Source organism: Momordica charantia (assembly GCF_013281855.1).
Source record: "Momordica charantia cultivar OHB3-1 chromosome 10 unlocalized genomic scaffold, Mcharantia_2.0 BLBB01000010.1, whole genome shotgun sequence".
Classification (NCBI taxonomy): Eukaryota; Viridiplantae; Streptophyta; class Magnoliopsida; order Cucurbitales; family Cucurbitaceae; genus Momordica; species Momordica charantia.
The window spans coordinates 19558844-19629148 of NW_028275158.1; the positions used below are offsets into that span (position 1 = coordinate 19558844).

General features: G+C 33.9%; 7 protein-coding genes across 13 annotated transcripts; 5 read left to right on the plus strand and 2 right to left on the minus strand.

Moving 5' to 3' along the window:
- The first annotated feature begins 5722 nt into the window (after window positions 1-5722).
- LOC111020415 (YCF49-like protein) lies at window positions 5723-9004 on the plus strand. Its single transcript, XM_022297087.2, has 4 exons — window positions 5723-6255; window positions 6616-6694; window positions 7045-7113; window positions 8813-9004. The coding sequence occupies exons 1-4, from the start codon at window positions 5912-5914 to the stop codon at window positions 8915-8917; spliced, it is 597 nt and encodes a 198-aa protein (XP_022152779.2). The 5' UTR covers window positions 5723-5911; the 3' UTR covers window positions 8918-9004.
- A 13780-nt stretch (window positions 9005-22784) lies between these two features.
- On the plus strand, window positions 22785-25660 carry ACR8 (ACT domain repeat 8). 2 transcript variants are annotated; one of them, XM_088119202.1, is made up of 8 exons: window positions 22785-23294; window positions 23440-23485; window positions 23587-23701; window positions 23787-23854; window positions 24044-24613; window positions 24721-24825; window positions 24911-25303; window positions 25416-25660. In XM_088119202.1, exons 1-7 carry the CDS (start codon window positions 23221-23223, stop codon window positions 25271-25273), a joined length of 1341 nt encoding a protein of 446 aa, XP_087975328.1. In that variant the 5' UTR covers window positions 22785-23220; the 3' UTR covers window positions 25274-25303; window positions 25416-25660. The 2 variants fall into 2 exon arrangements, with proteins under 2 accessions (XP_087975328.1, XP_022152724.1); XM_022297032.2 differs by having other exon boundaries at window positions 22786-23294; window positions 24911-25660.
- Window positions 25661-33335: 7675 nt separating this feature from the next.
- LOC111020422 (protein serine/threonine kinase) lies at window positions 33336-42156 on the plus strand. Of its 2 annotated transcripts, none has more exons than XM_022297097.2 (16): window positions 33336-33604; window positions 33689-33817; window positions 33917-33963; window positions 34056-34126; window positions 34207-34320; window positions 34440-34615; window positions 34738-34826; window positions 35827-35944; window positions 36153-36226; window positions 36371-36418; window positions 38109-38277; window positions 39123-39236; window positions 39635-39724; window positions 40065-40121; window positions 41187-41420; window positions 41732-42156. In XM_022297097.2, the coding sequence occupies exons 2-15, from the start codon at window positions 33734-33736 to the stop codon at window positions 41382-41384; spliced, it is 1449 nt and encodes a 482-aa protein (XP_022152789.1). In that variant the 5' UTR covers window positions 33336-33604; window positions 33689-33733; the 3' UTR covers window positions 41385-41420; window positions 41732-42156. The 2 variants fall into 2 exon arrangements, with proteins under 2 accessions (XP_022152789.1, XP_022152790.1); XM_022297098.2 differs by having other exon boundaries at window positions 33338-33604; window positions 40068-40121.
- Window positions 42157-46246: 4090 nt separating this feature from the next.
- LOC111020401 (AT-hook motif nuclear-localized protein 1) lies at window positions 46247-49034 on the plus strand. Its single transcript, XM_022297066.2, has 6 exons — window positions 46247-46335; window positions 46465-46800; window positions 47505-47572; window positions 47707-47838; window positions 47964-48125; window positions 48516-49034. Exons 2-6 carry the CDS (start codon window positions 46485-46487, stop codon window positions 48759-48761), a joined length of 924 nt encoding a protein of 307 aa, XP_022152758.2. The 5' UTR covers window positions 46247-46335; window positions 46465-46484; the 3' UTR covers window positions 48762-49034.
- A 6934-nt stretch (window positions 49035-55968) lies between these two features.
- Window positions 55969-58872, minus strand: LOC148208754 (uncharacterized). Its single transcript, XM_088119176.1, has 3 exons — window positions 58414-58872; window positions 57007-57285; window positions 55969-56892 (listed from the first exon to the last, which is right to left on the minus strand). Exons 1-3 carry the CDS (start codon window positions 58870-58872, stop codon window positions 55969-55971), a joined length of 1662 nt encoding a protein of 553 aa, XP_087975302.1.
- A 4003-nt stretch (window positions 58873-62875) lies between these two features.
- On the plus strand, window positions 62876-65470 carry LOC111020387 (general transcription and DNA repair factor IIH subunit TFB5). 3 transcript variants are annotated; one of them, XM_022297040.2, is made up of 3 exons: window positions 62876-63031; window positions 63245-63337; window positions 64958-65470. In XM_022297040.2, the coding sequence occupies exons 2-3, from the start codon at window positions 63303-63305 to the stop codon at window positions 65133-65135; spliced, it is 213 nt and encodes a 70-aa protein (XP_022152732.1). In that variant the 5' UTR covers window positions 62876-63031; window positions 63245-63302; the 3' UTR covers window positions 65136-65470. The 3 variants fall into 3 exon arrangements, with proteins under 3 accessions (XP_022152732.1, XP_022152733.1, XP_087974027.1); XM_022297041.2 differs by having other exon boundaries at window positions 62885-63031; window positions 63256-63337; XM_088117901.1 differs by having other exon boundaries at window positions 62887-63031; window positions 63181-63337.
- A 1257-nt stretch (window positions 65471-66727) lies between these two features.
- On the minus strand, window positions 66728-69906 carry LOC111020433 (putative protein cornichon homolog 2). Of its 3 annotated transcripts, XM_022297114.2 has the most exons (5): window positions 69508-69906; window positions 68212-68393; window positions 67206-67328; window positions 67054-67112; window positions 66728-66914 (listed from the first exon to the last, which is right to left on the minus strand). In XM_022297114.2, the coding sequence occupies exons 1-4, from the start codon at window positions 69577-69579 to the stop codon at window positions 67079-67081; spliced, it is 411 nt and encodes a 136-aa protein (XP_022152806.2). In that variant the 5' UTR covers window positions 69580-69906; the 3' UTR covers window positions 66728-66914; window positions 67054-67078. The 3 variants fall into 3 exon arrangements, with proteins under 3 accessions (XP_022152806.2, XP_022152805.2, XP_087975370.1); XM_022297113.2 differs by having other exon boundaries at window positions 66728-67112; window positions 69508-69905; XM_088119244.1 differs by lacking the exon at window positions 69508-69906 and adding an exon at window positions 69344-69469 and having other exon boundaries at window positions 66728-67112.
- Between the last annotated feature and the right edge of the window lie 399 nt (window positions 69907-70305).

A 70305-nucleotide genomic window follows, 5' to 3' on the forward strand; every position in this document is an offset into this window, starting at 1 on the left:
CTTCTTTTGTGCGCATATGACTAATCAATTCTTGTAAGGTCATATCTTTCTTCTTGTATTTCAAATGATTGCGATAGTCACTCCAAGGATGAGTAAATTTCTCAAGCAGCACATTTGCCTGGAGGATTTCACACATCTTCATGTCTTCAGATAGAACATTAACCACCAAGTTCTCGCACTCGTGAACTTGTTCCATGATTGGTTTGTCATCTGCCATTTGAAACTACAACTATTTGCCAACCACATACTTCTTTCTCCCAGCATCATCCCCACCATATCTTGACTCAAAAGTGTCTCAAATAATCTTTGCAGATTTTTGGGTAATGAAAAGATCAAATAGCGAGTCATTCATATGGTTGAGGAGATGTCTGCGGACAGTCTTGTTATCCTTCTCGAACTTATTGACAGCGGCGGCGGCTCATGCGACTCCGGCAGCGGCTCCAGCGGTGGCTTCGGTGGCGGCGACTCCGATGGCGGTGGTGGTTAGGACGTAGTCTATCTCCAATTGCTCGAAGAAGATGAGCAACTTCTGAGACCAGCGTCGGTAGTTCAATCCATCCAATGATTCAAGTTTGGACAGATCTGGAAGTACCTTGCGGGATCTTATTGAAGTCATACTTTTGCTTTCAAATTGTTAGAGCAAATAGAGGAAAATCACAATCTATAAAAGAAGTCGTTGTGCCGTGGAACCCACTACCTTGAAAGCAAAATTCAGCACGATCGTGGTGCTAAATTGTTATTTGTCGGTTGCTTCCCAAGATTAACACAACACCCAAATTCAAGCGTGCACTCGCCGGAAAACGGGTTGGAATCAGCTCAAAATAAAATAGATGAGAGAAGATCGGAGAAAATAAGTAAAGGAAGATGTTGAGGAAATTTTTTGTGTGTCTTACAAATGAAAGAATGAGAGGTATATATATGAGTTGAGAAGTGAAACAGTTTTTGTAAACATTAATAAAATAAATAAAAACATTTTTTAAATAATAAAGGAAAACGTTAAAACCCGTTTTGTTCTTTAATACCGCCTCTAATGTTAAAAAACGTTTCAAACTTTCAACAAGTAAAATATGGGCCTGATAAAAATTAGAGATAATATCTTGGGAGAGCTATTTTTAATTCTTAATTTCATAAATGTCTTTAGTTTTCTAAATTTACACTTTTAGATTTTTTCATGTAGGATTTTATTCTAATACCGTTTCTACCTTTATTTATTGCTTTTTATTTTATTATAATTTTAAAATTTAAAAGATTTGAATCCTTAATTTATTATTATATTCATTTAATTATTGTGGGCCCCGTTCAATTATTCAACCTAAATTCCTCAAATCTCTCCCTCAAAAAAGATTTTATTCTCTCACCAATTAAGAACTTCCAAATTTGTGTGCTTTCTTCTCCAACCTTGATTTTTTTCCCCGGCGTCTTCCTTTTTTCGTGCATACCTTCATCAACGTCGACAACATTGAAGTGCATATCGTCTGTGTACTTCTTCAGAGCTTCCATCAACGATCGATTTTTTCCTTCTTCTTTCCGTCGAGATATTCTTCTTTCCGTCGTCAAATAGACTTTCCGTCGATCTCCTTCCACGTTTCTGATGCCGTGCAGCGTGCTCCCGTCAACGAGGTATTTATTCCTTCAATTTCCATCGCCGAATAAACTTTCCGTCGACGTCTTTAAACGTTTCCGACGCCGTTCAGCATGTTCCTCGTCTCCTGTCCCCTTATGTTTTTACCATTGATACTTATTAGTCTTCCGTTAAGATTGGTATATATGGGGGGATATATTTTATGTATGTGTACAGAAAATGGAAGTTCTAAACGTCTCACAGTCTTAGTATTCCTGATTATATTCGTATATATAAGTATATATTGTATATGTGAATATATCTTATATGTGTATACATATATCTTATAGTTCTGTAGTAATGGTCCTCCATACCATTTGTAATTATTAGTCTTCCGTTAATATTGGTATATATAGGGATATATTTTGTCTATGTGTATAGAAAATTGAAGTTCTAAATGTCTCATATTCTTAGTATTCCCGATTATATTCGTATATATAAGTACATATTGTATATGTGTATATATCTTATATGTGTATATATCTTATAGTTGTATACAAGATATAAACGCATATATCCTATGGTAATGTAGAAAGGGTCCTCCAAAACTGAAGTTCTAAACGTCTCATGGATGAAGCGAAAAAAGTTCTTAGATTTCAAATTTGGGAGATTTTTGGACGGGATTTGGAGATATTTTGGGAGGTTATGATTTCAATTTTGGGGAATTTATGGTTTTGTTTTTAATGTTTTGGTGTTTTAATTTGTTTTGGAAAGTATCATTAACCTAAAATTATGGGATCTAAATTATAACCTTCCAATTAATCAATTTTGCATATTAAAATGAATTTAAAATGAATTTGTAAATACAAGAGACTATTTAAGTAATTTATATGATGGGTACCCTCTTAAATAGGGTTGATACATGACAAGTGTAAATTTTATACATTTCATCCTTTTATGTAATTAGGATCTTTAAATAGCTCATCAATGTACTAATCCCTTTATTTTAAGACATAGTGAGCCTTTTATGTTAAAACATAATTTGTAGAGTTAATGTCTTCGCGGAGCTATTTTAAAAACTTATTTTCACAAATATCTAAAGTTTTCTAATATTACACTTTTAGATTTCTGCAGGTAGGATTTTTTTATAGTACCGATTTTACCCTTATTTATTGCATTTATATTTTTTATTGTTAAATTTTTTTGTTGAAATCTAAAAGATTTAAATACCTAAATTGTAGACATGATCTTTTAATTATTGTACATACTAATTTTTTCCTTAATCCCTTAATTCTCGCATTCATATATTAATTGGTACTAGCCTATATTAATTACAAAATCATTATGATGATTTCAATTTCTAAATTAATTAATGTGTAGATTTACCCATGGTTTCGAATTCAAAAATATACCCATGATTTAATAATATTAAAAAGTATAACATCAAAAGTTTTCAGCAGCAACAAAAAACAACAGAACTAGATTGTATCTTGCAATTTGGTATTTAATAATAGATATAAAATATATTCGGATATAATCTTTAATTAGTAAAGTTTCGATCTCATATAAACTTATATAGTGTAGATAAAACATTAACCTATTCTATCAATTTAGACACCCTAGAACATGCTTCATTATTATGAATTGTTCTTATTAACATTCAACCTAACAAATGCAATCCAATACAATTACAAGATAAACCTATAGGATAAATATAAAATATATTCGACTATTGAGTTCCTATAACAATCAAAATGATACTTAGTTGTAGATATATATTATATCCGCATATATAGAATGATTCACACCTAAATTTTGCACCACTCAAATCCGGCAACCCAACGTTAGTGTGGTTCCCTTTGCAAATGACAGCATTCTCTACAAAGATCCATTGACCACCCACGACAAACGAACAAATTCGATGACACAGTGATTTACCATGAATTTGCTATGACCTTTCGGTCGGCGACTAAACAAACCTCAGGATAAACGGAGTGCTCGAACGGTCGACGGGCAACCGAAGACAAAGAAGAAGCTATAACGGTCTGCTCCGACGACGACGAAGAAGCTCGAACGGACGGAAACAATGGTGTTTGTGGAAGGAGAGCAAACAAGACAGGAAGAAGAAACGGTGGAAGGAGGAGGCTTTTTTCGAAAATTTGCAATAATGGAGGAGTTTGGGGATTTGGATAGTATTTTGGGATTTGGTCATTTTTACTTTTGGAAAATCTAATTAGACATAAAATAAAGGATTTTAAACGTAACATTCCAAATAACCAATTTTAAATTTCAAAAAATAATTAATATTTAGGTGTAAACCTAAAAAGATATAATGGTAAATTGGTGATGAGTACTATCTTAAATGAAATAATGTAAATTTTATACCTAGAATCCTTTTATGTAATTATAATATTTAAATAAACTATCAATGTACTAATCCCTAAAATAAATATAACAAAAAACCGGCCAAAACATTTTATTAAATAAATGACCCATAAACACTAAATCATGTGTAAGTCGATTAAAACAAAAATCTTCAACCTCTCTATGGAATAGTCTGAGAGGGAAGAGAAGAGAAGAGAGTAGAGAAGAGAGAAGAGGTATGTTCTCTATTGTTTTAGAAATCGAATTTTGTTTTCCGCTCTAATTTTCTTTTTTGCTTTCTGTTACGGATGGATAAATTTATAAGTTGTTGATATATCTTTTATGTCTTATTTCAGTCTCATCATCGGGCTCGAGGCCTAAAGGCCGGCCCAAGCCCGATCCAAGGTCAACGTTTGACCGGCCCGGCCCAATCCAACCCTTTTATTAATTTGATTGGATATAGATATTCATTTTTTAATTTGGGCCGGCCCGTGGGTCAGCCCGTTTGAGCCGTATTTGGATTGGCCCGTAATGCCGGCCCAAAAGCCCGATCCAATATTTATTAATATTTATATTATATAATATTAATATATTCTTTTATTATTTATTTATTATAAAAAATAAATTAGATATGGTAGGCTATAGGATCTTTTGTTTCCCCCCTACTAAATAGGTACATATTACGAAGAGATTCTACCACTCCCCAATATCTCATTTAAATCATTGTTTTGAAACATATTACGAGGAAACTCTCCAACTTCCTAAATTCAAAATTTAAAATTATTTTAAATATATCTAATATTAGGTTGTAATTTTTAAAATTTTTTAATACAAATTTTTTTTATAAATATCAACATTCTTTTCTTTTTCTTCACTCAAATTCTAATTCTAATTGTCATTCTCAAATCCTCTCAATTTCAGTTTCTCTTGTAAAAAGATATAAATTTAATTTTCAAAAATAAAAAATATAATTTTTTAAAATAAGGCAACTTGAATTTATAAAATATGACATAATAAAATTTATTAGTAAGATTATAAAAATAACAAAAAAAATGTACCAAAAATTATATAAAAACACATATTCTAGAATTTAAAAATAAAAAACTTAGTTTGGAAATTATTTAAATTTTAAAATTTAATAATTAAAAATATATTAATATACGAGCCGATCCAAGCTCGATCCAAAGGGCCGATCCAAGCTTGATCCAACTTTAGCTCAACAACTTAGGCCCATGGATTGAGCTATGAGCCTAGGTTTGAGTGGTTGGGCCGGCCCAAACAATATTTGAGGCCCATAGGGCTTGGGCCTGGACCAAGCTTGGGCCGGGCCCGGCCCAGCCCAATGATGAGGCTGAGTCTTATTTAATCCATTTTGATTATGTGAATATGTTTAACATATTTATGTCTTATTTAATCTATTATATGGATCGCCTCTTCATAAGTTATGGTGGTTAGTGGAACGAGGCACTAACGATTTCCATTCTGACTGGGTTTCCTATATGGGATAAACACGTCACATTGGCCGAGTAGTGATTTGATGAAGGAATTTTTGGTACCATATCCTTTTATGAACCTGAACTAAATGAGACGTTGGTCAAACATAAAAACATGCCAACATAAACAAACAGATGTAAAAATATTATGTCGAGAAATTTTGGACATAACGAAGGTAAGTTTTCAAACGGGTGACAAACTTGAGTCCAAATTTACTAATTTACAAACTACTATTTTTTTCCTTTGGGCCCAAAATTCTTTGGGTCGTCAATGAACCCAAAGATTCTTCAATATGTTGACCACTGATTCAAATTCTATGGCCATTCTTCTCCCTCCCGTACCTGCATTTTCTCCACTGAAGATAAACCAGAAGCGACTGTGATTATGGGAACTACAGAATCAAAGAGATGATTCGCTGTTTTCATATCAAATTTTTCGTTGTTTACTGAATTTCACCCAGCATTTGGGAATCCGATTACGTTTCCTGCAATCATGCCACTCACTTCCACCTTGTTACATTCATTCTCAAATCCCAAATGTCCAATTTCTTCTTCTTCTTCTTCCTCGCCGCCGAGGTCTAGAGACTTCGCCGCTCCTTCTAAAGTTCCTCCCGGAATCAGATTCCGGAGAATTATCGGCGCCGGTCTGGTTTTGGACTCGAAATCCATGGTGGTTTTGCTCGGCACGGGCTTCACGCTGGCCCTTCTGGGACCTGAATCGGCTTCAGCTGCGGCGGAATTGCAGGCGTTGGGTGCTTCTTCGTTGCAATTTAATGAGCCCCAGAATGCTCTCTCGTTGCCCACCTGGGCCATTCATGTTTCCAGCGTTGTTGAGTGGTGAGGATTTATGCATCTTCTTCTGTTCTATGTTGGTTTCCTCAGCTGTAATTCGTTTAATATTTTTCACAATTCGTTGAAATTGAACTTCACATTTAGTTATTTTCAATGAAGTAGTACTCATGAAGGGATTAAAAGATACACCATAGTTGTCATCTTCAATTGCACATTTCCAACATGAATGTAAGAATTGATATATCATATGTTTTGAGGTAATGCCAGTATTTAATGTTAAAACTATGCATAATATCAGAGAAATGTAGACTTTCGGGAATATAATTGATATCTACATCCTTGAATAAGTTTGTTAAATTATCGACACCTGATAGATTTAGGCATACATGATCTTTTGTGTATAAGGATTACAGCAATGGCTTTGGTGTGGCAATATGGAGAGAAATCTGGCAATGAGGCCTGGAAGGGACTTTCCTGGGGCATGGTCAGTTCTACTTCTCTGTTGATATTTTCTTTCTCCTCTATCTTACAGATTGGACTTTCTTTTTCTTTCAATGCTTTATTTAGAAAAGGAAAAGTGAGTCTGAATGAATTGTTATTTCTTTATTTGCTCTCTAGTTGTTATAATTCTTTGAAAAGACAGAGAAGAAGAAGAGGAAATGAGTGTTTAGATTAGCCTAAGCTGATATTACTAAACATTTTAAATGAAACCACCACACTCTAGCATAGCACAAAAGTAACATTGGATTCGATGTATCCTCAATGTCTCGGATGGATCATTGAATTTGTGGCTGTTTCATTTTATCAAAGAAAATTGTTGCTTAACTTGTGCAGGTGCCATTGCTAGGTGGAGCATTTTGTGCTTGTACATGGCATTTTTTCTACAATTCCGAATCTCTCGAGGTATACCAAGTTTCTGTTTTCGCATAACCTTGCTGGATGCTGAAATCTCTGTAAACGTTCACATATTCTACTTGATCGTGATGATTTGCTAAAGCTTTAAAAGTATTAGAATGTACACCTAGCTAAACTAAAAGTGTTTTCTATCATTAATATATTAGCTTCTTTCAGTTATTCTCATCGTGTAAATCTTGGAACATCTCAATATGGTTGATTAGACTCCCCAAATGTAGTCCTGAAACGATCCATGGATACGAAAACGTTGTCTCTAAAATGCTCAATTCAGTTCAAGTCTTCATTTACCCCTTCTAAATTTTCACTCCAATCACCCATCACAAAAATCCATCGTCATTTTAAGTCCTCAGTTCTAACTTTGAGTCTTTGAGCTCTGAGACCATAAGGAGAATCTACTCCTTTCTGCCTTTTCTGTTATTAGTCAAGATTCCGAGGGCCCATTTTATATCTTCAAAATTTGTTCATGGAGCCTTGTTCTTTTGATTGGTTCCTTCATTCCAGTATCACTTCCAGTCAAGTATTGGAGCTGGCATGAAATTCCTTAGATTATGAAGTTCTCATGGTGCACTTGGTTTAAACTGTTCTTTGTATCTAAGAAGGTAGTTGTGCATGGGGTCGTGGCCTAGATAATGCTGCAAACTAGTTTTGTGATAACTCGTGCAATATTGGAAACTTCATAATTATTTTTCAAGTGCTCCCTTTTCTTGAATTACAGCATCATGATACATTCTTGCTTGTTATCTGAATCTGTTAATATCTGCTAGAAGGCAGTAGTTTTATGCATCAAATAAATGAGAGACGTCGGATTTCTATTCGAAGTGAAAACAGTTTGATGAATGGATTTCTTGGTTTTGGTTCAGCTGTTTTAATTTTTGTTAAATACCAATTGTTTAGATGGTTATTGTTTCTGAAGAATGAATAGAAGTGAAGCAAATCACCAACCGAAATATTTTACTCTGCAACCTCATTTCTCTTCCTCCACTTCAATTCACTCTTTCATATGTTTCTTTCAATTTACTTCCAAATTCCAAAATACCCATTTGTTGTACTACCACGTCAGTGTATTCCTTTTGTTACATATGATTATGAGCAGCTTGGGGTCCAGAATTGACCAGAAAAATGTAAGGAAGAAGAGGTGGAAACAACAAAGATAAACCGATCCAAATCGACCTCTCTCTCTCTCTCTCTCTCTCATAGGATTCAGATTCTATTGGTGCAGTTTCAAAAGAACAAGAGCAATGTTACCATGAAAAAGTATGAAGAAACTGATCCAAGCCCATCTCTCTCCATATGCTAGGCCCCATATTAGTTTTCCTTGACCTGGATTGCTCTCACACCTATAGTGTTCGTGATTGGATACTCAATTGTGTATTGATCGAAAGGCGGGCAGCATAGCCCCAACCAAGGGAGTGGTTATATCTAGTACGTGCCCCTTATTCTCGACATGCTGAGTTTAGAGCCTGTTGCTGCAGTTTCAAAAGGACAAGAGCAACCTTGAAAAGAATATAGAATGTCCTGCCCCTCTCTCCCCCTCCCTCTCCAACTCGATAAAATTTCGAGGACATTGACATTGCATACGATTTGTTCGTCGGGAAAGTTGGTTTGATTAGTGCAGTTTCAAAAGAAAAAGAGCATCCACAGTCGGAAAACTAATATAGAATGACTTGGATTTACTGTTTGAGTGCAGGTTCTGGTGGCCCTTCAAGCAATACTGACGGCCGTAGGGAATGCCACAATGTGTATTGCTGCATTTCGCATATACAAATCACAAGAACGTTCAAGGAACTTGTAAAAACAGGAAGAAAAAAAATAATAAATAATCACTATATTAATATGTACCACTACACCCTGTTTTATTATATTATCATCATTTTCCATATATTAGTATTTGTTTTGGTAACGTTTTTTTTCCTTTATTTTCTTCTAACTTTCAAAAAATACCATGCAACGGGAGAAGTAGACTAAATTTATAATTAATTTTTTTTTTAAAGAAAATTATAATTTAACTTATTATATATCATAAGACTAATAAATTTGCATTCAACCCACTGAGAGATTTTCTTTTCTTCAATCCACCCTCTAACTGAATATCATCAAAATAGATCATATGTGATTTTAACATATTTATAAAAGATTAAATTTATCGTAATTTATTTGTTAAACTTTTGGGTTGATTAGTGGAGAGTGTTGCAGCATCTATAAAAGATTAAATTTATTGTAATTCATAAACTTTTAAGTTTTTGGGTTGATTAGTTATCTTACGTCTAGTCTTACACAAGGTTTCAAATATTGATGTTGATGTAAATATTGGAGTATTAGTTTCATGAAAAAATCAATAAAATTTTGATGTCTATAGATATTTTTAGAAATGTTATAAAAACAAAAAATTTGTAAGAAATATCTAAATTAATAAATATTCATTTCACCATTTCTAAATAAGTTAAAAATTATTAATATAAATATTACATCCAAATTATTTATATTTTGTTGATATTTTCATATTTTATCTTTTTTTTTTTCCTTTTTTGCAATACTATGGAAATATCGATCTATCCCTCATGTTGATGTCGAACTACAAACACATGGAAATGTCGATGGAAATATTGACATGCGGACAGGAATTTAATACCCTGATCATACTTGCTATTTGATATTAAATGAAATTTGGATCTATCAACGTAGTCTTACTCGTCCCTGCCACCTATTCAAGTGATTATAGTCGATATTTCACCCATTACCATAGAGTTTGGAACAAGTAGCATTTTTTTTATTCTTATTCATTGATGATGATTTTGATCCAACAAAAAGTGAGCAATAACACTATAATTATGATGTTAAGTCTAAGATAGAAGGATTATTTTGTCACATAACTTAACTTAGTTTCAAAGTGACTCAAACCAAATGCAATTGCACACCATCATAGACTTTGAACCTTTTTATTTTCCTTTTTGCCCTTTCAAGTAAATGGTCCTAATGGCCTTAGTTAGCCCAACCACCACACCTACCACCATCAATGTCCATGCCATGTGAGCCCTATAAAAGGGACCTTCTTGCAATTCCTCTTCATTTACTTTTCTCTTTCAACAACTCATTTGTACCTCAATTTTCCCACTTTGGAAATTAATACCATTTGCCAACAACATTCCCTTCTTTAAAGCTTGCATTCTTCTATCATTTTCCCTCTTATCACCATAATTACAAAAGAAAGTGACACGGGTCAGCTGTATGGGTGATGATCAAGTCAAAAAATTGATTCAACCGACCCAATCGACGTTGGTCGGTTGGTCAGTCAGTTTAGTTTATAGCTCGACTGGAGTCGGTTAGTTGGAGTGGCTGGAAAACCCATTTTATATTGAACTAAATATTTAGTTTGTCGTAATCGTAACTACTACTAGTTTACAAATACATTGCTGAATATATCTTGATCAACTTTTTAAATTGAGACAATTTTTAAAATCTGCTATCAAATACCAAAACATGACATATAACTCTAATTTTTCAGATCACCAACTAAATGCACCCTAAATTTATAATTTAATCTTTATATATAATTAACACCCATGATTTTAAATGAGTATGGATAACACTATATTTTAGAAACCCAATAAAGAAAAGGTCACCCATTACAAATTTTCATTGGGTTTTTTTTTTGTCAAAATAAACTTCTTCCCAAGGAGAAAAAAAAAGTAATTAATAGTAAAGAAATGGGGCTTGTCGGTTGAGTCTCCCAATCAAGAAATTATGTTTGAAAAACAGCTCCCTTTATGATTAACAAGAATGTGCACATCCAATTTTCAAAACATCATGCAAAAGGTTCCAAATCATGTTTCTTTTTCTTTTTCTCTCTTTGGTGGAAAAAGAAGAACAGAATTGCGGCTGCTTTAATGTTGATTGAGTATGTGGGTGAGAATCGCCAAAATCAAGAAATTTTATTTTCTTTCCATAGCCTAAGCTCTCTAGTTTTGGAAAGATAAAATGACCAACGTTGATGTCGAAATCCACTCTGCTGATGTGACAAGTGAGCAATTATGTGGATGTTCTCTTCGCGTGCAGATTACGTGCAAAATCGAGTTCAACACTGATGTGGTGTTCTACCTAATAAATTCCAAAGCTTAAGTTAGAACTCAGTTCGAAGGAACCAGAAAGAGAACAAGAAGATATTGTATACTTTTCGTAGGAGAGTTTAACTCTTCATTTTATAGGGGAGCGACCTAGGAGAACGTGCTCCAGAAGACCCTAGCCGTAATGTCAAATAGAGAATTCTTAAGCGACTTTAAGGATACTCTGACACGCGAGATCATACCTCTGCTAAATGTTAGCAGATACCTCGTTGGGCAAACTCTACCCGTGCAAGAGGGACAAACCGAGCTACTTGTTTTGAAATTGATTCATATGACCCAATGTGTATGACTACCACAAACTTATTTTGGGAAATTACCAAAGGTACAACCTTTAAAACTTTACCAACCAACCAAATAGCTATCGTAGAACAAAGGTAGTTAGTTCTTTAAGATGGTTTTGAGTAACAAACTGCCAAACATTCCCTTTATTTCTCTTTAGAACATGATTTTGTTCTTCCTCTCAATCTTGCTAAACCAATCCCTTCATAAAGAGAAAGATTGTGCAACATGTTCTTAAAGGCAAGGCACAAGGACATGGTGTGAACCATTGTGGGACATGGGACCCCAAAGATGGGGCCATGGTGTCCTAAAAAGTCATATTTTGCAACATTTAATGCCATTGGAGAAGCCAAAGTGAAACACCTAATTAAGAGGTATGTATATATATATATTATGTCATACTGTGATTTTTCAATCTTAATGTCTCTATATCCCACAAGATCTTGGTACAAAGATTTTGGGCATATTATGACCCATCTTTCTTGCTAGGTGGGTCTCTACTAAATTTGGGAAGGATTGCACGTAGATTTTCTAAATCTTCTGGATTTCAAAAAATATAGTTATTCTTTCTTGAAATCGATGTTGTATGGCTTACTTGTGATCTTTACGTTGTGATCTTAACTGACAAGAACACAGAACTTGAATTCAAGACTTTATGAATAAGGTTTTTTTTTTAATTACAAAATTAAGGTAATTTTTAGAATAATTCCAAAAGTATGATAAGTTCAAATCTCTCTTTTGCTTTGCACTTTTATTTTTACGGGTTTTTTTTTGTGTAATTCGTAGTTTCTATAAATATTTTAATTTTAAATAAGGAAAATAAATATTTTTTTTTCTTTTACGCAATTTTTTTAATGTAATTCATAATTTTTAAAAATATGTCAAATTTTTTAAGAAGGAAAATAGATCATAGAATTAATCAATGATTCTTACCAAATATGTCAACTTTTAGAAAATAAGAAAAATTTATATTTTTCTTTATGTAATTCGTGGTTTCTATAAATATGTCATTTTTAGAGAAGAAAATAAATCATAGACTTAATTCGTGATTTCTATCAAATATGTCAATTTTTAAAAAAAGGAAAAAAGTTATATATTGGTAAAATATTTAAACCCCAATTAAAAGAAAAAATATATGTTGGCAATTTTGATATCCACAGACATATATTTTTTTCCTTTTCAAAAAATTGACATATTTGTAGGAATGATGAAATAATTATATGATTTATTTTCTTTCTTTCAAAATGGACATATTTATAAGATTCATGTTTTTTTCGGTTGTTATTTTGAGAGTTGCATTATTTAAAATTACACTATTTGTGAAAATGATAGATTTTCAATTTTAGTTTTTGAACGTTTGAAGTTTAAATTTTGGTCCTTCAAATTTTTAGTCATTTTTTGTATAGTCAAACTTATTCTGATTCATTAACTGATATTAATATAAATATAGTAGAGAAAACGTATACTAACCCAGTTCCACAAAGTTGAACTTTTAGATTTATTCTTTTTTCGACATGAATTATTTACGTGTTGGTCTCTCTCTTTTTTCGATAAAACCTAACGATGACATAGCTTGAATTTGTTACCATTCCAACTCCTTTTAGACTAAGATTGTTCTTTTAGAAAAATGTATATGAATGAAAACTAAAAGGACAAACAAGTAAAAACATGTCCAAATCACAAAAAAGTTTTCAAGATATCCAAATCTAATTTTTACAGATTCTTTGCTTCAAAAAGTATGGTTTCAATAATGCAATTAGTTGCACCTGTCCACCAGTTTTCTACTATTCATTTCTCCAATATTATAATAATAATAATTCCCAAATTAAAACATTAAATCATATTTCATATATAGTTCAATTTTCATTAAATATTTTATTTTAGTTAATAAATTTTCATAGGTTCTATTTAAGTTCCTATTGTTAATTTTTTTTATCAATTATTTAATCTGAATTTAAATTCGTGTAAATATCTAGATTATTAAGTAAATGAACCAAATACTTGCTAACGTGGTTAAATAATTGACAACAAAAAAAAAAAGATTAACGATAAGAATTAAAATATTTTTTTATGCAAAGTTCATTGATTAAAATAGAATAATATTGAAAGTTTAGGAGATGTGTAAACTAAAAGAGGTAGCTGAAATCTTAATTTTCATTTTTTTTCAAAAAATTCTTTAAAGAGAGGTTTTTAAATAATAGCGATGATTTTTACATTATATATGGGAGTATCAAATCTTAAGTTCAATTATGTCACATTATTTTAACTTATGTGTTTTGAAGTAAGTTGAGAAGATATTCAAGAAATAATTTGAATATCTGAATTAATGAATAACGATTTTGTTTCTAGTTTTATGTTAAAATTATGTTTGTTTTCTCACTATTTATTTGTATGGTATGCTTTCATTTTTTTTTATAAATACATTAAATTCTTAACAAAATTTTAAAAACAAAAATAAGATTTTAAAAAATTGATTTTCATTCAATAGATTATATAAATATTTTTCTAACAAAGAAATAAATTTTGAAAATTATATATAGAAAATAAAATAGTTATTCAACGGGAATTACTCCTAATAATTTGGATTATATTGAATTTTTAAAACATAAAACTAACTTAAACAAATTAATTTTAATTGTCAAAATGAAAGGTCTAGAAAGACATCTTTTTTGTCTTATTTAAAATAAAGGTTAAGGAATCGAGATTTTGACTTTTGTGTACAGTAAAAATTGGTATCCAATTGTTATGTTTGTCTCGACTTTCAATAGCATGATAGCTCCAATCAATGAAGAAATCATCTCTATAATTATAATTTATTTCTACTTTCCAAACGATTAAAGATATATTAAATAAGTTAAACTAGTTCTACTTTCGCCAACACTGCTCAGTATGCCACGTGGCTCTCTCGTCAAGGAACAAATGCATGTTTAAGCTCTAACTCGGACACACCAAGAATAAGGAGTGACTGGCCAAATTATCTCTGTCTCCAAGCAAGAGCTCGGCTCGACATCGATCTAAGGATATAGATACCGTTGGCGGAAGATCGACTGACCACCGATGGAAGATCTGTTAATTGTCGTATACAAAGTACCAAAATGACAGAGCAACGTTTCCTAGAGCTCTCGATGAAAGACGGAGATGTTCCTACAAATGTACATAATCTCTATGCAACCTAACTAAACATCAACTTATACTAAGTTCTAATTTTAAGCTTCATAATGTATGTAGGAGCACCATAATGGTGCAAAGTTCTATGTGCAGGTAGTCAGTTTGGCATACTAGATGTCTACTGAGATGTAAAGCTGTAGTGTTACCTCGTCCAAAATCGATCCTGCATCAATAACTGTTATAAATTTTGATAAGGACTATAGTTGCATAATCTATAATCATCTAATACTTTTAACCACTATTCACATTACACTCATAATCTATTAGAAAATCATAGTCTATACTATAGTTCGAATATTATACCAAGATTAAAAAATTTTCAATAGACCACAATTGAAAAAGAGAATTCATGTCTAGAAACGTGTGCATTCATTTTAGACATAGAACTTCTCACCAAATGCATTTCACCTCTATAGAATCTCCTTCATCCCCACCCTTTGAGTTCGTCTCCCTATCGTCGATCTTGTTGTTGTATGTGCAAAAAAATTCCCAAAACGTACGATGGTAGTAGGAGAATGAGCAACTACGAAATCGGTGAGACGTCTCAATAGCTTCTTGGACTATCATTCCAACTTCTAATCCCTCTCTTGTCTCTTTGTCATCAATAGGTTACTAACCCAACTGGAGTCCATTTTTGATCACAACATCACGAACAAAAATGTTTACTCAGTGATTCTTAACCTAATAATCAAAAATAAAAGTACGAGAACCAAAACGCAACGTCTATTACCTTTAGTAGATTTTGAAGTCAAACTTAAAAGGTGAGATTAAAAATGTGAAAGAGAAACCAAAAGGTTGGTGATAGGTGTGTCAATGTCACACCACATATTGGCTTGTAAAGTCAAACAATTTGGGTTCCATTTCAAGAATTATTTTGGTGAATGGTCAATTTTTGTTTCTTCCACATACCCACCCCTTTGATTTCCCAACTACTCCCCTTTCCCTCCCTCCACTATTTACACACACTCTCTCTTTTTTTCTTATAATAAAATTAATTTCTACTTTAAGGATATTAATTTATTTTTTCATATCCAGTTTTACAGATCACTCAATTATATTAACTTGTATCATGAAATTTTACTAAAAGAAATATTTCTCTCCTCTATCTTTTAAAACCATTCCTTTAACTTTTCTATGGTTATTTATCTTAAATAATACATTAATATTATTTTTTATTTATAAAGATAATTAACTATTGTAGCATGCCCCTATAGCTCAGTGGTAGAGCGCCAGTCTTGTAAATTGAAGGTCTGTAGTTTGGTCCTATATGGGGTTAGTGAGTGAAACCTCGTGCTAAAATTATTATCTAAAGAAATGAGATAAAATTTAAATAAAAGTTGAGGAATATCATTGTGCAATAATTATTATTGATAAAAAGATTTTTTAATATCTGTTGGAGCTGTTTTACATATAAAAATAATAATAAATACTTGATTATATATATATACAGAACTACGTTCCAAAAGAGAATACGTACCAAAAAAATTAAAAAACTAAACAACTAAAAAGCGACATATAATAGGTCAAAACAGACCTTTTAGCGATGATATATTCTCCTTTTTTCTTTTTTTTTTCTTTTTCTCACCTTTTCATTTTTCGCATTTTTATAACTAAACTATTTAATATTTCGAGATAGTTTTAAATTTAAAATAAGTGAATTTTTTTATAAAACTACATTCCAAAAAATTACACTCACTAGTCGGCTAGACTTTATTTATAAAAATTAAAATTTTTAAGCTTTAATTAATAACTAATAAGCAACAAATAATACGTCAAAACATACTTTTGATCATGATATACTATCTCTTTTTTCTGTCACCATTAGATTTTCGTAGTTTTCTTTGTAACTATTTAATCGAATTATAATGATTAAATACCTATTTAATAAACATTTTATTTTTTATTTTCTACTTTTGAAAATCTACTTTCACTCATTGCATTTATTTGTTATGTTTTCTATATTCCATAAATATTTTCAAATTTTCTATATATAAACTAAAATTTTGAAAATTATAAAAAATAATTTTCAAAAACTTGTTATTATTTATTACATTTGGTTAAGAATCCAAAAGTGTTCTTACGAATTGTAAAAACATACCAAAGAAGTTGTCAACAGACAAAAGCATAATTTTCAAAAATAAAAAACTACGAAACAAAATAATTATCTAAAGAAGCCTAAATTTTTTGATGAAAGATTTCTATAATTCAAATAAAAAAATAGAAAATTAAAAACGAAATCGTTAAAGTCACATAAAAATATTGCTACATAATTTTCAAAAGAGATTCAAATTCCAAAAAACAAAATTACAAAAAAAAAAAAAGAGAAGATTTGATTAGATATATATGACCCGATTGCATTATATATATACAATAAATTGGGGTTTAGTTGTTTGAACTTTCAAGAGCAGTAATAGATGTCAATTAGTGCTTATCTATGTTCATGTTGGACAATTCTAAAACTGTATACAAATTATAGCCGGGTGAAAATACCTATACTAGATCGCGTACTTTGGAATGAATAAAATTTCATTTATATTTTGTTACTTTTGTCATTAATTTACTCAGTTTTATCCAAGATTCTCCATTTATGTAAACCCTAACCATAATTTGATTCCCCATCTGTCATTCAATTAGGAATGACTCTTCCTTTTTATTGGGAGTGGTGTATAGAATAGAATGTCAAATTCATATATTCTCTCATTTTGGGTAATATCCTATCACTATTTTTTATTGATTAATGCAATTTTGATTCTCCTTCTAGACCTAGACAAACAACATGTGGATGATAAATCTCTTCATTTTGATTCCAATACAAACATTATAGGGATCCAACCCAATATGGAGAAAGGAAAAGAAATCATTTTGAAAAGTTCTTTTATATATATAAAACTAAAGAAAGTTAAATTACAGTTAATGGATTTTAAAGGTTGTGTTGAATGGATTCCTTAAACTTTAAGGATATTCAATTTTTCATCAAATAGGTACGAGAAATTTTTTAGATTTATTAAGTTCTTTTTATTCGATAATGCAAAAAGTTCATTAACTAAACTTATGATACAGTAGGAGTGAAATTATACCTAAAGTGGTAACACGAAAGCAACATGAGTCGAGAAATTAAGACGAGAATGCTCGACCCGACCAGATTTGGTTGGGAGCTATCAACCACTCGATAAGATGAGGGTTTGGCTATTCGAACCATGCAAAATTCAGGCAGGTTCAAACTGGTCAAGGCCAAGCTGAATCGGTCCTCCCGAACCAATCCAAAAAGACTTCATCAAGAGGAGAGACCTTGAGTGTGAGAAATACATTCTGCCATCTGACTTTTTTCTACTGTCAACAAAACTTTTTATTAACTGAGGCGTTGTTTGGTTTACACCACAATGACACGTAGACTTTTTGTGCATGCGAGTGTCTCAACCCAAATTTTGATTTTCTCTCATTATCATTCTAGTTGAGTAAGGGAATCGAAGAAACTTTGTGGTTTGACATAAACAATATTTTATCATCGTAAAAAAGACTAAAGACTAAAAAAAAAAACCTTTGGACAGCGCCAAAAGCCAAGAGACGTGGAATGATCCAAACCCTAGGCCTTCCCTCCTCCACAACTGATATCTTAGAAATTCCTTTGCCACAAAAAGAAAATAATAATAACAAAATAAAAAATTAAAGGAAATAGGTGGGCCCCACTTAGGTTTTAGCTAGGAGATATTTCGAAAATATTCCAATGCCTGGCCGCCCTAATTATGTCGTTTTATTTCTAACCGTCTCCCTTTAACTGTTCCGTCACTCCACGCGCCCCCTTCTTTTATATTATTTTATTTAAAGACTTTTAATTCTTTTATTTTAATTATTAACCTATCTTTAAGGAGCATGCATAACATAATTAACATAGATATATATTATTGACTAAAATATTAGTGGTTTCCCGTGTCGTTAAACTCAATAAATTATAATTTTGGCACACGAAATTTAAAGTGCCTTATTAGATTATATCTGAAATTACAATGTTGTGTCTAATATATCTCTAAAGTTTTAAAAATGTTTAATAAGTTGCTTAACTTTCAGTTTTGTGTTCAACACATCCATGAACTTCAAAATGTGTCTTATAAATTATACGAATTTATTAGATACGAAATTGAAAATTTATGAGACTTTTTTTTTTAATACAACATGTGAGTATGAGAATTTGAATTCGTGACCTTTTGTTCCAAAATTTAAGGGACTTGGTAGATAAAAAAAAAATTGAAAGCTTATAAATATATTAGACATTCTTTTAATTAAAAAACTATTAAGCAAAATAATCCAAAATTTAGGAACATTTTTAAATTAAATCTTTATAGTTTAAGTTTCGTTTCAATTTGATGGTTCTAGTTTTATATATTTCAACTCGATGTTATGTTAAATAGCTGTTAAAACTCTTTCTTTTACTTATGGGAAATTCATCCTTTTTTCTATTTTTTATTCAACTAAACTTATAGATTATAAACTTATAAATTCAAGGGTTGTTTAAAGTTTTAACCCTATTTGGTGAATCATAAAAAAAAAAATCTTTAATTTTTTGTTAGCAGTTAACTGTAAACGGTTAACTGTGGTGGAAGGGGGACAGCTTTTTGCAGAAGCGCCACGTCATAGACGCCAAACCAGGAACGTGATTTCTGACACATCCTGCACGTGATATTTTCAGACAATGCCACCCCCGTGGGCCCCACTGCTCCCCGCCTCTAAAATATTAACGGAATTTCTTTTTTTTTTCGGTTATTAACAAACTTACTCAGCTTTTCTTTCATTTTTCCTTTTCGTACGATTTCCCTTTTTTTTTTTGCCGTATATATAATATATACACACGTACCAAATGTTTGAGGACCTGAACTTTCAATTATATATATTTTTAATACATCTTCAAATTTTTAATTTTGTATCTATATGAATTTTAGTTTTCAAATTTGTGCTTAATAGTTTTTTATTTATATGACGTTTTTATTTAATTCACAAATTTATTGGACAAAAATTGAAAGTTTAAACTCCATTTGATAACAATTTTTTTTCTGATTCTTTTTCTTTTAATATTAAGTTTGGAGACATTACTTTCAATTATGTGTTTATTTATTTTGTTATATAGTTTTTTTTTAATTTTCAAATTTTGGGCCAAAATTTAAAAATCAAATAAGTAGTTTTCAAAAATTTTGTCTGTCTTTTTAAATTTGATTGATAATTAAAATATATTTTCGAGAGCTTAAAAATTATGCCGGTTCACCTCAAACATAAAACTAAAAACGAAATAGCTATACGTTGGACATAAAATTTAATTTTATGTCTAATAAATTTATTAATATAAAAAAAATCTAGAATAGATCAATAATCTTGCTATTAAACAAAAAAATAAAAAAATAAAGTGACATATTACAGGGGACTAAACTAGTAATTTTATTTTATTTATTTTTATAAAAGGAATCCCTCTATTTTTTGTTTTTATTTATTACATTTAGATCTTCCATTATAAATAGGACAAAGAAAGAAACATAGTGTCAATGTCAGTCATTAATACGTTGGATTTAGTTTTTTCATTTATATTATTTACACCAAATTTATTCACATTAAATTTTCATTTACTTGAAACCATAAATGAATTGAGTTTTTTTTATCAATATTTATCAAACCATAACAAGAGTCTATCTACACAATACATGGATCTAAAATAAAATTTTAAATAATTTCTAATATCTACATTTATAAATATTAAATTATACTCCCCTATTACTATTCATCTTTAAAACGTAAGAAAATGAACATCCCAATTAGAGAGCTTATTGTTAATGTCATAATATATGGTATTAATTATTAGTTTTTTCATGCAAAAGTACATGTTATTATAGAAACTACTTTTTTTTTCTGAGTACATTAAAAGCTACTGTTCTATCCTTCAAAAAAAACTGTTCAAAATAGATGAATCTTCTAACAAATGTTAATTAGGTAGAGATTAATTTATTTCTTGGATGGGTTTTAAAGTTTTAATTTCATTATAAATAAATGCTAAATATATATTATAGTCTTTAATATTTATCTGTTTTTCAATTTAGTTCCTTATGTTTCTTTTTTGTCTAATTTAGTCTTTCATTATTGGTATATATTAAAATTAGCTAAGATAAACTTATATGATACATTTTGTTTCTGGTTTCATTTTTTTTAATAAATAAAAATACATGTCAAAATGAGCTAAGCTTAGAGGTTGTGAGTTTAATCCTCTATCCCTACATATTGTAGTAAAAAGAATGAACAATAAAATGAATAAAAATAGATGAACATTTGGAAACTATTTATGGTTTCTCTTTCTCCAAAATTGTAAATTAAAAAAATAAAATTTATATAAGAAAATTAATTTTTATATATTAAATCTTAAAAAAATTGTTATATTTACTTTTAGTATTTATTATGTATTTTATAAATTGTTGAAAATGCTATTATTGATGGTTTTGAAAAAAAATACTAAATATATAATAAGAAACCATTTGATTTTGTTCTTTCTAAAATTTCTATACAAATTTTGAAAATAATTTATTTTTAAAATTTAAAAAGTAACAAATAAAAAATGTAAACAAATGTGGACCGATTGACTTTTTTTTAATTTCCATAAATTGATCGGGATTAGTTCCATGCAAATTTACCACCAGTAAATTTTAATATTCACCAATAATGTTGAAATATTAAATAGAAAAAGGTAAGACATAAAGGATTAAATTAAAAAAATACTAACTAAAATATATATTTAGCTTAAAAAATAAAAGAAAAGAAAGAAAGATGGGATAATTTATAATTATTTAGTAAAATGAAATGTATAAATAAATAAGACAACATAATTGCGAAAAAGAAGGAATTTAATAATTAAGAAATTAATCGATTAGGCGCTTACGAGGCGGAGCTGTTGTGAAGCAGGCGTGCTTTCCACGACCACGTCACTTCCCTCAACGAATTCGGATCTTCTTATAAAATTACTCATTTACCCTTATGCTCATTCGGACTTTAATTTACTCTTTTACCCTTCCTGTTATGTGTACTGAATGGAGGGCGATCGTGGACATGTTAGGAATAAAATAAATGGGGCAGATGCGAGCGGTGTCGCACGTGCGGAGGCATAATTTTGGTCGGCAAAATCGGAGGTCTTGTTTTTTCGGGTGACTGGGCCCCACTTGCCAGCTGGACCGAACCAACTTCCCTCTTTTGTTGGTAGCTCCAAGAATACTATCGAGTCATTCGCAAGCAAACGTACACGTCACGCGCCCACGTGGCATCCTTGCTGGATGGTTTAGCTACCAACAAAAACAAAGTTATTTGTCTTGCAATCAAATTCTAATATTAGCCCTTTTTTTAAGTGCAACAAATTCAACTTTCCACCTGAAGTGAAAATTTTGTCACTAAATTTCTATCGTACCTTCTAGTATCTTCTTGACTTGATCTTTGGAAAATATAGGCAGGCAGGATACTGTATCGAGAATCATTTGTTCGTCGACGACCCAAAGAACATGTGGATCTCTCCAAAATTTGACATCAACAATTTATAACTTAAAAACATAAACTAGAATAAAAATAATCTATTTGAAATTAACTCAACGACTAAAATTTGTCTATTAAATATATATTGTAATTAGTTGGATAAGTAAATTATAATTACATAAAATTAAATTTTTTTCTTGTAAGGTAATAAATGTGAGAATGAGATTGAACCTTTGACATTTTATATTCAAATTGGCACATAAAATTAAATTTTAAAATTGTATTATAACCAAACTACAGATCCATTGAACAGTGAAATTCTACTCTAAATTACTTACATAGTTCAGTTAATTGGGACGAAACTATGCTCAAAGAAAGAAAATATTGTAGTTACCATCTCAATTTATTAAAGAAAAAAAGTCACAACACAATATTAATTGTACCAGTTGTAGAAATTTGCCCATCAAATATTTTAAACACGAAACGTAATTATGCGACAGAAAACAAAAGGGCAGTTAAAAAAAATTAATGAAATCCGGGCAGCATTTACTCTTCGAAAAAAAGGAAACAAAAGGATCCGGGCAGGCTAAGGTAAGGAAATAGAAACAGAGAGAGCAGTTATATTCGGCCAATTGGAAGAAACGAGAGAAAAAGGAAAGAATTTGTGGATTTGATTCGATATTATATAAAATTAATGTTCGTGCCCAAGAGGGCGGGGAGATTTAAAGCCCAAGGCGTGCCTCAGCGGAATCGGAAGAGAAGAGCGATTGATTTACAGAAGAGAGAGAGAGAGAGAAGCTTCCGAAAACTGAAAGAGACAGTGTTAATGGCGATTTTGTCGAAGCCCTTTAGTCGATTCACTCGGAGAGTTTAAAGCCCTCTTCTCTTGTTCTTCAATTCTTTGTTTCATTCGGCCCCAAGATCGTCCTTATCTGGGTCTCTTCGATTTTCTTGACCCGTATTTAATAACCCTGAGGAGTTTCGTTTTTCAAACTTGAATCGTGTTTCCGGTTTGGGTTTCTTTCGGTTTTCGGAGAAGATGATGATGGAGATGGAATGGCCCTCTTGTCTCGATGAGTACGAAAAGCTTGTCATAAGGATGAACACTCCCAGGTTTGAATCGGGTTTTCGTTGTTTGTTCAATTTTACGAGCAAATCCACTCTCTCTCTGTGATTTTGGTGGAAATTTCGCAACCCCACTTGAGAAATTTTCCCTTCCTCTGTTTCCTAATCTCTGATTTGGATTTGGATTTTTCAGGGTTGTGATTGACAATGGCGCCTGCTCTACGGCCACTCTGGTGAAGGTAAAATAAAATCTCCATTACAACGTTCATTCTCTCTTCTTCTGAAACTTTTTTTTTTTATTCGGTGACTGAAACTTCCCTTTTGCCTGTGTTTGATTCAGGTTGACAGTGCTAGAAGATATGGAAATCTCTTGGAGGCCGTACAGGTTCTCACTGATCTAAATCTTTCGATCAAGAAAGCCTATGTTTCTTCAGATGGAAGATGGTTTATGGATGGTGAGGAGACGAATAACTTTTTCCCCTGCTCTTCCCCACTGTTTGAATGTATTTTAATGGCTGTTTCCCCCAATTTGGATTGCAGTGTTTCATGTTACCGATCAGAACGGCGAGAAACTGACTGATGAGAGCGTGATTAGCTACCTCGAACAGGTGACTTAGCTGTTGATTTGTTGGTTTGTTTCCATTACTGATTGAATTATGAACTCAAATCATGATACGTTAGTTGTTTGTTTCGTTATTGATTGAATACTCAACTCATATTATGGATGTTCTGTTGTTGCTGGTTGTGTGATGTGAAACTCATTTTTCGATCTGGGTGTTGGGTGTTTTGTATGGCAGTCACTTGGGACGACTCATTATCAGAGGAGCGAAGGGTTTAATGGTGTTACCACGGCTTTGGAGCTCACTGGGACCGACCGAGTCGGTCTTCTTTCAGAGGTGTTTGCTGTTCTAGCTGATCTGCAATGTGATGTGGTGGACGCCAAGGTTTGGACTCACAATGGCAGGATTGCTTCCTTGATCTATGTCAAGGACTGCAACTCGGGTTCCCCCATCGAAGACAGACAGAAAATCGACATCATCGTTGCACGGTTGAGGAGCGTCCTTAAGGGAGATAACGACATTCGTAGCGCTAAGACTTCGGTCTCTATGGCAGTCACACACACCGAAAGGAGACTGCATCAAATGATGTTTGCTGATCGTGACTACGAGAGGAAGCCTATCTTGAAGTTGAATGCTGATTCCCCCGCTGTCACGGTTCAGAACTGGACCGAAAGGGGCTACTCGGTCGTGAATGTTCAATGCAAAGATCGAACGAAGCTGTTATTCGATGTAATCTTTACCTTGACAGACATGGAATATGTGGTGTTTCATGCCACAATCAAGACTGCAGAAGAACGAGCATATTTGGTAAAAATGATATTCTCTATACATGAGTTCAAAACTAACCATTGTTATGTAGAATACATAGCTTGAATTTATAACTTATATGAACTTTTTCGACTCGGGTTTTTCAGGAATTCTACATTAGACACACGGATGGAACACCGATCAGTTCCGAAGCCGAAAGGCAGCGGGTTATTCAATGCTTACAAGCTGCTATTCAAAGAAGAGCTTCTGAGGTAACTATCCATTTCAACTTTCTTGTTGTATTCAGTTTAGTTTTTCTTGCAAACACGAAACTGAGTAACTGATTGTCCAATTTAGGGTATGAGGTTAGAGCTATGCACAACAGACAGGCCAGGGCTTTTAGCCGATGTGACGAGGACCTTCCGAGAGAATGGCCTGAACGTGACGAGGGCTGAGATCTCAACCACAAGAGACATGGCTCTAAATGCATTCTACGTGACCGACGCAGTCGGGAACCCAGCTGATCCAAAGCTCATCGAGTCCGTTAGACACAGGATCGGATTTGGTAGCTTGAAAGTGAAGGAACTGCCATCTAGTTATCATCAAACGGCGGATAGGGAAGAACATGCGCCCGGAGTTGGCGTGGCCGTGTTGTTTACTCTTGGAAGCATGGTGAGGAGGAATCTATACAATCTAGGACTGATCCGATCGTGTTCGTGAAAAGAATCATCGTCGATACATTGAAAAGAAGTCATTTGAGAAGAGGGATTGATTGGTTTTTTTTTTTTTTTTTTTTTTACTTTATAAGGAATATTCTTTGCTTGTGGTTCTGATTTTGTGTATATAAAGAACAGAGAAAGAGAGAAGAAAAGGGTGGAATTTGGTGATGGTAGTTATGGTTTGGTTTTATTCAGTTTCTTAGGAACATATTTTTCTTTTTTTGTAAGTTTAGAAGATATGATATTTGATATGTTATATAGTATAGGTTTTGTTGATGGCAGTGAGGGAAGACAGATTAGTTTTTAGCATAGTGTTCAACATAGTGATGTAAATACCAACTTTTATATTTTTGGAATGGCAAAGCAAAATTATGGCTTCACTTAAAAATTTGTTTCTATGTTTGCTGTGGATCTCACACTACATTCGTTTTGATCTATATACTTTTGGAAAGTGATCATTTCTGTTCCTATTTTTCATATTTTGGTTTACATATTTATGACTATATTTCAAGAAATTTTATTATCGAATGCATGCTAAAATTGTGATAAAAGAATGAAATAAAAAATGTAAAAGAAGAACTGATTGTTTTTTTAAAACAAACCTTAAAAGTACAGGGATTGAAATGAATTAAAACTAGAAGCGTATGATCCAAAATAATATTTAAACTAATTAAAAAAATTAAGTTGACTGTAGTTTAATTATTAATAAAAAAAGGTCAAATATGGTTTGATCTTGAGAGTTAATAATTGACATAGGACCAATGTATTTTTATTTATAGCTTTAGATGTTCAAATTTTGTGTCAACCTCTGCACAACTCAATTGGTTTAAGTACCTATATTCGACTCTAGTCGTGAGTTCAATATTTCTTTTAGTCTTCTAATATTTTTTTCCCTAAAGGTCATGTAGGTTGCAAAAGAAATGTACAGCTTGAAAACGTCAAAGTTATAGGTTGATTTTGAAAAAGTTCAAAAATTTGATGGTAATAAATGTCATAATAACGAAATTAACAAAATTAAAGAATTCATTAGAAACTTTATAAAGTACATAAATTTAAAAGACACAATCCAATCAAACTCATGCTCCACGTAGATTTTGAACTTTGGTGACAAAAATAACGTTTTAACCAAAGAAAAAACATAGGGACCAACAAAAGCCAAATATGAAGGAAATTAAGTTACATATAGTTGGACTATAATAGTGAATATATAATTTAATTAGAATGGTCAAAGGGAAAAAAAACTTTATTATATATTATTAACCGTAAAAGGGGAAAAAAAAGACAAAAACAAAAAAGAGACGACTGGTTGTCCTTGCCAGTTCCATTCCCTCCTAACCCATTCTAGTTAAAAGACAATTTTGCCACTGCAACTTGAATCGCTTTCAAATTATAAATTATAAATTTAGTTTATGAATTTTAAATATTATATTTATTTAATCTCTAAAATTTAGTCACTTTCAATATGCAGCAACAATCTAGATTATACTTTTATCACCTCATCAGAGTGGTAACATAACATTATCGTACCATCAATAAATTTTTAACATCAAGAAAAATAAAACAAAGCACGAAAATATTATCAAACGGGTTTTAAACTTCTTTTCTTTTTTTTTTCAGAAAAAGAAAAATAAAAAAATGGACAGATAAAATTAAAAGATTATCTTAGTGTACCTTAATATTGAAACTTATTTATACTTTCTAACCTTCTAAAAAGTGCAAAGTGTCACACTTGGAGGTCGAGGCCGAGTCATGAAGAGAGAAAGGTAAGACTTCAAATCCAAAGTTCCCTCGACCTTAAATTTTCAACCACGAAGATATTAAGATCTCAATTATATTGATATTTTATTGGACATATCATTTAATTTATCGATAAAATATCGATATTGATTATTTTGATAAACCAAGAAATTTGTAGAAATTATTTCAATTAGTAAATAAGTTATTTTTCACTTATTAAATATATTTTTAATGTTTTATATTGATATTTATACGAGATATTGATAATATTAATTCATCATTAATGTCAATATAAAATATTTTTCCTTTAAATTAATAATTAAGAAAAAGGTAAAATATATTTTTGGTAAGAAGTTTAGACTTAATTTTTATTTGGCCATTAAGTTTAAAAATATTAGTTTCAATTCAATGGATGACATTCTTCTTTTTTTTTTTAGCCTACGTAGTAAAGTCTAGTTAATATGTGCTAACTATCACATTATCATTCCGTTAGATCAATTAATGGTTGACTCAATTTAAAGATCAATTAAAAACTAAACTCAAATCTGATCCATTAAAAATTAAGTTCAAATGTTAGAGATCAAATATGTTACTTTGGAAACTTAAAAACCAAATAGAAACTAAATTTAAATTTTAGGACATGATTTTATAAACTTATGGATCAAATAAAAATTTAATCAAAACCTAACGGAACAGAGATGTATTTCAACCTTTGAAAAAAAAAAAAACCAGTCATTGAAAATTGCCAAAAGCATGGAATTGCATGCCATTATTTTAAAATGAAAAGTAAGCTTGGGAATCTCAACTATACTTCCATTTTTTTATGCCCAAATTATTACTTTTTGCTTCCTCACTTTATATTTATATTATGTATCATTTTTATTTCTCTACTTAACTAACCCCTAAAAATGTTTGATTTGATCAAGCATACTTTGAAAATCATCGACAATTTTTATTTTTTATTTTTGGGAAAAATGGATTTTGACTTAATTTAAGGGACGTTTTCTTGCATGTCACGCGACTCGTTAATACGTAATGTAATGTAATTAAGACATTGACCAAGAAACTAGCAAAAATCATTGCAAAGAGGCATTGAGAAAGTTTAATGTCAAAAGGCTATCCATTCTACATGTCAATGGCTGATTATATTACTTAAATCAATTCTTTTATTTCATTTTTCTTTATCTAACTCGTTTTTAAAATAAGAACTAAGAAATCATTGAGTTATGTTTATGTTGGTAATTTAAATTACTCACATATTAAATAATTACATTACTTTACCATTTAAAAACATAATAATAATTACATTACTTTAATTTAAGTTGGGTCCTAACTTTCAAATCTGTGTCTAATATAAGTCATGAACTTTAAAACTTTCAATGTTGTTTCTAATAGATCCCTAAGTTTTTGTACTAAAAAAAATATATCTCTAAGCTTTAAAAAGTGTTTAGGTCTTAAGGACTGTTTGATAACGTTCTTGTTTATTGTTTCTATTTTTTTTAAAACATAGGCGTTTAGCGACTTTTCTATTTCTCAATTTTTTATTTTTAAGAAACCTTTCCAAAATTGTGTATAAATTTTGAAAACAATAAAATCAAGTTAATTGTTTCTTGTTCTCATTTATAATTTTTTTAAAAACATATATAAAAGATTATTTTATCATTTTTTTACTTATAAATGCATAACAAATATAACATAAAATGTTTTAATATATATATTACTTTTTTAATTAATATTTTAGAAAACAAGAAACATGAAAGCCTTACCAAACATGTTTATGAAAAACAAGTAAAAAAAAAAAAACAATTATCAAATGCGATTATAGTTTTCTTGACTGGAAAAAGAGGATAAACAAGAAACACGTATTTGAAAGAAAAAAAAACGTTATCAAACGGGTCATAACTATAAATTTTGTGGCTCGTAAGTCTTCGACCTACTCAAAATTTTTAAAAATTTTGAGATTTATTAGGCCGTTGACAATCTTCCAATTTTGTGTCTAATGAATTGTTGAATTTTTTTACATATATAATTATATATAATTAGTCAAGTATCTCTTAGACACAAAATTAAAAGTTTAGATACATTTTATAAATTCCATAAACATATTAGAAAGTTATTAGACATCTTTTAAAATGAACCACCTCTAAAAAGTTCAATAACTAAACTTGTAGTTTAATAAAATTTAATAATATAATTAATAAATAATAAACTAATAACATAAAGGGCATTGCAAAATAAATATAGCAATCTTTTCCATTGACAATTGCTAATATTCAACATATCTAAGTTATCAACATATTCAATTATTATGATATTTAACAAGGTCTCAAACTTTGAAACTTGACATGTCTCTCACAATTTATTTTTTTAATATCAAAATCCCTATTTTTCATATATAATGTCAACTACTACTAGTTGACTTTTAATATTTTTCAAACCCTATCTTTTATTTTTCAACTTTTTTTTTGGGAAATATTTTCATGTCAACCCTTTATACCCATATAATAATAGTTCATTTAATGTCTTTCATTATTATTTTTTAGTTATTAGCTATAATAATAGTAAAAAAAAAAAAAAAAACTAGACATTTTTTTATTAAATTTAAATATATAAAAATATTATTATTTTTTTAGTACAACATGTGGAATAAGGATGAACTTACACAGGAGAGATATATACTATAAAAATACTATTCTTGTTTACAATTAGATTGTGAAAAAAATTGCAAGGATCAATAATTTTTACCCCCAATGGTTGATGAGGGTGTATTATGTCTTTTTGAGTTGAGAGTATGTTTGAATTTAACACTTAAAATGGTTTGAAAAATAAATATAATAATTTAGTTCAACTTTTTTTTTTTTGAAATTTTGTTTTTATAAAGCTCAAAAATACTAGGTTGGTCCTTATACTTTCAGTTTTGGTTTATTTGAGTTAGTGTGTTTTTCAAATGTTTATTTTGATCTTTGTACTTTTAACTCAAAATATTAGTTTTCATTTTGATCATTGTAATTTCAACGTCTTTAGTTCATTTTAGTTTGTGTATTTTCAAAATGTTCGATTTTGTCCCTATACTTTCAAAGAGAGACTATTTTGGTTTCTATTTTCAAAATTTTAACACAAATTATACACATAACTAAAACCTTTTCATATAAAGTCATCGTTACATTTCAATAAATATATAAGTGCAGTGTTCTTGAAATAGTGATAGAAAAAATGAGATTAAAAATAAAATTAAATGACAAAAAATATAACTTTTTAAAAGTACAACAACCAAAATGAACATTTTGAGAGTACATAAACTAAAATGAATCAAAGTTGAAAGTATATAGATACCAAAATAACATTTTAAAAATACAAGAACTAAAATAAATCAAAACTGAAACTTCGATAAACAAAAATCAAATTTTAACTTTTTCTAAATAAAAGCTAAACATGTGATAACTAATCTCAAAGATAAAAGATATGTTAGAGAAAAAAAAAATGTTAAAGAGAGAAATTTGTAAGAGAAAAGTAAATTTATGAGATTTCAAAAAATTGATACTTGTTTTTAATTTTTCTTTGCCTTTTTGGTTTTCAAAATTTACCCAATTCTAAAAACATAAATCAAAACCAGAAAAGTTAAAGAATACCATTGTTTTCCAACTCAAAAAAAAAAAAAAAAAAAGGAACAAGAAAAGAAAAAGAATAAACCATTCCATATTTTAAAAACTAAATATAAAAATAATAACACCTAATTTAGCCTAACTTATAGTTTAAGAAAAGTACTGAATAAAGAAAATGGATTCAAATTCCATCCTTTGCCACGTCAAACTCAAATGCTTTTTAATAAAGTTGGTGGATTGTGTTTAATAAACATGTTTGGAATCCAATGTTTTTCAATCCACTAAGGCAAGGGGCAACATTTGTCAAATCCCCTTTGGAATAATATGTTCTCTAGAAAACTTTTAGCTAAAATATGATTACAAATTAAATAATGACATCACAAATATGGTAGTATTGTAATATATTAACAATCTCATTTAATGGTAAAAATATAATTTTGAATGAGGTTTTCAAATATAAAAAGTTCTATCGTTCATTGGTCCAAATGGGCTAGGGTTAATTGAGAGGGAATGAGTTCAAATCCTATGATGACCCACTTACCTTAGAAATTAGTAATTCCTATGTGTTTCCCGACATCAAATGTTGATACTTGCCGTTGATTAACGTTTATGTGTGACTAATAGTTTATAGCAAAAAGACGATGGTACGGACATATGACTCATATAGAAATTGAGAATCAATCGTTTGGTAGAAAATTATGCACCCAAAAACTTGGATATGTTAAACAATAAGAGAATATGAATGAGTACTATCATTTAGTTGATATCTTATTAGATTTGGATTAATTTTAAATGTTAATGATGTGACATAAGATAAAGAATTTGTGGTAATTAATTTGGAATATATTCTCTCCTTAGTATTTGGAGCAAAAGTGTCTTCAATCAAATGCAATGGAGAATTAAGTGAAATATAATATATAAGACATTATTCCTCTTTTTCAAGCATTTATTCATTTGCTTTTTGGCAATGGAGTTTTGATGATTTAATCACATCTCATAAAGTACTCTTTATCCAAACAATAAAAATTACAAGCAAAAACACTTAATAGCCATCCATAAACACTTAAATATGTTAAACACGTGCTAAGTATTCCACTAAATTTTTTTATTGAAAGTTCGATACTATATAAATGTAAACTTCTTTGAATTCGTAGTAAAATATTAGAGGTAAACATTCGAATCAAGTGAATTGTAACCGATTTCACCCAAAGAAAAAAATAGAGAAATAAGAGATAATGAAAAACCGACCATATAGATGAAAGTCGCTATCACCCATACAATTCTAACATCGTTCTCTAATATTTCGTAAATCTTGCATTTAAAGAAGTCTACTTGTAGATTAAAATTGTTTATTAGTGATTTCTAGATAAAACTTACGCAGTGTAAAGGTATAAATTATTTTTTTAGATTAAGATTTTAATTGATTCAACATGCATAATTGGGGTATAAATTGATTTTTTTCCAGCAACACAAAAAATGGCTTTAAGACAATTTAGGGCACAAAAAATTGATTTTTCTTTTTTTTTTTCTCTGAGAAAAGCTTTGGGACAATTTTTACAATTTTTCAGTCACACCCACAAATGCATGCCAATTAGAATTATTGGGCCGTTGGGCCCACGGCCCATGGATAAGCCCATATCTATTTCCACCATAGATAATTATCAATTAATGTTGCAAATCTGAAAATCCCACACATTATCTACAAATTGGTAAATTTTTGGCGTGTCTAAAATAATTTTATATTTTATTTACGGTTTAGGATTTGGTCCAAGATTATTTTTATTTGTGCGTTGAGAATCGAGATGAACTTATATTTTGTTTTTACAAAGTATTAATTGATTACATTTTATTTATTTAAAAATTTGAATTTTCTTAAGAAAATTTCTCTCAGTCTCAAACTTTTGTATTATTGGTTAGCCAACATAGATATGATTTAATGATTTTTTCTCCATATTTTTGGGTTGCTTGCATCAAGCTGCAATTTAGTATTATAATTATTTTGAATATGGGGTGCAAAAATAAAAAAACCAAACCTATCAATATTCATGGGTTCTATCTCAAAATCAATTGGCAAAGAGCGGCAGCATCTCCGACGACGTCACTTTGTTGTCTAGCATCGCTGTCTGAAGGCTGGAGCAACCGCCGCCATCGAAATCCCAGCACCTCTAATTGCCAAACCCAGGTACTACTTCTCCACATCCATTGATGGGGTTTTCTTCGCTTTATTCTTGTTATTCTTGTTCCTCCATAGGTCTCACAATTTGGTAACTGTTTTTGCCTTCGTTTTTGTATAATTTGAATTGGGTTGATCAAGAGGGAATGACAAAATGCCATTGATTTCATTGGAGGTCTAGAATTATGCCATTCTCAAGCCATGGGTTAATAAAATGAAATTTATTTTATAGAACAAAAGATCCTTCTATATAATCCATCTAAAATGATATAGTACATTCCCAAGACATTTTTTAAAATTCAAAAACTTTTAAGGTCGACTCGTAGAACAACCTATTAAACATAAAATTTAAAATTAAGATAACTATTAAATATCATAGGTAGAGTCGAAAACAATGTGTTGAAAGAAATCGAAGACTTGAAAACCGAGCAATCCAACCCAACTTATCTGGTTTGGTTTGGTTTGGTTCGGTTCTCGGGTTTCAAAGGTGTCTGTGATTTAAACTATTTAATAATATTTTTCTTTTTTTATTTAGGCAATATTAATATTTTTCTCTCGGAAACTGATCCCTCTTTATAACAGTTCTCAGTTCTCTCCTCCATCCGCTTGACCCTCCATCGACGGCGGTAGGGAGAAAGAGAAAGCTTTTCCGGCGGTTCAGCGTGCGACGGCAGCCGGCGGCCATTGCCAGGACTCAAAAACAATACCCATTCGGCGATTCAGCCTTCCCCTTCTAGCCCAGTGGCGGTACTCTACTCCTCTCCGATTCAGCCTTCAGTTCAGACCCTCGCTCACCCTTCATTCTTTCCTTTTTCCTCTGGTAAGTTTGATGGTGCAATTTTCGATTTCTTGGGTTTATTTGTGCTCTATTGATGCCCAATTTCTATTGTGCGCGATGTTATAGGTTTTGGGTATTTAGCACTGTTCTGGGTTTGGTCCTAATCGGAAGATGAAGCTTGACGTTAACGTTTTGCGCTATCTCTCAAAAGATGATTTTAGAGTCCTTACTGCTGTTGAGATGGGGATGCGGAATGTATGTACTGCTGATATTCTCTTCTCTAGCGGGAGGGGGTTTCGTTAGCTTTTTGTTACTTGAACCTTACTCTAATATAATTGATTTCTGTTGTTTCAGCATGAAATTGTTCCTTCAGAACTTGTGGACCGCATAGCTTCTCTTAAGTATGACTCTACTTTTGTTTTCGTTAAGAAATAGTTCTTTTATTTGTATTCCGCGACTCGAATCCTTAAATGCTTTATTATGGTATGTGTAGGCATGGGGGCACTTACAAAGTTATGAAGAATTTACTCAAATATAAGTTGCTGCATCACGACTCCTCTAAATGTGAGTTAGCTATTAAATTATGTTGTGGGAATTCCGTATTTTAAACAATCTATCTCATTGTCTTTCTTGTGCTCTTCTAGATGATGGGTTTCGACTTACGTACCTTGGCTATGATTTTCTTGCAATAAAAACTTTGGTTAACCGTGGAGTGTTTGTGGCTGTTGGTCGACAAATTGGTGTCGGAAAAGAGTCTGGTAAATTTCTAGCTAGTTTGAACTTTAAAAGTTGCTAAATTTTGCTTTTGGCGCCTGTGTGGTGTAATATTTTTTGACCAGTCTTTATTTCTTGGCTGGGTTGTTGCTTCTGATTGTAGATATTTTTGAGGTTGCAAAAGAAGACGGCACTGTGCTTGCCATGAAGTTGCATAGACTTGGCAGAATTTCTTTTAGGTCTGTCAAATCTAAGCGTGATTACTTGAGGCATCGCAGTAGTTATAATTGGCTTTACTTGTCTCGGCTTGCAGCAGTTAAAGAATTTGCATTCATGAAGGTTCTCTCCTGAATTTTTCTATCTGCATCTTATTAGTTACTGCATTTGATTTTTTTCTTTTTTTTTTTTCTTGGCGAGCTGTGGTATTGATAGTAGCTTTACTCTTGTGCTCTATGTAACAGGCTTTGGAAGAACATGGTTTTCCTGTTCCAAATGCAGTGGACTGTAATAGACACTGTGTTATTATGTCGCTTGTTCAAGGTTATCCGCTGTAAGTCTTTCGCTTACTAACAATGTTTCATGGTCAAGCCTCAATCCTCGGTATTATGTTCAGAAGTTTTAATTTTATTGTTGTCTTGTACTTGTACATGGTATTTTTATAAAATTATATTTTGAGTCAAGTTATATTTTCAACAACTAGAGCCAAGCAGATTGCGAGGTAAATTTGTGAAAGGAAATTATAAGATAACAACTAGGATTAGGAAATAGATATGTAGGGGTGTGGTTCAATGTTTCTTGATGCAGTCGTATTATTATGTCTCTTTTGTAAGTTCATTTAAATGCATTATTGTTATTTTTTAAAATGTTTATTTTTAATATCTGGTCTTCATGGCATAAAGGAGGGAAAATTTAGAGGGCATCTACATATTTAGATACATGGAAAATATTTTGGATTTTTAGTCCTATTTGAACTTTCACTGATTGTCATTTTCTTCTACATAATAATATAGTGTTGATCACCAGCATTTCTATTGTCATGAAATGTGCAAAAATGCAACCACAAGCTCAGTGTGTGCCTCTAAAAGTATATAAACCTTTTACAAATTATTATTTCTCTCAAACTTCAAATGTATTGACAGGCACGGCCAAATTCTTTGGTTTTGTTTCTTACTGGAAAAATTAAGAGGAAGAAATTCAACATTTGAGCAAACCGATGAACTATTATGAAATATTGTAAAATTTTAGAAACTATAACAGGAATTAAGCAATTTTAGGGACCAGAATTAATTTTTTAACCAAAGATCTTTATTTTGAAAAAGGGGAGAAGTTCATAACCTGTTGAGGAGAAACTAAGTTCATCACAGACTGTTATAAAGAATAACCAAAACAAAATTGGTCTAAGTAGTCCATCCTTGAGTTTATGTAGTGTGTTGAAGATAAGCAAGTAGAGTTGGGTCATGAAAGCTTTTGATGAGTATGTGCTAATTCTATGTTGTACTAAATCCTTCTTGGTCCAATGCAGAGTACTAATCCTGCTTGGTTAAATGCAGTGTGCAGGTAAAAGAATTACAAAATCCAGACGTGGTTTTTGAAACAATCCTTGGTCTTGTTGTTCATCTAGCAGAACATGGACTCATTCATTGTGACTTCAACGAGTTCAACATTATGGTATGGTATTGAGGAACTCTGTGAAAGCAACGAGGCCATTTATATGTTATCTTATTGTCCCTTTTTCTTTGCCGAAGAATTTGGCCTTTTCCTTAATTTCTTATAAGTTGTATTTTCAGTTGTGAACTTATAAATTATAAATTACAGTTCAACTTTTCTATTGAGTTTACTACAGTTGATTTCATCTTTTGATCCTTGTGCTTTGTAGATTGATAATGATGAGAAGGTCACCATGATAGATTTTCCGCAAATGGTTTCTGTATCACATCGTAATGCACAGATGTAAGAAGTGCTATATGAGGCTCTGTTAGAATCAAATATTGATTTCTTTTGGTTTAAAAATTTTCTCCTATCACATGACTTCTAAAAATTGTGTTATTAGTTAGTACTCTATATAACATTTTTTATTTCTTTTTTCAATTTCAGGTATTTTGATCGTGATGTTGAATGCATCTTTAAGTTTTTTAGAAAAAGGTTGGTGCCCAGATAATAAAAATATGGAAAATGTGGCATGCATAAATAGACTGTTTGAGTTGCATTTGGATTACGAACCTAAAAGTTGAATAATGGCATGTGGACATATGAGAGGATATTTGATGCTGTAAGAAGTCTAAATTTTCATGATAAATAAGTTCAGTGGAGAATATGTTATGGATTCCTCATGAAATGTGCTCTTCACCTTATTTAATTTGTTTTCAAAATTGAAAATTCTAAAGCATTATGTAAAACTTCCTTTTGAGTTTATCTAGTTATGGTCCTTTTCCCTGCTACTTAGAATTTTTTTTTTGGCCTATTGTGATTCAAGCCTATGGTATTTTCTATGGTAGATCTGATTGGTTGATACTTTTATGTGATTCAAGCTACTTAGAAATTTTTATGCCTTTTATGATTCTTGCTGCATTTGTCATACTCTTCCTTGGGTCTCAATGTTAGAGCCTTTTATTTTGGGATCTTATTTTGGGAAACGATTAGAAGTGACTTTGCACTTGGAAAGAAGGTGTTTTTTTTTCAAATTTTAACTTTCGAGGTGGGCTTTCCTTATCAAATCCATTTTCAGTGGATTCCTTTGTATTTTTGGTATATTTTATAATCTGCTTCCACCACTTACCTTGGGTCAGAGAAAATCATGCCTCATGGGGGGCTTCCTGTGGGAAGGTGAGGAAGGTGTTTGAAGCTTGTGAGCAAGGTGGAGTGTGTATTAGAAACCTAGCTAACCCGAAACTCGTCTCTCTTAAGTTCTTAACCAAATGGTTACAGTGTCTTCCCTTAGAGCCTAATACTCTGTGGCATAAGGTCATAGTGATTAAATACTTAATTTGGGCATCACTCCAATGGGACGAGATTCTAACTTGGTGGGTGTAGGAATCCTTGGAAATATATTTTGTAGTGTTTGCCTTTCTTTATTTATCGTATTAAATTGTCAGTTGGAGATAGGTTTTTATTCCATTTTGAAGATCATTTGATTGGTAGTAGTTATTTCCATCGCTTTTTATTGCCTTTTCTCTGTCTACTGTGAATAATACTTGCATTGCCTATTTCTTCTATTTTTCTACTAAGCAGTCTCTGTAAGTAGGGTTAAGTGGATCTTTATCACATTCTTTAGAGGTGTTTGTTTGCTGGGAAGGCATGGTGGAGTTGTCTCCAAGGTTTTAGGGTGGCCTTGAGCTTGTGCGAATATTGTTGTGTTATGCTGGAAGAAGTTATTCTTCACCCTACTTTTTGAAACAAAGAAAAGTTTCTTTGGCCAGCAGGATTCCTGGCTGTCATTTGGAATGTTTGGTTTAAAAAGGAATAGGAGAGTTTTTAGTCTTGGAATCTGGCATTCTTTAATGTCTCCTTGTGGGTTGGCGTGTCAAAATTATTTTATGATATTTATTTTAAATATTTAGATTATTTTTTTGTAATTTCTTTTTAGTGGCTCCATTGTGTGTTTGGGCCTATGTTTTAGTTGACCTTTCCGTATTTCATTATTCTTAAGGAGAGTGGTTGCTTAATTTTTTTTTTTTAAAAAGTTGATCACCAGAGATAGTTTGTGATGTCATATGTTTGAACTCAACTAGGAGGTTTGCATATTTTCTCGAGCCACCTCACATTACATTACATAAGATGGTTAATGGCTTTTCTTATTGCTGTGGCTAACATTTCAGTTCCTTTTCTCTCTCAGGTTTAACTTGTCATTCCATGAGAGCGGGGATGATGAAAATGATGTAGAGGTTGACAATGATGAAAGTGCGAGGCCTTGCTTTTCTTCTATAGCTAAAGGAGCAGGAAGTCTAGACAAGGATCTTGCTGCCAGTGGGTTCACTCGAAAGGATCAGGAAGACATGGAGAAGGTATGGAAAACCATTTGTTGTAATTGGGATTTCTTTCCCCTCTATAATGTAGTTTCATTTATCAATGAAATAACCGTATTCTCTAAAAAAAATTTGAGATGGTAACGGGTAAGATAGCTGTAAAAGGCATGAGGTCAATAATATGTCTCACAAGTTCCCGAGCAATTAAGTATTATAATGTGAGACGCCTCGGAGGGGCGATCCTGCTGGCAAGGGCTTGGAGTCTCTTGATCACTGGCTTAGAGGTCTCATGATCGAACCTTCAGGTGAGCTTTTACCCAAAATCCTTGATGTCTCTCCGGTTCGGACCTTGGGCAGGCGCGGAGGCTCCTCCGGTATAGGAGAGCAAAGCTCCAACTCCCTATTATAAAAAAAAAGTATTATATGAGACAGTGGTCTTGTTTCAAATCTTGAGTCCGGTGAACAAATAAAAGTCGGGATCTTTTGGTGTCTAAGAGCGATTAATATAATAGCCAATCCAAGCATAGTTCTGTTGACAAAGCATCTATTACCTTAAGGTTGAAGGTTCGATCCTCAATCCCTGTTGAACTAGAAAAAAAGAAAATGAAATAGGATGGGATCTCGAGATTAAGACATCATCCATACTGACAAAGTTGCTGGTCGTTTTCAGTGTGAACTTTTTAGGCTGTTGTATGTTTGGTTTGGTTCTTCCTCTTATACGTCTTTTTCCAGTGTATTCTCCAATATATGTGATTGCATCTCTCATGTCAAAGTTCCTCCTGGGGATCTATAATTATTTTGACCATTTTATATATTTGAGTAACCAATCTATTCCAAATTGGTTGGTGCATAGCTTTGATTACTTGGTATGGTACAATATACAGTTTATTGAAGGTGGACTTGAGGGAGATGCAGATTCTGGTGATGAAGAAGCGGAAAGCTCCAAGTTAGATAAAATGGACAACAATGTTGTGGAACATCTACAGTTGTCAGATGAGGTATTCATTTTATCATTATGCTCTGATAAAGTTCGGTAAAACATGTTTGAATTTTCTACCTCACAGTGAGCTAAGGTCTCTGGTGCTCAGCCTTATATAGCTGTGGGGATTTCTGGATTTATTTTTTGTTTAATTTAACAATTCTATTGTTGTTTGTTAATAAATAGAATTTTTGAAGAATATGTAACCCCATTTATGTAGATGCTTGAAATGATCCCCATTTGAGTTTGGGACAGTATTCCATTGACCTATCTAACTATTTTTAACTCATCTAATCCAAGTTCGAAATTTAGGATCATCTTTCCTATCAAATCAACTTTCTTCTTCTCTGTTGGTATAAATGTCTCATCATAGATGCCTTACTATTTGTTTTTCCCTTTTTAATTATACTTGTACAGGAAACCTTGAATGGTGATGAAAATGCAGAGTGTCAGAGCAACTATAAAGCACGTCACAATGACGTATTTGAGAACGACTCGGATTCAGATGTATTGTTTCTAACCTCTAGATTCTTCTTTTGCATGAATTGTATCTGATTATTATTATTATTACTGTTACTAACCTCTAGATTTGGAAGTCTATGTAACCCTTCGTAGGGCTTTTGTAATTTTGTAATTTCATACATCAATGAAATTGATTCTCTAAAAAAAAAAAAAATTATTATTGGGGGATGGGGGGATTGAGTTTTTCTAACCATGCATCTTTTATATCAAATAGTTTTTTCTTTACAGTTTTAGAAGGCAAACACATAAGTTCAATCTAGTGTCTTCTAATGGACGATGTGTTTATTGCTAAATCATAAATGATATTCCCCTCCTTTTCTGTTAGCAGAACGAAGAAGCAAATGGAGAAAACGACGTCTCCAGGAATGGCTCAAGTGAAACGGTATGAACAACCTATTCAATTTTCTTCCCCCGAAAATTTCTTTTTTCCATGAAATTTGGTTTGAGGGTAGATTTCCTATTCTCATAGATTTTCTTGCTTTGGTAACGTCACCAATTCATTTAAAGTACTTTGTCCTTGATTTATGAATACTAGCTATTCTGGAAATTGAAAAATGGAAAAGTTTCCTCTGTTCCTTGACCATTATGGAAATTGGTACCTGGTAATATAATACAAAAAGAAACCTCAGGCCTTGCTCTTATCTCCTGATTGGGACATTGAGCACATATCCTTTAAATGATACTTACTGTAGTAATAAAAATACAACCACCTTAGATGGGACTAATGGTCGTTTGGGTGAGCCTAGAGAGAATAGGTTCAAGCCACGTGGCACCTTTCATGATTTAAAATCCTAAAAATTTCTTTAGCAACCAATATTTGCAACCAATAAAATATTGTAGGATTAAATAATTGACCCATTAGATTAGTGAAGGTACACATAAGCGTCCGGACACTCATGAATATCAAAAAATTATAGTAATGTATTAGGGTGTGTCTTGTGCTCGATGGTAAAGACTTGGGATGCTTTGGAGACCTCCAAAGGGTCCTAGGTTTGTTGGAAACTTAGGGCCCATTTGGTAACGTTCCTTGTGGCATGTTTCTCGTTTCCAATTTTATTAAGAAATTTAAGCATTTGACGGCCATTTATGTTTCTTATTTTTCATTTTTAGAAACATTCTCAAAATTGTATAGAAATTTTGGAAACAAGTTGTCCAATGTGAATAAAAATCTTATTTCATCATTCTTGAATCTATGAATGGTGCGGTCATGCAATTCTATTTTTCTTTAGTTAAAAAAAAATGAGGAAACAGAAATAAGAAACAGGAACTTTACAAAATGGGTCCTCAATATAACTTAAAATCTTCACCATCTCCTAGTTTTGGGGTGGTTAAGTCTTCCCGAAGATTAGGGGGTGGGCCATGAACATAATGTAAAGAGCAGGTCCCAACTATTACCAAAAGTGTCAGCAAAGCTAACAGTTGGTGTGGTGTATCTTTTGTATGGCAGAGGGAGAATGACAATGGTGAGGGTAGAGAGGAGAATGATGAAACGGAATTGAACAAACGGTTGAACAAACAGAGACGACGGGCCATAGCATCAGCCAGTGGTGGAAGAAAGGCTCGTGCCTCCAGAAACACCTACAAAGACAAGGGTAGGAAGTCTTCTAATAATTCCAAACTCCAAAAACAAATCGGCATCTGGTGAAGTTTTCGGCTCGGGTTTATCTCAACCTTCATACTGGTTCGTGTTGATCTTGTCCTTGTACTTTAACAATTTTGATTTTTGATTTCGTCTGTATTTTTGTTATATTTAAGGGTAGGAAGTCTTCCCAGTTCTCTTTTGTTGGGATGAACTTGATATAAATGATGAAAGTATAAGCACAGAAATAGTAATTTAACTTTTGTCTTGTGTATATTTATATATACCAGTGAGTGAATTATGTGCATTGCATTTGTTAGTATTGCAATTCAAAGTAATGCAAATTAGCTGTGAAACTAGTTGAAGTTTCAAGATTGAATTTTTAATAGGTTTGTAAATTTAAATGTTTTCAGTGCCCAAGATAGTCAGGAGGACTTGGGATTTCAAGAAATATTTTTAAGGTGTAAGGAACGCAAGTTCACCAAGGAAAGACCCCTTGCGGATGTACGGGTATGATGGCAGTGTGCATGCTCTCCAAGTATAGGGTCGAAAAGGTCAAAGGGCCACCGACTCTTAGGTAATCAAATTTTTTTTTTAACGTTTTCTACTAAATTAGGAATTTATTAGACAAGTGTAACTTATTAGATACGTTTTAAAGTTTGAACTTATTAGATAATATTGAAGTTAAAACTTTTCTTTTATACATGTGGAGTAGATAATTAAACTCATGAACGATCTTTTGGTTGGAAATAGGTGATTATCAGTTAACTATATTGTATAAAAATTTATTTGATACAATGAACTAAATTTATAATTTTATGACGTTAGTTGTACATTATTTTTCTTATTGTTTAATATAATTAAATGGGTATGCCATCAGGATCTTAAGAATCAAAAGTGATTTTAAAACACACACACATATATATATTGGATAATGAATTGGTGGTGATAGCATTTCTAATTTATTAGAAATGTTTAGCACGGTAAGGATGATATAAAAATTATTGATGATAAATAATAAAGTTTATATTTCACCCGTAAGCCTTTTTTTTTTTTTTTTTGACGTGCACCCGTATGCTTAATTTAGTGAATTTCAAAATTTTCATTTATTGAATGTTAAGAGTTTAAATAAATAGTTAAATTAGTAGTTCCTATTAGTTGAGTTTTTATTTTTTAATATTGAGATTAATTATCATTGTATCTGTATTTTGATTATCCTCTTATTTCAAATCAATAAATATTTATTTAATAGATATGTCACATTATCATTTAGTTAATCATATTAAGAATTGTATAAAAAAAATTGTCAATCTAAGTATAGTTCAACTAGTTAAGGCATATATCCCGACCAAATTGTCGTGAGTTCGAATCTCTCCCATGTCTTAGTAAAAAAAGAATGGTATAAAATTACAAGCCAAAGTTGAATAACATACTGACTTTTTTTTTTCTTTTTTTAATTTATAGGTAAAATATATATAACTATATTTAGATTTTAACTTTACCAATAAATAGAAAAAGGAAGAGAGTGAGGTTTGTAGAGAAGAAATTTGGTTATTCATAATATGTCGCTCGGTCGAGTGCTTTCTTGACCGATCGCTTGAGCTAAGATTCATTTAATAACATTATTTTCAACAATTATATCCCAAGCCAACTATAAATTTATTTTCCAAAACAACTTAATAAATGCAATATACCCAAGAGGCAAAGTTCATGAAAATCTTCTACACTATGTAAAGTTACCAAAATACCCAATTTTTTGAGAATGGGTCATGACAAAAAGTTAGCCTAGATAGACATGAATTCCTGATATATTATTTTAGAAAGAATACTATGGTAAGAATTAGCATAATATTATATAGATTAATGCACACTATATTATAAAACTTTTAGTCTTATATATTAAATAACCAAAAAAAAAAAGGTTAAAAAAGGGAAACTTTAATCCATATTATAATACAGGCTATTATTAATTGGGGAAAAAACAAATAAAAAGGGAAAGAAATTGGTGCAAATGTGCATTGAAGTTCTCACCCATATGCTTATGCAATTAAATTTTAGAAAAAAAAAATAATTAAAGAATTGTTTGGTTCTTATCTACACTTTGGTTTATTTAATGCTTTGTTTTGGATTAAAATATTGAATTTAATTTTTCATTGAAGATGCTTTCTGAGTATTTTATGCAATTACTTGGTCAATGGTTGTATTAAAATTAATTAATTAGTTTTTTTTTATTTATTTATTTATATAAGGTTATTAAATTTTGTATTTCAAGGTGATGGTGGAAGAAAACTAGTGGGTCACAAAAATAATGATTAAATATATTTCAATATTCAAAAGATATATGTATATATGGTTGATATGTTTTATTACCTAACATCACATTCCAAATACTTCTAAACCATTTAAATCTCTTTTTTTAACCATAAAAGGATTTCTTTTCCCTCCTTTTAAAATGTGAAAGATATTACTTAAAAGACAAATACCTGCACATAAAACACCTCAACTCATTCCAATGCCAAATAAAAGAAAAGAGTTCAGTTGAAAGTAGTAAAAAATAGATTCGTAAAATGTAGATGCGCCCTAGATTTCTCCTTGAGTTTGGTTCGGGTGGACCCGCTCGATCGGGTCCGATCAGCTCAATATGATCAAGTCGAGTCTTGACTAATTTAGTTTGGTGGTTCGACCCGATTAGCTTCACTCAAGCGGCATGACCCAAGTTGCATATTCAACCTCCTAGTACAATAATTTTATCTATAATAGTGAAAATTCACCGCAACAAAGCTAAAAAGAAAAGTGAAATTGAAACTCGATTGATATTTGATTGATTAGTAAATCATATTTGTGTATAGCGAATCCAATTGAATGGATGAATTAGTTTAGCAACTAAAATTAGACGTATAATTTTAAATCATCAAATGTCATATTAATTAAATCAAGTAAAAATATTCATTACAATTTAAAAAAATATATATATATATATATATATAAAACAGGTGACAAGCATCACACCCTTGTAAGAATTTTGAATCTTAATTGACCTAAAAAAATATTTATTTTTTTCTCAGAGATTTATCATTCAATTTTATGATATTTATCTCAAAAAAAAAAACTTTATGGTATTTTTGTGTTCTTTTTTCTTCTTAAAAAAAATTCTTAGCGTAGAAGACGATGAAAAATAATTATATATATATTACAGAACCCACCAAACATGCAATTTCCTCTTTTTTTTAATTAAATGCTAATTTACCCAAAATATTGTAATGAGTTGGCCAACAGTCCGAAAAATAAAATTAACCTAACTATTTATAAACAAAGAGGTAAATTTATTACTGACAAATTAAAAAAAAAAAACTTTGTTTGCTGAAGTTCACATTTTTTATTTTTCGTTTTCAACTTTTTAGGAATATAAGTATTTTCAACTGTTTAGAAATATAAGCATTTGAAAACTGTTTCTGTTACTCGTTTCTCAATTTTTAAAAATACTTTTGAAATTGTGTTGAAATTAGGAAAACAACAAAATTAAGTTTATTGTTTTCATTTTTCATTTTTCATCCTTTTTAAAAAATAAACAGCAAAAAAATTTTAATTTTTAGAATTAAAGTTTTTGAAAATAAAAAACAAAGAATACTACCAAACATGTTTTGATTTCTTTTTCAAATAAGATAAAACGAAGAAGAAATTAGAAATAATTACCAAATACAGGTCAGAAAATAAAAAATAAAAAACCACAGTATATTTTTCATAAGTTTTATAAAGAAAAAAAATCCATACATTTCAATACAAAATTTATGAGAAAAACTGGTCTGAAATTTTATTCTCTCCATCTCTTTTTCTCTATAAAAATTTAAAATAAAAATTATTATTATTATTATTTATTAATGTAATTAAGGTAAGATTTTCCTTTCCCATTTTTATGTGGACTATTCCTTCAAGGCTTAGCAAACCCATAATTTTCTTTTCTTGCACCTAAAATATATTATATAATATTGGTCATAATAATTACCATCACATACTTTCAAAATAATTATAAATTTTTTTTAATTTTAATTGTTTTCTATTAGAAAAAAAGGAACCGTCTACCCACTTTAAAATTTCATTTGTATTTTAAAATTATGTCTCCAGCTGATTCCAACCAAAACCCAAATTATTATATTTTTTTAATACAAATAAATTATTATATCACTAACAAGAAACACTTAAAATATTACCATAATTTCAATTCTCTCTCTCATTACTTAATTTTTTAAATTAAATTTAAATCTTATCTTTGACCATAAGCTTCCATACTCATTTCGTCTTGGTCTCAAAATTTTTAAATTTTCCATTTTGATCCCTATATTTTATATTAAGAAAATTATTTTAGTTTTCACCAATTTTTTTATATAATTATTTAACAACTAGCTACATTTAAAATCTCAATTTTTTCCTAAATTTTAAAAATTAAAATAAATATTTTGAAAATTTAATGACCAAAATAATTATTTTCTTAATTAAGAGATTGAAATATATTTTATATTAAGAAAATTATTTTAGTTTTCACCAATTTTTTTATATAATTATTTAACACCTAGCTACATTTAAAATCTCAATTTTTTTCCTAAATTTTAAAAATTAAAATAAATATTTTGAAAATTTAATGACCAAAATAATTATTTTGTTAATTAAGAGATTGAAATAAATATTTTAAAAGAGACCCTAATAAATTAGTCTGGCAAGTTAACAGACCGGGATAAAATCTAAACAATTTTTTAAGCAAAGTTGATATATTAAGACAAAATATAAAAAAGTGTTTATGTATTAAAATAAGATTTAATTTTCTTTGGTTTTAAATCTGAATTTGGACAGCCATAATTAGCTAAAGATTTCCCAAATTCATATAATAATAATATAAAAAAACCAATATAATATTTTAGAAAACAAAAAAAAAAAAGATCTCTGTTTTTTGCTCTTAAAACTCTGTGATCTACTTTCAAAGCAGAGCAGAGCTGAGTGGAACAGTCACTGTTTATATTTGCAGGTCAAATCAAATTCCCCATTAATGGAACCTTTAATTTCTTCTCCTATGTTTTTTTTTCCTAATTTATTATTTATTTTTTCTGAGGAATTGAGATTGGAAAAGAAATGGGTTTCTGTTTTTGATTTACAGAAACGGAAACCACAAGATTTATGGAGGGAGGAGAAGGCGATGCCGGAAGTGGGGCTGCGGCGGCCCGATCAGATACTCCGATGGTGGGGACGGCGGCTCCGGCGCCGGAAGTGGGCGGTCAGGTGGGTGCGGCGGCGGTGGGGAAGAAGAAGAGGGGGAGGCCGAGGAAGTATGGGCCGGATGGGAAGTTGAATGTGGCGGCGCTGTCGCCGAAGCCGATATCGGCGTCGGCGCCGGCACAGGCGGCGGCGGTGATTGATTTCGCGGCGGAGAGACGAGGGAGAATCCGGCCGGCGGGATTGCTGAGCAAAACCAAGTTCGAAATGGAGAATTTAGGTACAAAATTCTCATAGTTTTGAGTATAATTTCAATTTTATCATTATAGTTTTAAAAGTTTGAATTATAAGGATAAATTTAGTCTCTAGAGTTTGTATATAATTTTAATTTGATCTAAATAATTATTTAACTATTTACTATGATAATTTTTTTCATATATAACTAAAAATATTAATTATTTTATAATTAATACTGCATTGATTTTTTTGGGCATATTACTATTGATTTATTATTTTATAAATATCTATTTTATAATTAAATTTTTGAAAAATGGTCATTTATTGTGGTAAATATAATGCCCATTGGTGCTAAATATATAACATAAATATATTGGAATATATTTTTAGGACAATTTTAGCATTGTAAATAATGTTTAATTTTGAGACGCCATGAATCTGATCAAAATCACCACTCAACTACTCTTTTAAAATAAATTTAAATTGATTTTATTTTTTCAAAATCAATTTTATTTATCTGCCAAATATCAATATTCTAAAGGAAAGTGATTTTGATAATGAAAAAAGTGATTTTACTCCTACCAAGGTCACTCCCAAATACACCTTAGTCTATTTAGTTTCACTTTATAGTCCTATAGTCGTAGAAATTTCAAATTTTTACTTTTTATTTTGACATTTAATGACTAAATTAAAGGTTGAAACTAGAACTAAAAAAAGTTGTTTAATTATTTTTACTTCTTTGTATAGGTGAATGGGTAGCTTGTTCTGTTGGTGCAAATTTCACTCCCCATATCATCACTGTCAATACCGGTGAGGTAATTGAGTGTGAAGTTTTATGAATTTACTATCAGAAACTTGATTACTTCCTTTTTAAGCTTAATGTTAATTAGATTAGTCGATATTTCTATATCTGGATGCAACAACAAGACGTTTGTTGTATTGTTTTCAGGACGTTACAATGAAAGTTCTCTCCTTTTCTCAACAAGGGCCACGAGCCATCTGCATTCTCTCCGCGAACGGCATAATTTCGAGCGTCACGCTTCGTCAACCCGATTCCTCTGGAGGAACATTAACATATGAGGTCGTATATCTTTTTCCATTGATGCAGTATTCCATTTACCAAGAGTGTTTGTTCAATGACATTATGGTTTGTCTGTTGCTGCTAAGCTGATGAGAATCCAAACGACCTCTGTTTCTCCCTTGCAGGGTCGTTTCGAGATATTGTCATTGTCGGGATCGTTCATGCCGAACGATCGTGCGGGAACCAAGAGTAGATCCGGTGGGATGAGTGTTTCTTTAGCGAGTCCCGACGGGCGCATCGTTGGTGGTGGAGTTGCTGGTTTGTTAGTAGCTGCAACTCCTATTCAAGTATGTGATCTCTTTCTCTACATCCTTGTTTCATATTTAGTGAAATAAATTTCTATCTAGTGTTCATAAGAATGTCTATCTAGTTCATATACTAGAAATTATGGTTAACGTTTAACCTGTTCGATATCAATTTGTCATATAATCTTTAGTTATGTAACTGAGTCAACATGACATATAAATGTTAAATTCATAAAGTTAACGGTAGGAACCTATTAGACACAAAATTTAAAGTTCACACATGTTATAAACTTTTTAAAGTATAGGAATCAGATATTAGACAGAATTTTGAAAGTTGTAGACCGATTAAAAATGTTTTAATGTATAAAGACTAAATAGATACAATCCAAACGTGTTGTTACCAAACTTGTAATTTAAACTCGACAAATGCAGGTGGTAGTAGGAAGCTTCTTGTCTGGGAACCAACATGAGCAAAAGCCAAAGAAACCGAAACAGGACGTCATATTACCGGTTTCTGCTCTCCCAATCTCCAGTGCTGAACCCAAATCATACACGACGACAACAACGACAACAACACCGACAACAACGTCTTCGTTTCGTGCCGAGACTTGGTCCCCTTTGGTTCCAGATTTGAGAAGGCAGCCAACTGATATCAATGTATCTCTAACCAGTGGTTAACGAAAACCGGTATCTAATTGTTCGACCGTCACTGACCACATCACCATCGAGCTTCGATTTGGGCAGGCATCATTGTTTGTTTTTACATCGATCGGGCTGACTATTTTTTACCACCCAGCATCTGTTTCTGTTCTTGTTCATCAGGTTTTGATATTTTTCCTTCAGTTTCAGATAGTAACTGATAGATTCTTTAGGCTGCAGCTGCTGTTGTGTAATGTAGAATTATAGTGAATCCAATCTTCTTTGCATTGATGGATTTAGTTTTCTGGGATATTTCTCTGTTTTAAATTCTTTTCTTATTAAAGTTTCAGCATTCCACTCATTAAATTATTCGACTGAACTAGTTCGAAAGTAGGTTACCTACATCTTTCGGTACTCTCTCGATAACTCCAATAGTTCAATGGAAATCTTTAGTGTAACGATCGATCAGCTCTCAAGACACAAAAATATATAAAAAGCAACAGTTGTGGAAGCCAACGTCCATCGCTCTCGTTCCAACCCACTTACACCCTTAGAAGAAATCCTTAAAAGGATTCAAAACAAACTATCTTCTATTCAAAAATTATATATCGAAACATTCTGTAACACTCCTTCTCTAAACTAGCACGACACTGATCTCCCCTTTTAAGTCTAAGTCCACATAGTTTTGTTTTCGAATCTTCGTACTAATAGAGATACTGTCCTCATAAACTATAAATCTAAGACATTCCTCATTTTCAATCGACATGAGACGATGTTCGGATCCCAATACCGAAATGGGATAATGATGTTTAACTCATGATTTGAAAAGGGGGTTTCTTAAAATCCAAGGCACATGGGGTTTAAAGGAATTGGATTCCCCTATTTGGGTAAGTTTTGTTTCTTTAGGAAAAGTCTCAAGGCCAAGAATATAAAAAATTTTGTCAGCTTCCTCAAAAAAGGAGCAAAATTAAGGGTATAGTATAGGCCATATGTTAATGCTAGAATAATGGATCTGATTTTGCTTATATTTTACTGCAATAAGAAATCCCATTTTCTGCCCATATTATGCTTGGAAGCTTTCATTACTTCACAAAAATGTAGCCATATAACATTCTATCCACTTACATAAAAGAAAAAAAAAACAATCCAATCCAATTTAAGCAACTAAATAAATAATCATGGGGTTGCCTCATTTTTAGAAATTTCAATTTAAATAAAAGAAAAAAACTACCTACTTCATATTATGATATTTCTTTTTGAAAATCCAAGAGCCGGTGACCCGTACATACACAAAAGGTCATTGCTTGGTGGAGTCCATATGACTTGAACTCAAAACCTCAAAGATATTTCCCGAGGTCCCAAGCCACCCAAACTATCTCTCAGGCATACTTCATATTATGATATTATGATATAAATATTAGTAACTTATATAAATTTGAAATAACTCGTTGATATTTTAAAAATAGACCATTAACAATGCTATTATACTACGGTGAAAAAACGCTATTATACTGACAGATGACAAACTCGTTAGAAAAGCTAAAGGTACCAAAGTGTATATCCTTAATCTTTTAGCTAATTTTGATCAATTTTGTCCTTATTTTTCTTTTCAAATTCTATTGTTGTTTTATTAACATATTTGAATATTTGGGTATACATTCTAGATATACCATTCGAAAAAAAAAATAATTTTGTTGATGGGTAGGTTGAATTTTGTTGATGAAAAGAAATTAGATCTCTTATATGAAGTACCATCCAGAACAGCGGTACAAAAATATGTTAATTAATTAAAAATTTAAGAATTAAATTAGGATTATCCAGAGGATCTAGAGGAAGCCATTTGACATATTCAGCCCAAAAGATTAAGAAAAAAAAAAAGCTCTTTCTAAATTCACATGCCATTTTCCTTTTGTCATCAAGTGATGTCAAAGAATTGATTGGAAAAACACATAAAAGAATGGAATTAAAAAGTTTTAAAAGATTAAACAATGTATTTAGGGAAATATAAATATGGATGGGAGCAAGAGTTTTTAGGGACTCAAAAGGAAAAAAAATGGGGTTCAAAATTATGGTGGCATTGATACTTATATTGCTGCTTCTTGTGTGGGTGACATCATCAAAATCATCTCAATTTTTTGTAAGTTCTCATCTTTTATTGGGCAGTCCTCATTTTATGTTCACAATCTTCAACTCCATAGTTCTTCTCATAACTGTGAGAAACCACAAGCCACCATCACCTCATCAACAAAACCTTGAGAGCCAACTTCATCCTTCTCTGCTTCAATCTCCCTATCATATCCCACGAGACACCGAACAAATTCGTGGCCATGGCGATGGCGATGGCGATGGCGATGGCAATTCAGACGAAGATGAGGAAGTTGATGATGAAAGTGAAACCGAGCAATTCGAGGAGGAGGAGGGAGAGGAAGAGGAGGAGGAAAATGAGGAATTGGAGAAGAGGATAGAAGAGTTCATAGCTAAGGTGAACAAGAGATGGAGAGAAGAAATGTTGAGAGACAAACTGCTCATTCAAATTTAGTACCTCAAATTAAAAGGGTGTTTCCAAGAGGATTTTTCCATTTGAGTGTGCACTCATAATTTTGGTACCTTTTTGTTATCAAGATTCATATTGTATGATGCCAAAAAAAATAAATTTTGAGTTATTGCACTCGATATCCAAATTTCTATTCTTTTGTAGATGCAATATGGTTTACTAATAGAATAATAACTTAGTATATAAGACATCTATGTCATTAATGTTCAAAATTCAATTCGTAACTAAAATGGCAAGAGGGGTGTACAAAAGTGAAGCCAGCTCAGTGGTAATTGACATATATCTTCAACCGAGAGGTTGTGAGTTATTCCCCACCCCCACATGTTGTATTAAAAAACAGAGAGTGTATAAAAAATCAATAAAATAAAAAATTCGAACCAATCCAATGGTTTGGTCTGGTTTTTCAAAATTGTTTAAAGACTTTAATACATGGCTTAGCATACTAATATAGATACTAGATACTGGAAGTTATATTATGCATATTTATTAATTGTAAAATAAAGATAAAAGACAAAAATAATTATTTTTAAAAATTTATAGACTAATAGACTAGTTTAAAAGTTTTTAAGAATCGAAATAAAATAAACTTAGAAAGTTGACGGAAAAAAATGAATTTTTTTGAAAATTTCAAATATAACTAAAGGAGAATCATCTTAGAAGTTTGATTTAAGAAAAGATGGGAACCAAAATATTAGCTATCCTTCCCCTTTTATGTTTTCAAGCGCAAGTATTTGTTTTGTAAACACTTCTGGTAATTAAATATTTCATTGAAAAGCACTCTAAATAAATATTTTTTGTTTATACAAAGAGTTGCACAACGCTGTTCTATGAACCTAGCTCGAACTCGGTCCTTGGCTCGACCTGAACCCAAGAGTGAACCTACACAAGAGGGTAAACTCTCCGACGCTCAAGTCAGTATAGATCAGACTCCGTATTTAGTTCGAGGTGAAATTCGATACCTGAGCGTGAAATGAGGCCCTCTATTTATAGGTGGTCGATCCGACAGTACACACGACCGGCGGTTACATGTTTTTTCTCAAATCGGACCTGTCGGGTTCCGAGTAGATCGAGCCCCAGCTAGGTCGAACCTTGACATCTATACTTAGCCTTTTGTAATGGGCGAACCTGGTCTCCTCGGTAGGGCCGAGGTGGACCTGGGCAATTCCTTTTATTCAATTCCTCAAACACCAATAAGTGTCCTCCACGTGTCCTAGGTATTTTTACCCCCAAACATTGGCCCCCTCTTTGTCAGGTTCGATCTCGACCTGGCAGAGAAGTCCATCCAACTCCATTTTGGACACGTGGCGACTTTTAATTCGTAGAAGGAATATGATCGTTGCGGAAGATGTTTCGATCTGCCAGGTTGTCGGAGCACTCAAGTATTCTGTCGTTACGAATCTCAAGATGATCCTAGCCGCTCGTTGATTACACGTGTACGGTGCAGAGGTTTTTCCGATTAGCTATAAATAGTTCCAAGATTTCAGGTCAAACCTTACGTTCCCTGAATTCTTGGAGTTCGATCTGAAACCAGCTCGAACCTTCTGTAGGTCAGTCATTCTTGTTTTACTTTTCTTTTTCAAATATGGTAGTTTTCTTGTCTTCCCCTTCTAGTAGTGATAGCCTAGGTAGCGCAGGTCGGACTATAAGTAGTTTGCCCCCCAAACCAAGTGATTCTGGGGAGAACTTAGCTCTAATGTTAGAGTTCGAGCTGGAGGAGATAGAGAACTTCAGATTTTCGGACGATGGGGAGGATAGTGACACTTCCACCTCGAGCCAGGGTTTGGAATACCCTTCTAAAATTCCCGAGCACTATCTCGGACCCCTCCGTAGGGTAGTCAAAATTCCAAACAACATCCTTCTTAGGATTTCGGAGGAAGGGGAAAGAGCTGACAATCCTCCAGCGGGATGGGTCACTCTTTACTTAAAAATGTTTGAGTACGGCCTCAGACTTCTTCTTCATCCTTTTGCCCAAGAGTTCTTAAACCGAACTGGATTGGCTCCTGCTCAAGTGGCCCCCAACGGATGGGGCGTCATTTTTGCGTTGGCCATCCTTTTCTGGTTGCGAGCTCGGGACATGGACGAGGCCGAGCTGCTGAACGTTGAGCAGCTTCTCGGATGCTTCGAAGCCAAAAGGATAGCTAAGAAGCCTGGTCGGTACTATATGTGCGCAAGGAAAGGCGCAGGTGGTATAGTCAAGGGGCCGACCTCCATCAAATGATGGGTAGGGAAGTGGTTTTTTGCCTCAGGTGAATGGCTGGCAAAGGACGAATCAGGTCGTCCCTTATATGACGTGCCTGTTAGGTTTGGAAACCTAGGTATGAGGCCGTTATGCTAACATCTTTAAATTTTTCCGTTCTTCTTTTTTCATGTTTAACTTGAATCTTTTCTGTCTTGTTCAGTGTCGATCAAACCGATTCCCGAGCTCACTCAAGCCTCTTTTGACACCCTCAAGTTTTACAAAGACCATTTCCCAAGGGGTCGGAAGATTGGAACCTTGGTGACTGACAAGCTACTCCTAGAGTCGGGGTTGTTGGACTACAATCCTTTAGTTCGTCCAATCGAAGCTTCGAGGCCAAACTCCAAACTCGGTAAGTCGAGCTCTGCCTTACTTCTATTTTTTATTTTAACTTTCATTTCTGACTTTTTTGTTTTACTTGCCTTGCAGCCATGGTGTGTGGGTTCACGAGCAGCGTGAAGCGCAAGTCTAAGGGCCGTGCTCACGCCCTTAAGACTGTTCAAAGCTCTAATCCAGTGACTCCTGCTGTGGATCAACCTGCGGCTCAGGACCAGGCTAGGCCATCCTCTGAAGTTCCAACTCCGGTGATCGAGTTGGATTCTACTGGGGAGCGCTCCAGGGAGAAGCGCTCGAGGAGCGAAACTGAGGCGCTAGACGTGTCGCCTCTTTGCGAGGTGAGGGAGGACTCTCCTCTGAAGAAAAGAAAGAAGAAGAAGAAAGTCATATCCTCCTCGGAGGTTGGACCTCGTGGCCAACTACCCACGAGTCATGCTGACCTGGTGGACGACCTTGAAGCTCAGATGGGGGGGACGTCCGACGTGCGGTTCCGAATGGAACCGTCAAGCTCCGGGGTGAAGGACCAAGTGTCTCGCATCTCGTCTACATGCTTGGATCGCTGTCTCAGGAGAGCATCCAAGTTTGTGAGCGATCTAGGGTCCGTGCTGTAACGGACAATCGACCATGCTGCCGAGGTGATACCTGCTTCTGTTTTTGATTTTGTTATTTATTTACTTTTTTTTAACTTGTAGCTCGGTCTAACCATCGTGGGCTTGGTTTTCACAGGCGTTTATTGCCTCCATTCATTCGGCGGTCATGATCAAGGCCGAGCTGAATGGAAGGGAGGCCTTGGCAGCGAAGGAGAAGAAGAACTTCTTTTCTGCCTTAGAGGCTGCCACCACGCTGAAGGGCGAGCTGCTGAAGGCCCGGAGCGAGGTGGATATTTTGAGGGCCGAGGTGGAAGCCAAGGCCGAGCTGCTAAAGAGGGAGGATGAAAGGCATAAGGCCCACCTCCGAGCTGCCCACGCCATCACTAAAGGGCTGGAGAAGGAAAAGTTCCAACTTCTAAAGGAAAAGGATGACATGCTCTAGGCCCTTGAGGCGAAGGACGCTGCAAATGGGCGTCTCGCTGCCAAGCTCAAGGTGGAGAAGGAACGCTTTGCCAACGGAGCTCTTCTAGAAGCGACTTTCAGGCAACACCCAGACTTTGATGGGTTTGCCAAGGATTTCAGCGATGCAAGCTTCAAATTTCTGATGAAAGGCATTGCTGCTGACATGCCCCACCTCCAGGTCGACCTCGGAGATCTGAAGAAGAGGTATGCTGAGAAATGGGCTTCTGGGCCTAACGGGACTCCAGGTCCTGCATCCTTGGTAGAAAAGTACGTCAGAGATCTAGACCCTGACTACTTCGACCTGGAAGAAGACGATGCCCCTAGCCAGGAGCCCAACGAGGTCGGAGGTACCCAAGAAGAAGCTTCTTCACAGCAGGGGGGATCTCAGGAGGTCAACCTTATAGATTCCCAAGGCGAGCTATCTTCTCACCTCGGGAGCAGCTGAGATTCCTTGTAGATTTTGTTGTTTTTTTTTTTTTGTAAGTCTCAGGGCAAAGCTGCAAGGTATACAAGCCTTGGCTTTATCCTTCAATCAATGAACTCTTCTTCTCCTTACTTCTGTGCATCTAGCTCTGTCTCTTTCTTTTACTACATTTTCCTTAAGCTTTTTAAACTTGCTTTTATAAGGCAGAATTCATATATGAATAATTTTCATCTCGCACCTCTAACTCGTAAGTTTCAAGGATTGAGTGTGAGTTTAACCTCGAACGGTCCCTCCCAACTTGGGTCAAGGGTGCCCACATGACTCTGAATCTTTCTTAAGACCAAATGTCCAACTTGGAAGCTTCGAGGTCGAACTCGAGCGTTGTAATGTCTGGTCATTCTGTTCTGATACTCTGCTAAGTGCAGTTGAGCCATTTCCCTTTTCCCTTCTAATAAGTCAAGGTTAAGGAGTAGCTCTTCCTCGTTCCTTGTAGGCTCGTACTGATCTACCCTGTCTGTTGGCATGCCGATCTCTACTAGAACAATAGCTTCAGAGCCAAAGGCGAGTGAGAATGGAGTTTCGCCAGTTGACTCTCTTGGGGTGGTCCGATATGACCACAATACTTCGGGTAGCTCCTCGACCCATCATCCCTTTCTGGAGTCCAGTCTCAGCTTGAGTCCTCGTTTTATAATCTTGTTTATCGCTTCAACCTGCTCATTTGCTTTTGGATGCGTAGGGGACGAACTGAGATGGCTTATGCCCAATTTTTTGCAAAAGTCCTTGAACTTCGCATTGTCGAATTGCCTTCCGTTGTCCGTCACAATGGCGTTCGGTATACCAAAACGACATACGATGTTGGTCCATATGAAGGATGTGACTCTGGACTCCGTGATATGGGATAGTGCCTCGGCCTCGGCCCATTTGGTGAAGTAGTCCACAGCGACGACGGCGAACTTGGTTTGCCCTTTGCCCAGGGGAAAATGATCTATTATATCTAACCCCCATTGCGCGAATGGCCATGGGGCCGAGATGGAGGTGAGCAGCTCAGGAGGCTGATAGATGATGTTGGCGAAGCGCTGGCAGTTGTCACAGGTTTTTATAAACTGCTTTGCGTCGTGCTCAACAGTGGGCCAATAGTACCCTTGTCGGACCACCTTGGCCGATAACGACCTGGCGCCTGAGTGGTTTCCACACACACCTTCATGGATTTCCCTAAGGATGTAAAGGCATTCTTCAAGAGTTACACACTTAAGCAGAGGTAGGGAGAAGCCACGTCGGTACAACGCTCCGTCTCGGAGTATGAACCGAGCTGCTTTCCGCGCCATCTTCTTTTGCTCCTTTGAATCTTTCGGCGGATTTCCTTTGATAAATTCCAAGATTTGATCCATCCATGAAGGTGATGGAGTGTCAATCTCCATCGCGTCTGGGTCCAAGATTGAAGGAGTGTCCAAGATCTGGACTGGGACCGACCTGGCAAGGTCGGTCTCATATGCTGATGCCAATTTGGCTAAGGCATCAGCATTGGAATTTTCTAACCTTGGAACTTGACTTACCTCGTAAGTCTCGAACTGGGCGAGGTGCGATCTGACTTTGCTTAGATATTTTTCCATTCGGGGATCTTTTGTTTGGTACTCCTCCCTAATCTGATTTACGACCAACTGGGAGTCACTAAAGATCTTAACTTGAACGGCCCCCAGCCCTCTCGCAACGCGTAGGCCTGCCAACAGTGCCTTGTACTCCGCTTCATTGTTTGAAGTCTGAAAGTTGAACCGCAGGGCATACTCGAATCGCTCGCCACCTGGTGCGAGCAAGAGGATTTCTGCTCCACACCCTTTCTCATTAGAAGATCCGTCAATGTAGACTGTCCACGGGAGATCGGCCTCGGCCGACTGAGGCGGTGGGGTGAGCTCCACGATGAAATCAGCCACTACTTGCCCCTTGAGAGCAGTTCGGGGTTCAAACTGGATGTCGTACTCACTCAACTCCATTGCCCACTTCATCAGGCGCCTTGATGTTTCTGACTTATGGAAGATGCTCTTCAGGGGCAAGTTGGTAAGCACTACAACGGTGTGTGCTTGGAAGTACGGCCTAAGTCTTCGGGCCGAGGTGACAGTGCTGTTAGACACCGCTAGGTATAAGTGGAGCTTGTCTTCTGGCAATGGCTTGGCGAGCAGAGGTGCCGAGCAAAGATAGTTCTTCAACTGCTCCAATGCTTGCTCGCATTCTGCCGTCCACTCGAACGGTCCCTTCTTTCTTAGGACTTTGAAGAAAGAAAGACACTTATCTGTTGACCTCGAGACAAATCTGTTCAGAGCTACAATCCTGCCATTGAGGCACTGAAGCTGCTTCAAAGTCTTGGGTGCCTCCATCTCGAGCACGGCCTTTATCTTCTCTGGGTTAGCTTCAATCCCCCGGTTGTTTACCATAAAACCAAGGAACTTCCCCGAGGAAACTTCGAAGGCACACTTGGCTGGATTGAGCTTCATTTGATACTTCCGGAGAACTTCAAACGCTTCGGCCAGATCGGAAAGATGCGACTTTGACTGCTTGCTCTTGACAAGCATGTCGTCCACATACACTTCCATATTCCGGCCGATCTGCTTGGCGAACATTTTGTTCACCATTCTTTGGTAGGTCGCACCCGCATTTTTTAGGTCGAAGGGCATAACTTTATAGCAATACAGACCTTGGTCTGTTATGAATGCTGTATGATCTTGATCTGGGACATGCATCTTGATTTGGTTGTATCCGGAGTAGGCATCCATGAAGGTGAGCAGCTCGTGCCCGGCTGTTGCATCTACGAGCTGGTCAATCCTTGGTAGCGGGAAGCAGTCTTTTGGGCATGCCTTATTTAAATTTGTAAAATCTACGCACATCCTCAACTTCCCGTTAGCTTTTTTAACTAATACAACATTAGAGAGCCACTCGGGATACAAAATTTCTCGTATATATTCAGCTTTTAAAATTTTGTTTACTTCCTCAACAATTACATCACTCCCCTCCCTATTTACAGGTCTCCTTTTTTGCTTTACTGGTCTCCTTTTTTGCTTTACAGGTCGGAATGATAGGTCTATGTTGAGGCGATGCACCATAATCTTAGGGTCGATGCCTGACATGTCCTCATGGGACCATGCGAAAACGTCCGAGCTGGAGCTGAGGAAGTTGATTAGCTCCTCCCTATCAGTGGCCCCCAGCTTGGTTCCTATGCTTACTTGTCTTTCAGGGCCAAGCAAAGGAACAAGCTCGAGTTCCTCGGTTGGTGCTGAGAACTCCCTTTTACCAGATTTTGGTAGGTCGGCCTCGAGCTTCGGCAACTCGTCCCTGCTAGCTTGTCCTTCCAGGGCGCATACTGATGACCCTTTGAGTGCGGAGGCATAGCACTCCCTTGAAGTTCTCTGCTCTCCTCGGACCGCGCCCACTCCATTAGGAGTTGAGTATTTCAGAACTTGATGAAGTGTTGAGGGAACGGCCCGGAACGAATGGATGATGGGTCTCCAGAAGATGGCATTGTAGGCTGACCTTCCGTCGATCACAACGAACTCAGCCATCTGGGTTACCTATGTATCATCTTGCCCAATCGTAACCGGCAAGTCGATACACCCTTCTGGAGAGACCGATTCTCCAGAGAATCCAACCAAGGGAGATGGACTTTTCTTCAGCTAAGATCTGGTCCATCCCAAGGCCAGATATGTCGGAAGGGACAAAATGTTGGCAGACGCGCCTCCATCTACCAACACTCTTCTAACCAGAACATGATCGATGAGGGGAGCGATCACGAGTGCATCATTGTGGGGCAAGTGTACCCCCTCCAGATCGGCATCGCCGAAGGTAATGGAGCAAGTTGGTTTCTGTTCCCTAATGATGCATACCTCGCGCCTGGCCTCACGAGCTAGCTCTTTCCTTTTATTTCCAGACTGGCCCCCACTAGGGCCCCCGAAGATAGTGTTGATGACTGCAGGTCGGTCATCTCGACGAGGTGGCGTTCTTGAACGCTTCCTTTCTTCTTTCTTCTCTACCGAGTTGGACTTCGGTTTTCCAACAAACTTTTTGAAGTAGCCATCCTGAATGAGGTCTTCAATTTGGCGTTTTAACTCTCAGCAATTTGATGTATTATGGCCGTGATCGCGATGAAAAAGACAATATTTATCCTTATTACGCTTTTCCGGGTATCCTCGGAGCTTCTCAGGTCGCTTGAGGAGCTTCTCCATCCCATTTTCCTCGATGTTTTTAAGTATTTCAGATATGGGGATGGTGGTCGGAGTATAACGTTCATAAGGTCGGCTTCGACTGGGGCCGTTCTCCGACCTACGATACTCAGTTCGGCTACTGGAGGAGGATGATCCCTTATCTTTGGACTTGGCATCAGTCTTTCCCTTATCTTTGCTAGCTCTCCCCTGGTCGATTTTCTTTTCTGGTCGGCCAGTCTTAGTTCGAAGGAGCTCTTGTCCATCAATGACTTTCTTCGCCTTTTGCAGCACTTCGGCAAATGTAGCTGGAGCCTCCTCTCCAAGCTTCACGGTGAGGGTCTCATCGGCCAGGCCGGTGAGAGTAGCACATGGCCGAATCATCGGAGCAGTGCGCGACTTTCAGCTGCTCCTCTTCGAACCTTGTGACATATTCTCTCAACGTCTCACCTTCCTTTTGTCTGATGGTGGCGAGGTGAGTTGCTGTCTTTCTGTCGTAATGCCGAGAAGAGAATTGACTAATAAACTCTTTCCTCAGCTGAGAATAGGTCGAGATCGACCTGGCTGGCAGTCTTCGATACCACAGACGCGTGCTGCCGGTAAGCGCGATCTGGAAGGCGAGACACTTGATTGCATCTGTTGCCGCTTGAAAGTCCACGAGGCCTTCGAAGACCTCAACATAGTCTTTTGGGTCCTTAGACCCATCATAAGGCTTCATTGTGGGAGTCTTGAACTTTGGAGGGATTGGAGCCTCCAAAATGTCCGAGGTGAAGGGCGATTCTCCCAGGTCGCCATCGTCAAACGAACTCTCCTTCTTCTCGCACCTAGCCTTAAGCGCCTCGACCTGTTCGTCGAACCTGTGTTTCATGAGGTGGAACTCTTCCCTGGTGATCACGGCTTCTAGTGTCAAAGGCTTGTACTTTGACTGAGCCTTGAGGTCGGAGTTGGAGAACTCTTGGGAGTAAGACGGAGAGTCTTCTGGTCCTCGCGACGCTCTCTTCTTTTTATCAGCAAGGTGATTTCCAAGATCATTGTCCCGCAAGCTATAATCCACCCCCTCATTGTTGGGAACGGGCTCGCGGTCACCAGAGTGGAGAGATGGAACTTGGTCTCCCTTCTCTCCCGGTACACTTCGGACTCTGGAGGGAGACGCTGTTCGGTTAGCCGGCGTTGCCTCGGCGTACATTTCTTCTACTGTGCGCAATCGATGGCGCATATCATCCAACTCGCGTTGGAGGGTAGCCAGAGCCTCAGGGTCTGCCGTCGGGTCGGCCCTTCGGGAGGCCTTTCTTGAGGTCCCACCTCGTCCTCGGTTGGCTTTTGAGGGTTTCGGGTGAGCAGGGGGTAACTCCTGGTTCGCATGGCAGGTAGATCTCCGTGGCAGATCTCCCTCTTGTCCTGGTCGGACCTGGTCCTCGACTATTCTAGCGTCGAGGTCTCGCTGAGTGCCGTTATCAGCGTTCAAACTCCTCCGTTCCATCGTATTAGCAGAGTTTGCTAGCTGCACCATATTTGCATAGGCTTCCTAGATCGGGATGACTTAAGATGTCGGTTCCCACAGACGACGCCAAATGTTTATGCAAAGAGTTGCACAACGCTTTTCTATGAACCTAGCTCGAACCCGGTCCTTGGCTCGACCTGAACCCAAGAGTGAACCTACACAAGAGGGTAAACTCTCCGACGCTCAAGTCAGTATAGATCGGACTCCGTATTTAGTTTGAGGTGAAATTCGATACCTGAGCAAGAAATGAGGCCCTCTATTTATAGGTGGTGGATCCGACAGTACACACGACCGACGGTTACATGTTTTTTCTCATATCGGACCTGTCGGGTTTCGAGTAGATCGAGTCCCAGCTAGGTCGAACCTTGGCATTTATACTTAGCCTTTTGTAATGGGCGAACCCGGTCTCCTCGGCAGGGCCGAGGTAGACCTGGGCAATTCCTTTTATTCAATTCCTCAAACACCAATAAGTGTCCTCCACGTGTCCTAGGTATTTTTACCCCCAAACATTTTTAAAATATAAATTTTTTTATTTTGACCAATTTTTAAAATGTCTATTTTATTCATCATCAATTTTTTAAGCAGTCATTTTGGTTCTCATCATGATTTATTTTATAGTTAGTTGTTTAATAGTTAGATAGATATCGTGACTTCAAATATGTATATTAACGTATTAACGTAGACATGTATCATAATCACTGTTGGATAAATACACGTTGTATATGTAAACTAATAACACTAGCAACAATTTACAACATAACTGGCTACAATAGCGCTGGTTTGAGGACAATTATTCGCTCTACAAAAGTTGCTAGTAGACTATAACGATCGTCTCAGCATGATACAACGATTAACTTCGGTAGAACTACAGCCTCGAACTACTCGGATCTGGCAGAACTCTTAGACACTTGCTCTCAACACAAACAAGAAAAACAACTCAAGAGAGGAAAGAACTCTTGAGAGAGGAGGAAGAACTTAAAATGAGAAATGCTTGGATATATCAAAATGAAGGAAAATAACTATATATAGTTGTCTAAATGTGTAACATCTCCCAAAAACTTAAACATATATAAAGTTACAATTGTAACTTTAACCAAATAAAAGAAAAAACTTCTTATTTAAAAGATAACTTCATCTTTAATAAATATGTAACTTTAACATATTTGTAACTTTAACAAATTTGATGTTACAGGACACAAAAGTTGAAACATAAAGAATTTGTTACACAATCAAATTCTTAATACACAAATTTAATTTCCGCATGTTAAATTTGTATACCCAACGGTTTTCTCACTTTCTTTCACATATTAAACATCCAACAGTCACATATATTGGTTAAGGCATATATTAAGTAAACAAACATTTGGTGGTACGATAAGAACAAAGATCAAAGTTGAATTTTTTAAAAAATTTAGAAAGTAAAATAGACGTTTTGAAAATTTATAAATAAAAATGAAAAAAAAGAACTTAAGAATTCAATGACCATAATGAGATTTAAATAAAAGGTTAAAAACAACATTTTTTTGGTCATGTACTTTCATTACTAATGATTTAGTCCATAGATTTAAATATGTAACAATTTGGTTCTTGTACTTTTAACTTTGTAACAATTTACAATTTAGTCCTACTTCAACGAGGAAAAGTATCAATTTTTATTATGTACCAATTTAGTTCTTGAAGTTCTATAAACACATTTAGTTCTTAAGCATTTTATTGATCCACATATTGTAAAGCCCCTATTACATATTAATAAAATTTTACATGATCGAGACTAAATTATTACAAATTTTAAATTATAAAAACTAAATTATTATAAAAAAAGTTTAATAACACAGACGTTACATGTTAAAGTACAAGACCAAAATAAAAGTAGTTTTTGACATAAATAAAAAATATCGTTAAGAAAAAAATTTTGATCCCAACGGAGTTCTGAGTTGCAGTGGAGACGTTCCTCCGGTGGACATTCTACAGAAATCTTTCTCGTCCTCTGTTCATACCAATTCTGAGAAGAAGAAAACAGCGGTACGTTTGATGTTGCTGATTGCGCTGATAACTTATCTCGATCTAGGGTTTTCTTAGGTCAATTATATTTTCGTTTCTCTTCACCCGGTTTCACGTATCGATCGATCTCGTGGATTAAATCCATGTTTTTGTTTTATTTTCTATGGAAGTTCAAATTTGTTCTTCTGGGCCAATCGTTGAAGTTCGATTAATCACTTGGAAATTGGAATGTAGTGGTTTTTCAGTTTTCGTTGCTTGCTGCTGCCGTTCGAGGGTGAACGTTTTTGACATCATGGTTAATGCCATTAAAGGGCTATTTATCTCCTGGTAATTGCCTTATACTTTAAAGATAGAAATCTGTTTGGGATGGACTTTCTCCTGTTAGTTGTTTTGCTTCATTCTGCTATTTTGAATTGTTATGACATTTGAGACGACAGAGCTTCTAAATGACTAGGAACTTCCTTTGTGATATCTTGATTATATCTTCTGCACACTGGGATGCACTCTTTGGGATTGTTAAGCCATTCTAAATGACAGCTACAAACTTTCGTTCTGATATTGTCTATTAATACTTGGGCTCTTGTTCTTTTCTTCCTTTGTATCTCCCACCTTAGCTTGATGTGTTTTGAACACTTGGATTGAGACTTTGGAATTAGTATGACATTTAAAATGACAGAAATTCTGGAGTGCTTGTTTGCTCATGTTTTATGGAGTTGCTTTGCTTCGGCTTTTGGGATTGTGTGGGTGTGTGATAGCGATTGTTGTTCTATGATAGAGGAGGTGCTCCATTCGCGATAAGAGGAGAGTTCTTTGGCAGACATGTTGTGCTATCTTGTAGGGTTTATGGCTGGAGTGAAATGGTAAGGAGGAGTGTTAGAAGTCCTGGGAAGAGTTGTGGGAGGTTGTTAGATTTAATATTTCTCTATAGGCTTCGGTTACTAAATTATTTTGTAATTGTTAGTTAGGTTCTATTATTTTGTATTGGAGCCCATTGGTTAGTTTGGACCCTTTTGATAGGTAGGTTTTTTTTTTTGTATGCCCTTGTTGCTTCTTTCTTATTTCTCAGCCAAAGCTTGACTTCTCATGAAAGAAGAAAAAGAAAAACTAGAAACTCTCATTCTGATGTTCTCTATCAATACTCTTCATTTTTCTTCTCTCCCTGTTTTTTAGATGATCTCGTCTGCACACTTGGAAAGAGACACTGGGATTTTGCTATCAGTTTTTGTTCCTCATTTAAGCAAAAGAAGTTTTAAGGAATTATGACCTTGGCAGGTCCCTCGTCTCATGACCTCATAAAAGTTGCTCCTTACCATTGTGCAATTCATTATGACATGCTAGAATGTTTAATTTGCACTATGACATGGTAGAATGTTTAATTTGCAGCCCCAAGGGCAGTCCAGTTGACAAGGACATACTGGTTAAGAGGTCTCAAGTTCGAACCTATTGATGAGCTTAATACCAAAAACTCTTGATGTCTCCCGGGTCCAGGTCTTGGGCCGGACACGGGTGTTCCTGAATATAAGGGAGCAAAGCTCGAACTCCCGGTTATAAAAAAAAAAAAGAATGTTTAATTTGCAATATTTCACAAAGCTTGATATATGTTTTCTCATTTGTGTATGGAATCATGTGTCATTCACAAATTGTATTGATTTCTATGTCAAGAATTGACCATGATTTATGGATACTATATGCCTTTTTGATTACCGTGGTGATACAACATCCGTTCTAAGTTCATACATTCTTTATATTCAAAGCTGCTATGCATTTGATGTTACCCTTCTTTCCCATCTTGAATCGGGATGTTTTGGTGCAACTTATCCTAGTTTAGTTTTGTTGAGGTTGAATAGGTCAAAATATGTGGAATTCCTTACTTTTTCATGAGGAATAGATCCTAGGCTTTTTTTTTTTTTCCTGTTCCTAAAATAAATTGCTTTCTTCCTTGTGCAGCGACGTACCTATGGCACAATTTATCATCAATTACAACGCTTCCTTGCCTGCATCCCAAAGATTTATCATCCATATTTTGGATAACACCCACATGTTTGTGCAACCCCAGGTAGCTGGTATGATTCAAAACGCCATTTCTGAATTTCGAGATCAGAATTCTTATGAGAAACCTACTTGAAGACAAGTGTATTTTAGAGTCTATGGTTTCGGAAGTCTTAGCTTTTGCTTCGATAACTCGTACTTCCTCCCAACAGTTTACTTGTATTGATGTTTCTTTACTATGACATGTATCTCACTCCTGATCCTGCATAAAATAGGTATTGAAGTGGTTTGTTTGAAAAATGGAGACAACGGGTGGTCTAATTTTGGTAGAGAAAATACCGAGGAATGTGAGAAGAGGGAGAGAGGATAATTTTTTGTCTTCCAAAAACAATAAATAGCTGTTAAATTTTTAGTGGTGGTCAGAAATTTCCGACTGACCGACTAGCAATTAAGTATCATTCTTCCCAGTTAGCAGCCAAATATTGTTGTTTTGGTATTGAATTATGTGTGAGAGGAGATAAGAGGGAGGGATGAATGAACTCTTTACAAGGGGAAATTGGTGTTTAATATATATAGGCCTAAATATACCAGATGGCCTTTCATCACTTTAATGGACTAATTTGGTGATTAAAGTTCTCAATTTTATTTTTAAAATATTAAAAAAGTTAAATTGAACTTATTGAGTAAAAAAATTTGCTAAAAAAAGTTGATGTAATATTAGATTGTTATTTTATTAACATATCTAAACATAGTGAACAAACTATTAAGGTGGATTCAACTTGCCCATCAACGAAATCTAACTTACCAATTAAACATAATCTAGTCTAGTTGTGTCAACAAATTTTAACATTTTTTTTTAAGGACTAAAGTTTAAAAGATGTTAAAATTTGTTGAGTTTTTAAAGATTATATTTATATACTCGTGAGTTTTTAGGTTAGCTTAAATGCATTTTGTTTGAAAAAAAAAATCCTTATGCAGTTTGATTTTTTTGTTTAAAGTCTCTTAATCTCATGTTGTTGGGCCAATATATAGTAGCTCAGTTTAATTTGATTAATCTTTTACTCAATAAGTCAAGCCAAACCAAAAATTTTTCTTTAATTTAAACAAAAAAAAATCAAATATCCTCGGAAAGGCAAATCAAATCAACTGACTTGGTTCGGGTTTTCTATGTTCTGACTTGGTTCGGGTTTTCTATGTTATACACCCCTTCAGAACAATACTAATTAGGCATCGTCTTAGGGATGGCGCATTGGCAAGTGCTTAGAGTCTTGGAGCTATCTATAGTAAAGTCTCAGGTTCAAATTTTGTATTGATCACAGTGTTGTTCAACTCAAGCAACGAACCCCATTTATAGGAATCCATTAGCATAAATCACACGACATCAATTTCAAGAAATAAAAAATATATATATAGTTATACATCAATGAGAACTGTTATTAACTATTTTCATTTTGTTCTTTCTTTGGTCAATTTTTAACCACCACTTCAAAATATTAGTAGAAATTCCTATTATCTGATGTGTAGGATGATTAATGTGACACATGACTTAGGCAATGAAATAAACTAAGGTAATATCGGGTTCATTGATATTCCTGATCTAGTAGATACCATCACAAATACAATCATACTCGATTCGATGAAATTGTTTGATCTTCTATAATTTCGCATGTGAGGGTTATTTCTTGGTTTCATCCAATCATTAATAACTTTATTAATTTTAGATAATAGTAGATAGAAACAATGCTGGTAAGTAATACTATTGAAACCAAGAAATATAGGCATGTCTGCCACACCAGAAAAAAGTGAAGTATGAAGTGTTCCGAAATAAATCTTCGAGATAATCCCTTGGAACCTCGAACTCTTCCATAGTATCATTATAAATTGACCTCGAAAGTTACAAAGGAAATGCCATGGCCTAAAAATGATTTTGAAAAGTACTTAAACAGACCAGTATTGAAGAACCTAATTCAAGTGGAATTGAATTCCTAGCCCATCAAGACTCTAATAGAAGTTTGCTTCAGAAAAATGTACTCAAGGACAGAAATTCAACTCACAATTGCACATGCCATAAGCTGTTGATCATTCATCTTCTTCCAATGCACTATATATCATCCTGCAATGACAAATGAAGCGAAATTGGTCCGATGTATTAGAGATAAAGAACGACAAAACAAGACAATTAAAAGCGTTTCCTGTCTCGAAGTACCAAAATATAGAGAGGAAGAGGAGGAAAACTAGATAGACTAGTTTGAAAATCCGTTGCTTCTTTTCCCAATTTAGCATATTGAATATCTCTGTAACATCTATCAGATGCTGTCTTCGTAGGTACCTGATCACAAGAAAAGACAAAATGAGTATAGTGATATACAGATGATATTCTGTGGAGCTGCAAAAATGTAACAAATATGGCCACGACACAGAAGCTGGAGGTAATACATCAAAATATCATAATTTTCAGAATGCTTACTTTTCCTAGCATATGATACGTCTCGACTTTAGGCCAAAGCAGGATTCTGCCTCAAATGTTTTGAATGGTGCCTTTATCTCTCAATCATACAGTGTCATAGTCCAATTTCAAACAACTTAAAATTTGGGATTCCTTAATTCTGGTCCTCCTTAAGAATCAAGAATATCTTTAAATACAGAATGTGATGACTGCAATGCATGGTAAATTAGTTGTTCAACCAAGGAAGTTCTACTACTGCTCTATACGACCACATCTATTTTCTGAGATGGAAACAAGCAAGCTCCAACCCCAATACCTTATACAACACATCAAAGGCAGTTAATATTCCTTAGTCCGACAAATTGCATTAGAAACTTAATTAAAATCAATACGTATTCTCCAAATACGGTCTCCTGTCACATCCAAACTACAATTTGTATGTAGCCATAGCTTACAACCAGATACCAATATGATCTATCCTATGCTCTGAAAGCCTACCCTTACAAGGTAGAACTAGCTTTGAGGATAATCATCAAATCTAACATCAAGTACTTCTTAAGTTGTGTCAAATCGACAGGAGGCTCTGGTATTTCTAAATGGTCAAAATCAGAAGCAAATATCCCATCTATTCAAACTGTTCAAAATCATGTGCTTCTTAGTTGAAAAGTACAATACAACACAAATCACGCTGTGTGAAAGAAAATTGTAAAAAGGCATTACTTGATTTAGATAAGTTGAATCAGAGGTGAGGAATGAAAACACTTACAATCTCACATTATAATATATGTAGGGCCCACAAAACAGTGACATAGCCCAATGCCCTGTTAAAAGATAGAAGAGGCACAAAATTCCTACAGCAAAGAACTCCGGCATAATCACTTGGTTTATTCGAGAAGCAGAGTCATAAGGGTTGATATAATCAAACTCAAGATCCGCCAAGCACATCAGCTACAAAAGGAACGAAGATATTAAAAAAAAAAAAAAAAAAAAAGTTAAACAACAGGAACTTGGTTTTTACTTTTTATTTTTTTATACAAAACCACGCTTTCATCGAGAAAAATGAAAAGAAGAAGTACAAAAGGCATAAAAAAAAACAGTCCTACAAGAGGACGCCCACTAAAGAAAATGACTCCAATCCAAAAAAATAACACCTAAGTGATAATTACAAAAGGCGTTAGAGACCAAACCCCACGAGGAGGAACTTGGTTTTTGTTCATTCATACTTAAAAAGTTCAAAGAGAGGCAACCGATATGTTTAAACACCACAGGAAAGATTGACTTGAACAACTTCTAATATGTCATTTGGTCATTTTGAAATCTATGTTTTTAATACAAGCTCATCAGTCATTCCCAGCCTCATTGAAAATTCAGCTTCTACCAATAGGTATTCCGTAGATCAACATTAGAAAATTCAGGGCAGTATTAAATATTCTAACTAAGAATCAGTCAACATGCTGTAATGACCCATTACATCCATAATCTTTTTAGTCCAGATGCCATGGAGAATAGGCAGCCGAAAGTTAATAATACTTTTCTCACGACACATGAGATCAAAAGGAAAGGGTATTTATTGACAAATAAACTTACAGTATTTCCCAATAGTTTAGAATGCAGTATTTACCGCCAAAAAAACCTTGACCTCAGAATCTTTTAAAGAATTTGGAGAAAAGTGAAAATTATTAAGCAAGAAAATTTGAGAAGATGGCATGCAGTTGATCATTCCATGGGGAATCCAAAGCACAAAAATAAATAGAAGAAAAAGGAAAAAAAAAAAATCGATCACTATCCTCTGCTGGAGCACTCAATACAAATCCAGAAGTTCACAAGTGAAATTTACGCTAATCTTTAAAAGTACTTCAAAATTGCCAAGTGAAGAAGAATATGTGAACATAACAAACCCTAAAGTTAAAGGGAGAACAATCTCTCTGAGCAGAACAAAATTTGGATCCGCGTTTGAGAAGAATTTGTTATATACCGTCCTCGATTCAAATTGATTCCACTTCACCTACTCGAACTAGCAGATAATGCGACACAAATTGAAGAGATAGGGTATTGGATTTACCTGAAAAACAACGACTATCAGAAGAGCAATGAGGAACAAGAATGACACAAGCCAGACATAGAGATCCTCCATGCTCCTCCTCTTCCGCGCCGTATCTCGCAACTAACAGTGATTTTTGCTTCGGACCGAACGGAGTGATTGAAGAAACACCATTTCCGAGCAGGAGGGCTGCTAAATGGAGATGCAGTAGAAGGAGATTAGGGCTGAAAACGCACTGTACGGTCGTCGGAGGTGTACGCAGGTTTGCCGTGAAGGATGAATTGGGCGGTGGCTTTGGATGATCGGAAGAACTCGACGTTGACGAACGCCGCCGCCGGTGGGTTGGTGAGTCAAAAGACTCCAAAGATCCTTGTGGACGGAAAACTTTTGCGGCCTGTTTGGAAATCAAATTTAAAAACAAAAAAAGAAAGAGAGAGAGGAGTTAAGTTAATAATGTAATTTAATAATAACAAAATAAATGTAATTTCAATAAAAAAATATATAAAATTAAAATATACATTCAAACTAGAGAAATAGGTTAAAGTAAAAAATTATCTACAATAAATGCGATTTAGGTACCAACATGACATAGGTGAAAATTGAAAGATGAGTTAGAAAAATCACATACATTGTACACAATTTTAATGGAAGTCGGGTACAATATTTATAGAAGTCTATACGCAATTTTCATTTATAGAAGTAAATTTAAAATATTTATATATTTATTTATGTAGTTTTTAAAATTATTTTACATATAAAATATTATTTATTTTAATTATTTTATATATAAGTAAAAGTTTATATTGACATAAAATATAA

Coding starts and splice junctions, on each gene's coding strand:
- LOC111020415 (XM_022297087.2), top strand. CDS start 5,912: ATGCCACTCACTTCCACCTTGTTACATTCATTCTCAAATCCCAAATGT. Junction 6,256..6,615: donor GTTTCCAGCGTTGTTGAGTG/GTGAGGATTTAT, acceptor TTTGTGTATAAG/GATTACAGCAATGGCTTTGG. Junction 7,114..8,812: donor ACAATTCCGAATCTCTCGAG/GTATACCAAGTT, acceptor GTTTGAGTGCAG/GTTCTGGTGGCCCTTCAAGC.
- ACR8 (XM_088119202.1), top strand. CDS start 23,221: ATGATGATGGAGATGGAATGGCCCTCTTGTCTCGATGAGTACGAAAAG. Junction 23,486..23,586: donor CTACGGCCACTCTGGTGAAG/GTAAAATAAAAT, acceptor TGTTTGATTCAG/GTTGACAGTGCTAGAAGATA. Junction 24,614..24,720: donor CAGAAGAACGAGCATATTTG/GTAAAAATGATA, acceptor CGGGTTTTTCAG/GAATTCTACATTAGACACAC.
- LOC111020422 (XM_022297097.2), top strand. CDS start 33,734: ATGAAGCTTGACGTTAACGTTTTGCGCTATCTCTCAAAAGATGATTTT. Junction 34,321..34,439: donor TGGTGTCGGAAAAGAGTCTG/GTAAATTTCTAG, acceptor TTCTGATTGTAG/ATATTTTTGAGGTTGCAAAA. Junction 36,227..36,370: donor TCACATCGTAATGCACAGAT/GTAAGAAGTGCT, acceptor TTTCAATTTCAG/GTATTTTGATCGTGATGTTG.
- LOC111020401 (XM_022297066.2), top strand. CDS start 46,485: ATGGAGGGAGGAGAAGGCGATGCCGGAAGTGGGGCTGCGGCGGCCCGA. Junction 47,839..47,963: donor GAGGAACATTAACATATGAG/GTCGTATATCTT, acceptor TCTCCCTTGCAG/GGTCGTTTCGAGATATTGTC. Junction 48,126..48,515: donor TAGCTGCAACTCCTATTCAA/GTATGTGATCTC, acceptor CGACAAATGCAG/GTGGTAGTAGGAAGCTTCTT.
- LOC148208754 (XM_088119176.1), bottom strand. CDS start 58,872: ATGGCTGAGTTCGTTGTGATCGACGGAAGGTCAGCCTACAATGCCATC. Junction 57,286..58,413: donor GCATCGACCCTAAGATTATG/GTGCATCGCCTC, acceptor TACGACATCCAG/TTTGAACCCCGAACTGCTCT. Junction 56,893..57,006: donor GAGGGCTGGGGGCCGTTCAA/GTTAAGATCTTT, acceptor CACCTCGCCCAG/TTCGAGACTTACGAGGTAAG.
- LOC111020387 (XM_022297040.2), top strand. CDS start 63,303: ATGGTTAATGCCATTAAAGGGCTATTTATCTCCTG. Junction 63,338..64,957: donor AAAGGGCTATTTATCTCCTG/GTAATTGCCTTA, acceptor TTCCTTGTGCAG/CGACGTACCTATGGCACAAT.
- LOC111020433 (XM_022297114.2), bottom strand. CDS start 69,579: ATGGAGGATCTCTATGTCTGGCTTGTGTCATTCTTGTTCCTCATTGCT. Junction 68,394..69,507: donor TGATAGTCGTTGTTTTTCAG/GTAAATCCAATA, acceptor TTCCTTTTGTAG/CTGATGTGCTTGGCGGATCT. Junction 67,329..68,211: donor ATATATTATAATGTGAGATT/GTAAGTGTTTTC, acceptor TCTTGTGATCAG/GTACCTACGAAGACAGCATC.